The sequence below is a fragment of the Ambystoma mexicanum genome, chromosome 9, assembly GCF_040938575.1.
Source record: "Ambystoma mexicanum isolate Mex_15411 chromosome 9, UKY_AmexF1_1, whole genome shotgun sequence".
Lineage (NCBI taxonomy): Eukaryota > Metazoa > Chordata > Amphibia > Caudata > Ambystomatidae > Ambystoma > Ambystoma mexicanum.
This window is the reverse complement of record NC_090931.1, coordinates 439,267,471-439,339,559: the sequence shown is the minus strand read 5'-3', so window position 1 is coordinate 439,339,559 and position 72,089 is coordinate 439,267,471.

Here is a 72,089-nt window from a genome sequence, read left to right as displayed (position 1 = left end):
GATGGAGGAAAGGTCGTTTAGGCCCCCTCCCCTCCATACCCGTCCCCGCACGCACACTATGCTCATCCCACGGCTGCCCATGCGCCTCTGGCCAAGGGTGACGTACAGCCTCGGGATGACACATACAGGTGCAACATCTGTAAGAAGTCTGATTACTGACTCCATTTTTTATGAGTACCGGCTCCATTTTGTAACTACCCTAGCAGGCCTCACAGAAACACCAGCCTGCAGGCCTGCACCTCTCCCCTGGGGCCGCGCACAGTCAGCCTGTTACTCCCCCACCGCCTTCCATCTGGTGTCTCTGTGACTGTCCTGTTCCCATGAAAAGCTGGGCGCGAGAGGTTACAAGCAAAAATTCTATTTCTCGGCTTCCTGCCAGCATCACTGCCCTGTAAATGACCGGGCCAAGGCCTGGTCTTGGAAAAAACCCATCCATCTCCAGAAACCTGCTGCGCACCCACAGACCCTACTCAAAGGATATACTACTCACACAACCTCTACCCTCACCCCTTATTTGATGTAACAGATGCCTGCCCCACAACTGCGTGCCACTCAGATTCAGCCCTACCACTAATCCTGCGTCTGACCATATATCCTTCATTGTACTAAATCCATGATAAAATAGCCTTCATGAGGTCTAAATAAGCGTGTGATAAATATGTTAGCTGATTGATTGTAGTAGATAAGAGATTTGGGCCCCAGCACCCTTGCCCCACAGTCCAGGCCAATTGCTGTTAACATAACGTGCACAGAGATATGATGTTAGAAGAACCATGTGACAGAATGTAAATCTCGTGGCCCCAAAGGCAATAACAACAAAAATTATATCTCATTATGAAATGAACATGACCAGGGCTGGGTAACATAATGCATGTAAAAGTACAACTTTGATTTAACCAACCTCTTCTTAGGGCATATGCAGAGATGGCATTTGTAAAACGCACTCGAGATTCATTATGTGTATCTTCAAACTTATTGTCTTGCCCAAGCCTCCCCTCCCTGCTTCAACGCCACACATGGCGCGCACAAGGCCCCCACCTTTTCTCTCTCCTCATGACTATGCTGCTAGAGGCCCATTTCTCACGGATGTCTCGGTGCAACAAATGTATCCTTTCATCCCTCCAGTGGGTTCACAATGAGCACTCGCCCCGTTGCCCTATGACAGAGAACACCCCACATCTCTTACCTGACCAGTGACCAACGTATACAATACAACATGTGAAACATATTTCTCGTCTCCCCAACTGTCGAAATACAATGTATTGTCATTTATTTTATGCTTTGAAATAGTGTGTAGATTAGAGAGTTAGCATCAATCACCCCATCCAGAACCACATGACCTTCACCTCGCACACTCCTGCCCAAGCCAGCGCCAGCTGAGGGATATAGTGACCCAGTATATGTGTCAAAGCCCATGTCACCCCCTGCACCTTTACCACCAGCCCCAGCACCGCCCCCATATGATCTCCGAGGAGCAGGTGCGCAGGTGAGTACCCCAGCTATAGATATAAAGCAGTTCACTCAAGACCTAGATTCAAGATTAACAATGGCCCAAACAGAATTGTCATGATTAAGATGAATATGTGAACAAAGTTGCTCGCCCACACCCAGAGCAGAACAGACTCAAATGCCCCAAATACCTGATAGGTCAACGGAGGAGGGTTGGAAAAAGGGAGAAATACTGTTCCGAATTAATGACACCCCCACAAGAATAATAGAAATAGACCAAGTGGCCAGTGAGACGGGTGCGGAAGGTGGAGACACAGCATCAGACAGGGAGGAAGAATACTGGTGCGACACAGAAGAGCAAGAAGAAGAGGAAAGGAGACTGGGGAGTGCAACAGGTGGAGGACCAGCAGGAATAGAACAGTCCCCCTTGGGGAGAGTGATGGAAGAGGAGTGGCGTGGAAGGTTAAGGAATAGAACAGGAAGGATGGCAGTGTTAGGGAAAAAGGGAGCAAAGCTAAGTACAGGGAGGATAAGGAGCAAATTACAACTACCCCTGATACACAGAAGGGCAGAAAGGCCTAATTACATCCCTTGGGCCCAAATGGATGAAGCAAATTTGCTAAAGACGTTACCCCCTCTCTTGGGAGGAACAAGTAAGTGGATATATTCATTCGAGAAAAACACAGCAGGAGTCCCCCTAGCAATCAGTAATGTCAAAAGTCTGTTGGTGTCTGTGGTAGGTGACCAAGCTAACATGGTGTAGGCAAAGGGGGGATTCCCTGGAATAACACTAGGTTGTGACCGCCATGATGGGGCATCATTCAACACAGTAAGAGCAAGAGTATGGGATGCACTGAGAGAGACTTTTTTCCGGATACACCAGATTTACAGTCAGTGATGCAATGCACAATGGGGGAGGAGGAAGTTGCGAGGGCTTACATTCTTCGGGTGCAGGAGATGTGGAGAGCAGAGATAGGCACGGCTTGGGATCAATCCACCTCCATGTTTTATTTTATAATTAAAATAGGGCTCCCGAAGGAAGTGCAGAAGGCTCTTGATAAAATAGCTGGGATAGAAGCCAAGGGCTGGCCAGAGATACAGAGCATTATAGTGCACCATTGTAAAAGGATCAAAGAAAGAGAAAAGGAGATGGCCCAAAGGAGACTGGCAGATGAGGCTAAATTAATACAGACACAACTAGTGAAGGTCACAGCAGCAGTAGCCGCCCTCCCCACAGAGAGAGAAAGGGAGGAGGAGGAAGGGCCAATAGCTATACAGACAAGGATGGCAGCGAACTGGCCAGGAAATTCACAGGAGCAATGGGCTGGTGAGGAGCAATATGGCGGGCCACAATGGCAGGGAAGGAGTGCCCAAGGAGGAAGAGGTGGGTATAGAGGGTACAGAGGGGGTGGGTATGGGTACGGAGGACCGGGCCCCAGGGGAGGAGGACGAGGGTCATGTTGGAATTGCGGGAGGTGGGGTCATTTTTCGAGAGAATGTCGGAGTCGTACCATGGGCCCTTATCAAAATGAACAACAGTATGGCCACCCCCACCCAGGCAGCCCGTATGGATTACCTATGGGTGGTTCGAGAAGAGACGAGCAACCCGATCAATGGCACACAGACGAACAAAGGGCACACCCACAAAACACACAATCCCGGGAACACATGCCCACGGAAATCCTTTTGTTACTAGAGCAACCAGCACCTTTCAGAGGAGCTGCAGTGGTAGGAGGCAATGTGTGAAAACGCCAGATACTCAGCATAAGACAGCCCATAGAGGGCATTTGCGTGTTCAGTACTATCGACGACCCTCAATGCAGCCGAGGAACCACTAGGTGGGGCAGAGATAGGAAATACAAAATTCATTTTTATGGTGGATTTGGGAGCAGAAAAATCATGCCTAAGAGAAGGCCGATTTCCATTGTGAAATCATGAAATGGAGATGCAGGGGTTTTCTGGGGCTGTGGTCGAGGTTCCATACACCAAATAATTAGATGTGACAGCAGGAGGGAAGAAAGTGCGAGCACCCCTATTGTACTATGGAGATTCGCCGATGAATGTATTAGGGAGGGACCTCCTTAGTAAGTTCAACATGAAAATATCATTCACAGAGAGAGGGATAGTGTGCTCCACACCAGGAATATCTACTATGCGTGCTATGTTAACAATACACACCCAGGCCACGGCACAAGTGTGTGGGGTACCAGTTGATCCAGATATGTTCCGACAGGGACAAAAAGTGTTGGCGCGTGTTGTGTCTGAACTCAATCGCCACGAGTGGCGAGTGCCATCAGAATTTGTGTTCCGTCCTGTGGCACCCCCAGAGATGGTAGCAGGATCGGTAATGTCTAAAAACTTACATGGAGTGCAGGTGTCAAACAAAAGAATTGCACTGATTGGCATGGATGTGAGTGGCGCACAGTGTTATGCATCAATGCCAATATAGCATTACAAGATTTTTCTGACAAAGAGTTGTTTACAGATGCAGACTCTGACGGGGAAATAATTATGGAAATAGCAATCACCTGTGAGATAATGATCCAACGCAGACAGGTACATATCCTATGACATGCATCAAGTACCACCAATATTGTGGCCTACAGGCCCCCATCATGATGTAGGGCTGTTGCGAGAAGTGACACCTGTAAAAATTAAACTCAAACCCGAAGCATTACTACCCAGGGTAAAAAATACCCCCTGTCAAGGGAAGCAGAGGAGGGGATAAAAGAAACGATATATGCACTGTTACAGCAGGGGATCATTGTATCATCAACTTCCCCTTGTAATACTTGTATTTACCCAATTAAAAAGGCAAAGGGAGGGGCGTGGAGGATGATACAGGACCTATGCCCCCTCAATGACGTCATACAGAAGGAATTCCCACTTGTCCCAAATCCTGCATCAATTTTGTGCAGCATCCCAAAAACAGCAACGCACTTTACAGTTGGGATTTGAAAAATGCTTTTTTCTCAGTACCACTGGACCCCGAATCGCAATATTTGACAGCATTTACACTGGGCGTGAAAAGGTATGAACATTGCAGGCTGCTCCAGGGATATTGTGAAAGCCTGAGCATTTTTTAACAGGATATTACATGAAGCTCTTGGGAATGTTGATACTGAGAACACCAGTATTCAGTATGTGGATGATTTGTTGGTTTGTGTTGTGAATGAGGACACCTGCAGAAAGGACTCAGTAGCACTACTCACTTTGTTAGCGCACAAGGGATATAAAGTGGACAAACAGAAATTGCAATAATGCCTAACTGAAGTACTATATCTGGGTCAACTGATATCAAAAGAGGGCAAATGGATAATATCCGACAGGGCAGCAGCCGTACGGGCGGTAAATGAACCCAAAACAGTAAAGAGATGCAAAAGTTCCTCGTCATGTGCAATTACTGCCGTGCCTGGATATTAGACTTTGCCTTGTACACTAAACCCTTACTCCATGCACTCATAGAGGCACAGAGAGAACATACTGTTTTAGTATGGACACAAGAAATGCATAATGCTTTTGAAATGCTGAAAGAATGCACCTGTCCTAGCGACACCCGATTATGATTGCAAATTCTACTTGTTCTCACACTGCAATGGAATGTTAATGACTGCAGTACTAACACAAAAAACATCGCTAGGCCACAAGCCTCTGGCATACCACAGCGGCATGCTCAATGCAGTTATGCAAGGACACTTAGTCTGCGAACAAGCTCTCACAGCCACAGCATTCGCCATTGAAAAAAGTGGCCCGATTGTGATGGAATGCTCAGTGGCCCATTTTCGTGGAGCACTCATTGTTTGCAATACTTGAGAGATCAAAAAGTACACTAACAACTCAGAGAGCTACTGCATATGAAATAATTTTGTCCAGCGCAAACATACATATAGTATGTTGCAAGACAGTAAACCCAGCCACGTTTATCACAGAAGCATGTACAGTGGAAGACCTACAAAATCATGATTGCGTAACATACAGGGGGGAGGATGAAGACACACCCACAGCATGTGAAAATGTACTCTCAGCGAGCGAGGTATATTTTGTAGATGGGTCAGCATCGATAAATTGTGAGACAGGCGAGAGGCATGTAGGGGCAGCAGTGGTGAGCCTAGAGGAAGGGGAATACAAGGTGATTGTACAAAAAAGACTGCCCGCACAGTTTTCAGCACAAGCAGCAGAGTTGGTTGCCCTGATTGAAGAATTACATACAGCCCAGGGGTCTGCACTAACAATATATGCAGACTCTGCCTACATGACAACAACAGTACATGAGGGACTAGCACGATGGGGAAGAAGAGGATTTAGAAGAGCAGATGGATCCCCTGTGGGGCATGCTGAATTATTGATGGAATTGATTGAGGCGCTGAAGGTACCAACAGTGGTAGCGCTAGTTAAGTGCCAAGCCCACACAAACAATAGTGATGTCATCTCGCTAGGAAACGCAGCAGCGGACGCTGCTGACAAGGAAGCGGCCTATCTCAAAAAAGAGATGTCAGGAGAATTTGTTTTACAAAAACATGTGGAGGAAGGGCACAGTGACGGATATAACCCAATGCCAATCTCTCAAATAATTGAACTGTTGTTCTTTCTGTGTTCTTGTGTTGCTTTTATTGTGTTACACTGTCATAGGCTTTGCACACATCGATCAAATGTATCCAATTTCTAAGACCCTTCACCTTCACCGCAGTGGGGGTGCACTATACCACTTCATAAGGTCCGGGGAACCTGGGCACATTCCACCGACGCATAAAGCTACGAACATATATCATCTCAAACTGGGTGTACTGCTTACCGTTAGCACTATTCGAATTAAGGAACCAGCCAAGTAAAGACCACCACTTGTCCCCGCATGAGATAGTTGCACACAGCAGTATCTCCACTTAGAAGGCAGTCTGATGCACCTAGAAGTGCCACAATACTGGGGGAGGAATTCCTGGACTATTTGAGAAAACTGACGAATGCAGCAAGGATGATGGCGAAACAATTAGCACCCCTGCGGCCACCAGGTCTGACCTTGTGGCTGCACTGGCACCCGTGAGCAGAACAGTACTGTAGCACTGGTACAGTTATTAACGGTACTGGTGCTACCACCTTCTCCATTCCCATTGAGCTCTGTAGGACTCAGTGGGAATGGGGAAGATTTTTTTCCGGTGCACCGGAAAAGGACAATTGCCGGGTCCGGCAAGGTTGTAATGACCCGGTAATTGCTCTTTTCTGGGAGGCGGAAAAAAATGAATACCGGCGGCAGGCACGGCTACCGCCAGCCTCATAATGAGGTCCACTGTGTTAACCCCTGAATCTTGAAATACAATTACTTAAAGATCTGTCTTGAGTCGTCTTTTGATCCCACCTATAAGACTATAGTCATAGACATATATCATGATATGCAGTAATTTCCCCACGATTTTAATCAGTCATCACATTTTTCATTTGTGAGAGCAAACACACAGAAGTTTCAGACATGTGGCTGAAGACGGCACATGCCATTCCTTAATGGGGTAGAGAGCTGCGCCTTGCAAATGAATTGCTGGAAGATCACTGCTACGTTGCCACGCCTGCAGAGCACATTTGCTATGGGTATGACTTTGTACTGTTTCACATTGTTGTTTTTAATGCACTATAGCATGAGCTTGGATTGCACCAGGCTGTTGCTAGGCACATGATGTCTGGGTCTAAGAATGTGAGGTGTGGTATCAAGATAGGTGTTGGGTGCTGTGTGCCTCTCATAGTGTTGCTACCTACTGTTTCACTGCAAAGTATTTGTGCAGTTGATGCGCTGAGCACTGTTGTGTTTAGAGTTCATGCAATCAAGCAGGTAGTCTTGTTGGATACACGCTGTAGTTATGTATATCTGGTGGCTTTTAGAGGCGTGTAATCCAATGTGACTGCCTTGGGTACCTGTAAAGATCTTGGCCATGAAGGATTGCGTCACAGGTTTGGGGTGGAGCATGATAACGGCTGAAGGCCTGAGCACTTGGAAGGAAATGGAGTTCTGTGTTTATTTCCCCTCACTTAGAATCCCTATGCTTCAGCTGCTCTTGAGAAAGCCCTTGGCATTAACTGTTATTGCTTAGAAGGAAAGAGAAATGCCACCTTTATAGCGCTTTCCAGAAGGCAAGTTGTGGCTTCATGTTGCAGATGTGCTTTAGTCTTGATTTGCAGAGATCAACAAATGGAAAGGGGGCTTGCCAAAAATACAACTTCCTGGATGTTAGTACAGCCATTCGATGTGCATCTATTAAATAGAGGTTGCAATTGGGCTAATATTGGCACAGCTGTATAAACTACAGACCTAAGAGTATTTTGGAACATTGCAAAGTGTGCCAAAAGGAGCATCAGGGACACATTTAAAGTGTACACAATGGACCAATCTCCAAGGGCTAGTGAGTTAATGAGCCTAGAACATCTGCTGCAATAGGGTTTAACAAAGTGTAGGGGTTCTCGGATAAATTGACAAGTGGATGACTGAATTTCCCCTGACAGGCATCTTTGAATTTCTCGATGGGAGGAGGACTTGCAAGCCGAGTTGCACAATATCTCTTTAATCCGTTTGTTCCCAGATTAAAGAAAAATGCATATATGTCAATGATGAGTTAGTACTTAACCTCATAGTGGATGCATAACACTTATCCTAGGTCTCTCCCATTTCCTCAGAGCTGCTTACTAGTCAGAGGGACGCGGTAGCATATCTCGTGGTTCTGTTGTATGATACAACAATTGTGGTGTGAGACCTAGCTTGCATTAAACAAATTGAACATCTCAAACTTCCATATGACACCAGCGTCGTTCTCTTGGGAGATGTTGATGAAGCACATTTTTACAAGCTGATTGGGCGGTTGCACACATCTTACTGGTGGCCCACATGCCGATACGCCACAGTGGAAATGATGCAGACCTTCACCACCGGAGCCCTGGTGGGCCAAGCTTTGGCAATGAATAGCTATGGGTAGGCTCATGGCATGCTCGGTAAATGAATATCAGAAATGGGTTGCAACCAGGTTCCCTGTTATCGAATTTGTAAAGAATACTAAGGACATTGATATGATGCGTTGCCCAAAGCCGTGAACGATGTTTTCACTGTACTAAGGGATTTGGGGCAGATTCACTAGAGTCTTTGGGGGTTATGATTCCCCAGAGAGAATCTTGTTCCTCACCATTGATTTGGCTCTGACTGTCATAGCATGTGGTTGTAATCACATTGCTCTCTATTCATTTTCTCATGTGAAACCACGATAGAAGTTTCATTTAAAAAAAAAAAAAGTGTCCATGTGGTAATGCAGTGAATCTGTAATTTGCATTTAGCGAATGGAAAAGGCCATGATATATTGTTAGCATGATATTAACTATGGGAAAGTGGAAAATATGTATTGGAATAACGGATGGCTCTGAAAATCAACCAATGCCCATCTTGAGGATCCCCAACCCCATGCGATCCTCCTGTCACTGACCAACAGACAACATGAGGCCGAGTTTATTTGTAACAAGAAAGGCTTTATCCAATTCAAACAGAGGAGTGATGTGATGACGTAATCAAACAATAGTGCAAGGGCTAGGGGAGAAATAAGTATGTGGAAGGAATGACCGTTGAAAAAAATCTGCATCTACAGTTGGAATGTGTTCCTATGTTAAAGTGTCTCACATTACAGCAGTTTGTCATCCGGGTTTGGATGACATGAAATGGTTATATAAAGTCACTTGCAGTTTCTCCATCATTCCTCGATACAGGAATCTGCCATAGAAGTCACTGGCAAATATGGGCTGTCCTGGGCTTTGGTCTTGTAGTTTTCAGATTATATTTGATTCTGTCCATCTGTCCCTCGTTAGTCTGCCGTCACTATTTGTGCCACTCAGCCAAAGGTGATTCTTCTTGTTTGATGCCGAGTGGTTTGGGTTACTCCACCCTACACCATGGATGGAATTGTTTCTAGGGTTTACCCTCAGGCACCGTTCTGGCTCAGGGGGGTAGTACATCCTTTAGCCTTGAGCTCCAAGTGAACCCACCTGGTCTCAATGACTCAGGAACTTATTGAGACCTCCTGTTTCAGGTTCCCAGTGAGCCCTCCTGGCTTTTGTCTTTTGTAAGTCTCCCAATTGTTCATGTTCTCTGAAAGTTCTCCAGGCTGTGCCTCACAGCAAGCCTTCTTGGCCTATTTTAAGTCAAATTGCTCTTCTACTCCTTGGTGGATTGGTTGGTTTCACCAGAATTCTGACAAAGGCTCCCACTAGACTATAACTTTTTTCTCTTTCTGACTTTTCCTCACCGTTTCTTCTAAGCAAGTCTTATTTATTTTCTTTGGCAGTCCAACTGAATCTCGACTAGTGAGCCCGGCAAGCATACAACTCTTCGGTTCCTTTTTCTCTGCTTCTCCTTGGATCGTCAACCTTTTGTCCCTACCAGTCTGTGCCCTTTTAAAGCATCCAATCTGGGACTGTCTGGTGGCCACGAGTCCCTCCCACAGCCCATGTGTTCCTACTTATGTCCACATTGCTGAAATCAGGTAGTACTGTCAGGACACTTCACTGATTCAGCCATTTGTCCTCCGTACATGTCACTCAATCCCACTGGATCACTGCTTGCATCTCTCGGTGGGTCTCTCTCGGAGTCCTGCACATTGACTATCCCACGGAAGGATCACAATTTAGTCTGCACGATAATGCGCAGACCATGCTCATAGGAAGAAGGATTAGAGGTTGTGGATTCGAGTACAGAATGCCGTGCGCTCGTGATTACTCTTGAAATACGTGAAATAGTCAGCAATCAACAATTGTAGCCGGCAGCGTGGTCCCAAGACCCCCCAGCTCATCCACCAAGAGCTGGCAAAAGTTGAACTATTAAAATTAAGGGTGGTGGGTAGGGATCACATGCTCACACCAACATAATCCGTGATCAAATGTATACATTCTATCTATATGGACACTTCCATAAATGCAGGGACTAATATATTAAACACATAGATTTATTAATTAATTGATCAGCTGACACGTGTTTCGACCTGCGGGTCGTTCTCAAGGCTGCATACATTACAAAAGCACAAATACAGAAAATTAGTCGGTTCAAAAAGCATTAGCATCCATGCATAATATCAATTAATCAAATATAATAACACAAACCATAATATGATTGCATATTCAACAAATATTAGTAATGGGAAAAAAAAAAAACAACCCGCTCATAGGAATCCTCTCCTTAGCACCCTGGCTCTGTCTTCACTTCACAATCTGAATCCCATGGATCCTGATCGTTCATTAGCCCTTTCCATGTTCGAATTGATCGCTCTAAGGATTTGTAGGGCAATGTTTCTGGCTCTAAGGGCAAGGACGATAACAGGCGAGGCGACCCAGGGGATCACGAAGCAGGTGGCGCTCCCCTGTCATCAGAGTCCCTCTAGCCCCAGTTGTTGGCATTATATTTGTGACTTTGTCACAGACCCTTAAACATGTTTATCCATTCCAATGAGGGCAGGGAGACCCTGAGCCAACAGGACTGAGTTTTCGCGCAGTGACAATGACTATTTATAATGCATATTAATGCTATCCTGGTGTTTCTATTTTTTATTAACCTGGTTTTCAAAGTATAGTTTCCTTAAGTATGCACTGCATTGCAGGGTCGAAATTTGGATTTGTAGACCAGGAGCAAAAAGCAACTCCTGGTATCAGGCATCATCTGTTAGGCATGAGCTACCTCTGAGTAACCAGGAGTCGGTCTACAGCCCGCAGCAAATGTAACATGACTGCAAGATGCAATCTCTAATGTTTTGTACAGTACATGCTATAAAACATGCTTTTAAATGTTGTAGGACTGCTCACGAGATCCGGTAAAATCAGATCTCACAGGATCTGCACGTGAGAGGCACAGAACGCTGCAGCAAGCATCATCCGAATTGAAGGGGCTTGAGAGCCACAGAGCGGCAGCAGCTCCTGGGGCTCCTCCTGTATGGGGAGTGAGAAACCCTTTACAGCCCAAAAGACTAGGATAAAGCCCAGAGACTTGGACACTACCTACAGAGAATGCAACTGTATTGCTCCAGTATCTTTATGCTGCTTTGGTTACTTACAAATAAATCTACGTTACAACCTTGCTGACAATCTGACTAGTTATTATACAACATAATTAGCGATGAGCAGACATAGACCTCGCGACACACCTTGCAAAGCAACTGAGATCACAAGAGACGTCGATAGAAACTGCGGGAAGGTGCAAAGAGCTTGCAGGTAACTCGGGCACCACCGAAGTACAGGCACTAGCGTTTAGAGGGAAGAAAGATAAACTTTCAGCGGAAGTCCGAGAAGGAAGATGGCGAGGAAGGAACGCCTCAAATGTCCCAGTTGCACCAGCACAAATCACTTGGCCAACGACAGGGAATGTCTTGCTAGGGACAAAGAATGCTCGGTTTGCAAAAGGATTGGGAATTTCACAATGCCATGCAGGTAGTGTAACAAAGTGAACACCATACGGTGGAAGAAGGCAAGGAAGGGGACACTTCATCAGAAGAGGAAGAACATCCACCCTCATAATGGTCAACAGTACACGCGCCAGCAGAGAAAAACCCCACTGTACCATCCGAGTGAACGGGATGGAAATGAAAGTCATGGCCGACTCAGGCTCCGACTTAACAATACTGCCCATACACACATATAAGGAAATGATGGGCACCGACAAAGTAGAAATATGTAGTACCAAACACAAACCCACTGTTTGGAGGCGCCATAGTAAGTTTGCTGGGTTCCATTAATGGGTTGTCGAGTTCAAAAGAAGTGAGACCAGGACCGGATTGTATCTGGCTAGGGAAGGCCCAGCGGTCCTGGGTGGAATGAGCAAGCTAGACTAAAGATTAAGTGGGCTCCCAGCACTGGGGATCAAGTATTGGTAGTCAATGCAGGAGGAGCGCTAGTGTCGAAAGAGGATTTCCCCAAATTATTTTCGAAAGGGCTGGGCAGAATCAAGAAGTATGTGCATAAAATAATGCTCAAATCCAATGCAGTCCCGGTGAAGCACAAAGTATGTCCCGTGCCGGCAACGGCCAAAAACAAACTCAAAAGGAAACTGGAACAAATGGTGAAAGAAGGCACCATTGAAGAAGTGGAAGCATCAGACTGGCTAAGTCTGGTGGTGCCAATCAAAAAACATAACTTTGAGGACTTGAGTTTTCATAGACCTTCGCACCCTGAACTTGGAGATCATCACTGACAACTGTCCCCTACCCAGTATCAACAAACTTTTACTGATAATGAAGGAGGCCAAAGTATTCTTCAAGCTAGTTATGAGGGATGCCTATCACCAGATAAACTTGCATAAGGAATCTGGGCCCCTCACTGCGTTCATCAGCCTATCAACGGCCTCTGCCTTTCAGCAGATGATGCACTCACTGCTGTGGGACGTGCGTAGCATCTCATATTTGTAAGACGACATATTGGTCTATGCCGAAGATGAGCACACGCACAACACTATACTAAGAAAGGCCCTCAACAAGCTACAAGAAGCTGGTGTCAAGCTCAGGTACGACAAGTGCGTGTTGAGGGCTAGGGAAGTCTGATACCTTGGATACAAGATATACAGTCAGGGGATCAGCCCCAAGCAAAACCAGTCTCTGGAGGATAGCTGAGGGGCACCGCGCTCACCTTGGAAGCAAGACGACACGGAGCAACACAGGTTCGATCCCCGGGTCCCCGCTTAGAAACCTCTGGATATTGAGCGCATTATAAATAACCAATCACAATAATGAAAACCTGGTGCAGGCGATTGTAAAAGCCCCCGAACCCGCAAACAAGGACAAGCTAAAATAATTTTTGGGGCTAGTCGAGTACTATGCCAAGTTCATTCACAACTTTTTGAAATTCACAGCGCTGTTGAGAGACCTACTCAAAAAAGGAGCTGAGTTTGCATGGTCCCAGGTACAGAAGGAGGCAGTCGAAATCATTGGCCCATGCACTTGCGTGTTCTAAATGTCACTGGGCCTAGTAAGATTGTTGTTTTCTTCTCCCCTGCTCCCCTCTCTTGCCTTGTCGCACTCTGAAACACTTTTGTACGAGCGTGATATGAATAAAATATCAATTCAATTCAATTCAATTCAATTTAGGAGAGGATAGTGAAAGCACTGTGCTTACAGCCGTTCAATCCTGATTTGGGATACCATCATCACTACCAATGCCAGTGCGTACGGGTTGGGAGCAGTGCTGACGCAGAAGAGAGTAGATACAGAAAACTTGTTGGCGTTTGCATCCAAGGCGTTATCCAAAGCCAAAAGAAATGACTCCACAGTGGAAAAGGAGATGTTAGCCTGCACATGGGCAGTGGAGTACTTCAGAACTTACATTTGGGGCTCTAAATTCAAACTGGTCACCGACCATAAACCATTGATCCACATGCTAAGCTCCGGAGGGATGAAAACGTTCATGCCGTGACTAGCGTGCATTGCACCAAGGCTTCAGGAGTACACTTTTGACATAGTGCACATTGCAGGATGGAAGAACGTCCAAGCGGACTGCCTGTCTAGGCTACCAAGAAACCGCGAGAAGGCAACCACGTTCTTAGAAGATGAATGCATGGTAGTGTCCATACAGGATTTCAGAAGTGCCGAATTCCTGGAAATGAGCGAGGGCCACTGGAACGAGGAAGCCTGCAAAGAGCCCCATGACAGAGAATGGGCTAGGGAAGGTTGGCCGGTGGAAAGAGCCATCCCAGAAGACATGAGACCATACTGGAAAGTAGCGGAAGAAATATTTGAGGTGGAAGGTCTGATCATCAAGGGTGACCAGGTGATTCCACCAGTGGGCATGAGAAAAGTCATCCTGTGTAGGGCCCACTTATGACATTTAGGTAACACCATGACAAGACGTAGAGTGAGGGAGGCCTATTGGTGGCCAGGGACGGATCAGGCCATCCGCATGATGATCGACAAATGTCACGAGAGCTTAAACAGGGACAAGAGATTAAAGACGAGACAGGCACCACTCACACCCACAGAAATCCTGGAAGGAGTGTGGCATAAAGTGGGACTAGAATCCACCGGCCCCTTTGAGGTGATGTCGGCAGAGCACCAGAATGGAATAGCCATGGTAAACTGTTTGTCAAAATGGGTGGAAGCAGAATTTGTGTCAAATATCACCACGTCAACCGTCATAGAAGTACTGACAAATGTGTTCCAGAGAGAGGGGCTACCTAAGGACATCGTCACAGACAACCAAGTCCAACTCTTCTCACGTGAAATGCAGACCTTCTTGAAAAAGAGCAACATAAGGCAAATAAAAGCAGCGCTGTACGAGCCCCAGGTCAATGGGCTGGTGGAAAGAGCCAACCAGTTCATCATGGGAGCAATACAGCTGGCCATGGCATCCGGAATGGACCCCGTCAAGATGGTCAAAGAAGCCGTAGCAGCTCACAGATAGACCCCAAATGGTGTCACACTTCTGCATGCTGAGGGGCAGGAGAGCAGCGTCCACATTGGTAACAATAATAATGTTCATTTATATAGTTCTACAAACCCTCAGGCATCTGAGCGCTGCTTATTATTATCCATGGTGTGTGGTGTTCATTTAACGGCCTCGGAAGTATGAAAGGCTGAGTTTGGCCCTGCCAGGATTCAAACCTTCCTCGGCAGGCTCTGCACAGATGTCAAGGCGTGCGCTCTACTCGCTGTGCTATCTGACCGTCCATGGTTGGCTAGCGTGAGGGCAGATGAAGCAGTGAACATGGAGGACGTGTTATGGAGGATAAAGAACTGCAAGGCCCAAATGAAGAAATGGTCTGATGGGCGTAGAGATACCCAAAGTCGTGAAGTCGGTGAGGGCGACTGAATCAAGATCTGCCTGCCACTCAAAGATCAAGTGACGGGATCCAAATTCAGTCAGCACATCAAAGTGTTGCACAAAGGCACCAACCAAGTCCGTACCCAAGACGGCTGCACGTGGAACATGGAACGGGTGGCACTGTTCGAGAGGAATCAACCAGAGGAGAGAGCGAATGATGAGTTGAGCAGCCGAGAACATCATGACAGAGAAGCGTCCAGGGAGCCGGAGCCAGAGGCACAGAGGACACCCCACAGGACACCCCACAGGGAGAGCGAAACAGAGAACCAACTGCCGGAGATGACCGATGAAGAATTCCACAGGCCAGTCAGTGAGGGTGAGGGTGAGGAGTAGGATCGGCCAAGGAGGGAGCACGGAAGACTGGTGAAGTTTCACGATTATGTTATGAGTTAAGACATTTGTTGTATTACCAAAGGGAGATATGTGGGACTGCTCGCGAGACCCAGCAACGCTGAGATCTCGTGAGATCTGCATGTCAGAGGTGCGGAACGCTGCAGCAATCAGCATCCGCACGGAAGGGGCTTAAGAGCCACAGAGCAGCAGCATGGGCAGTGAGAACCCCATTACAGCCCAAAAGAGTAGTATAAAGCCCAGAGACTTGGATACTACCTACAGAGAATGCAACTGTACTGCTCCATTATCTTTATGCTGCCTTGTTTACTTACCAATAAATCAAAGTTACAACCTTACTGAGGGTCTGACTAGTTATTATACAATAAATGTCCCTTAGGCATGTCCTTTATTCTCCTTGAAACACATTCCCAAACCTACACAGTTAATATCCCATAGCAATGTTGGTATGGCACCAAGTGCCTGAGGGTCGGAAGTAGCTCCTGGTAGCTGTTGATTTCAAGCTAACCAGGCTCCCCTTGGCTAGAACCAGGAGATAACTAGCTCCCAGCACCTAGCAATTTCAAACCCTGTATCATACACTTTTTTTTAATTGCCTGCAGGTCAACCCCCTGTCTTCAGGACAAACCTTGTCCTTTGCTATACAGCTCAAAACAAGATTGACATGCCCTCCACCCCCGTCCCCCTCCCTACAGCACTAGGGAAAACGTATCCTTTTGCCCATCCTGTAAACTTGTCCAGGAAGCTAGGAGCAGGGCCGTTTAGCCATTTGACAGTTTCAGGCTGCGTATCCTGCTTCTGCTGGCCAGTGATTAGCACTTTGAATGGACTCGCATAACCCCGAGGGCCTGGCTCTGTCGCTAAGGGCAGGTAATCCTCCCCTGCACGGCACCTCTCGCACGCAATCATATGTCAATATTTGAACTACCCGTGTCATGCACTGATGATTGCACAGGCTCATGCCCTCCCCTCACATGGGCACGTGACCTCCCTGCAGCAAGAGTGCTATGAACTTGTTCTCCGTGGGAGCTGCAGCTGCCAAAACACAAATCCCTGTATTCCTTGCTTGCCATATCAGGCCCCTGGAAATCTCAAACATTATGATTCTGTGGAAATAATATCGCATGCAGCCACCCCCTTAGTGCCAATAGCATAGTGCCTGTGCTTGTGATCAACTCTGCTACTGGCTTGCAGTCCTCCAAAGTTATTGATTGGCCTGTTGTAAAAGCTACGCGTTTTCCTTTTGCCTAGTGTTATTACATTCATGTTTCGCAATGCACTGGCTCACAGTCCAGTGCCATGCTGTAGTACAAATGCGCAGCGTTTCAAAGGATGACCAGACGCCCCAGAATTTGTTCTGTCCCACTTTCTCCAGATTATGTTCCCATTGGAAACTGCAGTGGTCCCGGTTTTTTTGTAGTAGGTCTTCATAGCTGGCAGGCAGGAATGCACAATCTCGCACAGAAGAAACGCTGCATTTTACCATTTAAGATCGTGTTATTTTGTGATCAAATAAACACATATTACAATTATTTTAACAGTAATACTTAAACCTCGTCCTCCAACCGCTACTGAAGTAGCCACTTAGCCACTTTGAAGAGTTAGTCCTACTTTTATGTTAGTTGCCCTATCCTGTTTTTTTTCACTTTTTAAATCTGGTTACTTTTGTATGTGCTGGAGTCGGCCGCCAGCCTTCACACACGCATACAGCCACACGCACCCATGCATGCAAGGACGACACGCCGGAGACGTGTGATGGCTCCGGTCTCTGGCGCGAACTGCCGGGCACCGCCTTTATTCAACTAACGCGCATGCGCGAGCTCCGTGGCTGCTCGCGCATGCGTACTTCGTGTACGCAGCACACAACATCCCTCCTTTTCCCCGGAAATAAACAATTAACACTTCCTTGCAGAAACAATAACAATTAACAACGGACTGCAGAAGTACAACCTGGTTCCTTCTTCGGATTTGCAACAACACCTTTCCCCGCCTATGGTGCAGGGTCCATGATGAAGTCTCTGAACCTCTGGGGAAGTCGTCGTCAGGCCCTGCTCGGGTACCGGGGTGCCCCGTCACTAGGGGCCTCCGATGTCTCGTGATCTGCAGTTGGGGTGGCTTCTTCCACCCTTGTCTCTTCCCCTTGTTCCGGGACTTGTTCTGCTGTTGCCTCGTCACTCGCGGCCTTGATACGCTTGAAAAATGACACGTTTCTGGTGACGGTTCCTCTGGCATTGGCTGCGGTGACCATTGTACCTTTCACATGTGTTACCCCCAATGGTTGGGTCTCATACGTTGTCGACAGCTTTCCTTCTGCTCTTCTATTTCGTACCAACACGGTATCCCCAACTGCGATCTGTTTTTCTGGCAGTCTCCTCCGCGCTGTTTCATTCTCGTTTCTCCATGACCTTTCTAGTTGTACTTGGTCATTGTCTATCACTCCTGGTTGTCTCCCCTCTGACTCCGGTATGAGTCCCCTTGGGATCCTCTTGAAAAGTGCCTCAGCAGGGGCTATTATAGTTGATCGATGCGGTGTTGTGCGATACTCCCGGAGAAAGTCGAACAAATTCCGTCGGAGGGCTTCACCACCATTTTCGGATATGCGAAACACCTTGTTTAGTGTCCGCATGAAGCGCTCCACTTCTCCATTGGCTCTTGGCCATAGTGGGGTGACCTTTCGGTGTTTTATGCCTCTCTCTTCGCAGTATCGAGCAAATGATTGTCCTTGGAAAGGTGACCCATTGTCGGAACATAACTCGAGGGGAAACCCATGGGTAGCAAATATCTTGTCCAAGGCCAGGGTGGTGTGGTCAGTGGCCTGGGACTCGACCAGTTCCACCTCTGAATATCAAGACCATTGGTCAGTCACTGCTAGGAAGTGTAGTCCTCTTCCTGTCGAGCCAAAATCGGCATGTACTGTCCCCCAGGGTGAATCGCTCCTTGCCATGGACTGAATCGGGGGTCCCTTCTCCACCGGGCTCGTTGCTTGGCACGGGATGCAGGCCCTTACATACTCTTCCACTCTCTTTTCCAATTCAGGGAACCACACTTTGAGTCTGAGACGTGCCTTCATTCTGGTTATCCCTTGGTGTCCGTTGTGTGCCAACTGAAGGACCTTCGGCACGAGTGACCTGGGGATCACAATCCGGTGCACTCTCAGCAGGAGACCATCGGCAGTCACTGACAGTTCTTGTCGTGCACCCCAGAGCAATTGCAATTCCCTTTGCGTTTCTGCGTTTCTTCGGGCATTATTCAGAAGGAGTTCCCGCCATGCTCCTGTGGCTACTGCACCTTTCACTCTCAGAAACGCCTCATCCGAGTTCGATTCGTTGGCAATTTCCTGTCTTGTCAGGGCAATGGGAAGCGCCGACTCGACAACCATGTCAATGGTGTCCATACAGTTTGCAACCTCCGTAGTGTCTCTGGGTCTTCCTGCGCCGGGGTGGCGAGACAAATAGTCTGCAGGGTTGTGCGTACCTGGGCGGTATACCAGCTTCACCCCGTACTCCATGAGGGATAGCATCCACCTCTCTATACGAGGTGGCGGTTTGGACGAAGCGCCTGCCAGAATGGGCAGTAGAGGCTTGTGGTCCGTCACCACAACAACTGGTTTCCCCAGAATATATAATCTAAAATGTTTACAGCCCCATAGTATTGCGAAGGCTTCGCGTTCAATTTGGGAATATCTTCTCTCTGTGTCTGTAAGAGCCTTGCTGGCGTATGCAACGGGTCGCATGGATCCCTGTTGATCCGCCTGCACGAGAACCGCCCCAAGTCCCACTGGACTGGCGTACTCTATGATTTCGAACTCCCGTGCTGGGTTGGAATACGCCATGGTGTCTTGTTCAGACAGGGCGTCCTTGATGGCCGTGAATGCTCTCTGTTCCTTGCCAGTCCACGTCCATGCCACTTCGTTCCTCGTGAGTGCTCTCAGGGGTTCAGAGAGAGATGCTAAGTCTCGAATAAACCGCCCACAGTAGTTCACCATCCCTAAGAAACTGCGGACTTCTGCCAGGGACGTGGGAGGTGACGCTTCTCGAATGTCTCTCACCTTCTCAGGATCAGGGGATATGCCTCCCGCATGGAAGATAAATCCAAAAAATTCCAGGCTGTCCTTCAGGAATTCGCACTTTTCTTGGTGCAGCGTCAGGCCGAGGTTGTGGAGCCTTTGAAAAGTGTTTTCCAGACGCTTGATGTGCTCTGCTTCAGATTTGGCAAAGACTAGGATATCGTCTGACATGTTTATTACTCCTTTTAGTCCGGACAGAGCCCCCCTGATGGCATTTTGGAAGACTTATGCCGCCGAGGAAATTCCAAAACTGAGCCTTTTATATTGGTACAGTCCTTCGTGTGTAGTAAAGGTTGTAATATATCTAGACTCTGGGTGGAGCTCCAACTGGTGATAACCCGCTCTCAGGTCTAGTTTCGAAAAAAATTTCGCACCCTGAAGTTCACCAACAATGTCGTCCAGAGTGGGAGTGAAATGACGTTCTCTTTTTATGGCCAGATTAGGAAGTCTCATGTCTACGCAAATGCGTACAGCCCCAGGCTGTTTGGGCTTTGGGGCCACTACAATAGGAGAGACCCACGGGGTGGGCCCTTCCACCTTTTCAATGATATCTCGTTCCACTAGGTCTTGCAGCTCCTTTTCCACCTGAGCCCTCAGATGAAACGGTATGCGACGATGTTTCAGCGCCGTTGGTCTGACTGACTCATCAATGTGGAGCCTTATTGGCGCAGCCTTCAGTTTCCCTATGCCCCTGAAGAGCTTCTCAAAGCGTGTCAGCAGGCTGTCCAGATCTGTGTGATACACAGCAAAAGTGAAATGAACCAGGTCGAGTGCTTCAGTTGCTGCGCAGCTTAAAAGAGAGTGCGGACTGACGTTGGTTATAAAAAACCTCGCTTTGATGCTGTTTTGGCCATGGGTCACTGGGGCTACAAATACCCCTTGGATGGGTAGCGGGGTATCTTCACCAAAAGCGTATATCTGGGCTTTGGAGGGGGACAGGGTTGGTGGGCCTGCCAGTGCGTTATAATGTCTGTCCGCCAGTACACAGACTGAAGCTCCCGTGTCAATGAGGACTGGGGTGGGAATCTCTCCAATGTCCACAGTACATATGGGCCTTCGTCTGGTTCCAGGGCCATTTGCGATGCTGGAAATGAAGAAGACTTCTTCCTCCTCTTCTTCGGCAATGTTTAGGTCGTGCACGTCCTGTTCAAGGGAGGATATGCCCCTTGCCGTGCGAGCGCCACCTCTACCGGCCCTCTCTGGTCCTCTGTTTGCTGCTACGGGCATGGCAGCCCTACACATCCTTGCGTAATGCCCCGGTATCCCACACCTGCCGCATGTTCGTGATTTGGCTGAGCATTCGCCTCTGTGTGGGAGGTCATATTCACAGTAGGAGCACGACTGAGGGGTACCTGAAGTTGTGGGTCCTTCTCCCTTCTTCGGTGTCCATCTGGTCTCCCCAGGTGTGAACCGTCCGACTGCTAGAGCCTCCTCCTCATTCTTGGGATGTGTGGTCGCGTCCATTTTCGATCCTCTGGCCTCCGCCAGCTCATACGCTCTTCCCATGTCCAGGATTTGCCGGAGGCTCAGTCCTGGTTCCCTCAGGACTTGCCTCCTCAGTTTTCCTGAGCAGCAACCTTGCAGCAGTTGGTGCGGACCATTTCCTCTTCGTTGACCCACCTGCAGGAGCTCGCTAGGTGTCTCAACCGGGCACAAAACTGGTCCAGTGACTCTTCGCTTCGTTGTTTTTCTGCCCCCATGACAAACCTGTCGAAATCAACATTGGCTAATGGTAGGAAGTGATCCCGAAGTGCTTGCTTGACAGCGTCATACGTTGCCACTGGAATGTCAAGGGAGTCATATATTTTCTGGACTTCAGTGCCTGCAGAGTACATCATGATGGCGATCTTTGCCTCGTCTTCAGTCTCCCCCGAGGCTCTGAACATCATTTCCAGTCTTTTGACCCATGTGAGCCATTTTGGGCCAAGTTTTGATGGGGGCCCCGTAGTATCAAATTCGGGCATGGGAGCCAAAGTGGTGCGCACTCTGCGTGGTATTGGGGCAACGGCGCCCTCATCATCTGTTTCTTCACCCATCACGATAGGTACTCACAGTATTGTCTTGGCAGGTTGACGGATGATCCGACTCCCAACTGTGGCAGAGTTTACCTGTTGGCTCTTCTGCCACTTTCTGTGTCACAGCCCTGGTTCAGCTGGGCTGTGAAGTGTCAAAAAATTGCTGCAACTGCTTGCAGCGGGCAGATGGCGCACGAGCACCCGTAACGGGACGCAACCACTGCGTGTGTCGTCGCGAGTGAGCACTCAAAATGGCCGCCGGCTGTTAGAGCGGGTCCGCGACTGCGGAGTTGTGCTTCGTTTCGCCGGTGTCGTCGGAAACAGGAAGAACAGCTCCGATCCCACCTCATCGCCAATTTTGTATGTGCTGGAGTCGGCCTCCAGCCTTCACACACGCATACAGCCACACGCACCCATGCATGCAAGGACGACACGCCGGAGACGTGTGATGGCTCCGGTCTCCGGCGCGAACTGCCGGGCACCGCCTTTATTCAAGTAACGCGCATGCGCGAGCTCCGTGGCTGCTCGCGCTTGCGTACTTTGTGTACGCAGTACACAACAGTTACCCTGCCGGGCATTTGCCACTTGCATGGCCTCTTGCAAGAGTCACCCAGGGCACATTCCTGCCTGCTTTTCGATTGTTTTGCACACAAGCAGACCTTACGCGTGTGATCTTCAGATCCCTTTTGTCTTCAACGCTGATCCCTTTTGGGTTTACATTTCAGCAGAGAAATTACACCATGGTTCATTGCAGTTTTGGTGGTATCCTGCCGGTAATTCCGGCGGGTTGCCACCAAAACGGTAATACCGTTTCTGCCATTTGGAATATGGGAATTACTGGCATATTACAAGGGGCGGAAACGCCTGTAAATCCCTGGAGGGGATTGCTGGAATTACTGGTAGTAGTAATTCTGGAATTTATTTGCCAGTGGGGGGAAGATTTACCTCCAGCTCCTGACTGGAGGTAAATCAGTGTCCCCACCAGCAAACATGTGTTTTGCCAGTGCAGCAAAAGTGCTGGTGACGGATTTACTTTCAGTTTTTACTGCTACTTTTACCGCACAGGCAAAAAACCTGATCGCATATAATGAGTGATCGTAGCGTCCATCTAGCGAAGGACATTGAGGCACATTACGGGTCCAGCTAGTGTAATCGGCCGGTAGCTGCTGGAACCATAAACAGTTACCGGCACCCAAATTGCTGCTAACACGGGGGTATTACAACCCCGGCAGCCGGTAAGTCAGGCCCCGGTAATTTATTGTTCCCCGTTCCCATTTGAGTCCAATAGGGGAATGGGGGACACTGAAGCACTGGCACCATTAATAACGGTACCGGTGCTTCCCTGAAAGTCTGTGGGCGAGTGCCACTCCACCCGGCAAGTCAGACCTGCACCATTGTTTCCGCACCGGCAAGGTTGGAATGAGCCCTATTGTTTCAGTTAAATTTCTCTTTATGTTTCACATTTAAAAACGAATTTAATTTTCATGGTATAAATGCCAGTTGCAGTTTCATCACAGAACCTATGAATCACATCGCAAATGTGCATGCTAGTTCCCTTTCAGATAGTCTAAGCAAACTTGTCATTCATCATATGCATTGTTCACCATTCCTGGTTCAAATCACCACACTGTTTTGTACATATCCATCCCTAATTTCTCAAGCTTCTTTAAGGTGATTTACAATTTAAAAACCTGTTTCAATATCCTCCACATTTAGAAGAGTTATTACAGCATCACACCTAGTTCTAAAGGGGTTTCCCAGAAGTGCGCGCCGTAGTCATGCTTTCTTACCCCACAATAGTTCCAACACAAGTGTAGAGCACGTTAAAGATCTTCACCCACCTTACAAGTGCACTTCAGGTATTTAGCCCCAATTTCATGATCCCTAAATGGCAACGATTTCAAACTCATCCAATGCAAAGCGTCCTTATTTGCAGGGGTTGTGTTAAATCGAGGTAGGATGGATGGTCACTGGGTACTAGCACTATATCTAAGCACCAAGTGATGACTTCAACCCCTCCCGTCCCAGGCTCCATCCCTCCACCTGTCTACGGATTTACTTTATTGTGCTTTTTACTTTCCTTTCTTTATTTTTTACTGTTCGTTCCCTTTGTCCTAAATAGTTTTAAAATGTTCCAGCCCTTCTTCCAGTCATCGTGAATGCAGTTTGTCAGGGTCCTTTATTCCCATCGAGTTCGTCAGGTAATTGAACACAAACTCTTCCACTCTGCCCATCATTCATTTGTATCACATAAAATGAGTTTACCCCCAAATTGTCTTTTATTTCACCACAGAATGTGGTCCTAATGCATTAACTGTTGTAGACTTTACTTTACCTACACCTCAAATACCGCCACACAGTGCTGAGAAAACACACACTGAGCTCTTAAATATGATGGTTTATAAAAGTATATATGTGCATGGTCGCTCTTTGATGGCCCCCTTTTATGTAAAACCGAAACAGTTGTAGGTATGCCTCTTTAAAACAAAACACCAGACCAAGCTGCATTTTCCCGAAACTTCCCTAGCAATCGTGGGTTCCCATCAAATCTTACAAAAATTCCACTGAAGGCTGTAGAGCCAACAGTGTGCTCCTCTTCCTGGAACATCAGCCCAATAAAACTGATCTGAGATGGCACCATTGCTATAAACGACCCCAGAGCGCAACAAAGCACTCAGGGTAAAGCGTGGATGCTTTTCAGGAAGCAGACAATCCAGGGACAATGTAAATCTGGTTAGAGTGGCCACAAGTTCACGCAATAGAGACTGGAAACCCCACCCAGTACATTTAAAAGAAGAGGAAAACAAAATGGCTGGCCAGGCTTATATCACCTGCTGACAGTGGTCAAAACAGGGAACACTATGGGAAGGAGGGCCGGCCTCAAAGTTCTTAAACCAATAATCAATCAGAAGCTGTGGAAGCCAAGGGGGGCAACTCCCTATAAAACATGCCCAGAGAAGAGGGGTATTATAGAAGCAAGCTGCTGGGAAAAATGATGCCACCATTCAGAGATTGAGGGCTGGACGAATAAGGACCACTGGACCTGCCGAAGTTGATGATTACTTGGCTGACCAGACAAGAAGACCTTGAGTAATCTCTTCGCACCCCTTGGGGCATACAGACGCACAGCTCTTGATCCACATTACATGGTGATTGAATCCCTTAGGTACTCTCCGTTGAATGTTGAATAGGAGGCTGAAGTGGTACCTAGTGGCCATTGATTCCTGAATGGGAAACTGAGATTATGTCTAGTTCCTCCTGAGAAGCTGGAGGAGAGGCTGAGAAAGCCTTTTGAGAATGATGTTGAACGGCAGAGAAAACCTACTGAGAACCCTGATGAGACCCTGGGCAAACCCACAGAAAAGCTCAGTGTGGACCCTGTAGAAAGGAAACCTAGCAACACTCTCTTAGATCCCTGCACATTTTGTGCCAAACCAAGTGGCAGAAGGATTGGAGGAGACCAGGGAGACAAAATAAGTCCTCCTGGAAACTTTAAGATTGTTTTTTTTTCCAAAAAGCTTTCTTCAGAAGTTTGTGACTAAAGATAAGTCTGAAGACTGTCCATCTAAGAGGACCAAGAATGGGTCTTGTGATCCAGCGATGAATTGAGACAGAGATTCATAATCATAATTTAGCATTTATATAGCGCTACAAACCCTCAGGTATCTGAGCGCTGCTTATTATTACCCACAGTGCGTGGTGCTCATTTATCGGCCTCGGAAGGATGAAAGGCTCAGTTTGACCGTGCCAGGTCCGCACAGATGTCAAAGCGAGTGCACTACTCGCTGTGCTATCGGACCAGATTCATGCAAGAACTCTAAACTTTGATGCCTTCTGACCATTTGGAAAATGTTGCTTTTCTTATTTCTTTTTATCCTGACATTCCCCCAGTTTGTATTGTTGTAATAACGAGTGTAAAGGTTATTCCTGGCCATCTCGTGACCTTCTTTTAACGGATTTTTCACAGGTGTATGCCTGCTCCTGGAATCAGCACTACTACATCAGCCACAACCATTGCCATCCTCACATTCATCTCGAATACATATAAAAAAAAAACATGTATCCAAACCAGGCCTTTTTGAATTGCGACGCTTAAGAGCGGAATTCCTTTACTGATTTGCAAGAAACAACTTATTTCTGAAAGGATAAGGAACCATTTTCTTAGCATTTTATAATTTTGTAACTTTTTATAAAGGTAAAATATAAACCAATTAGCAATACCTGAAGTAAATTAACACTAAAACGCTATGTAAAATAATTGATATGATATTTTATTTATATCGCGCTCATTCACAGGTGCATTGGGGCAAGTGAGGGGAAACAAGGAGGACAAAAGCAAAGATCTTACTAGGCCCAGTGACATTGAGAACGTGCGAGTGCAAGGAAGAGGGATAAGGGGGAACTTTTATTTATTCTCAGCCAGAAAAAATAATTCTAGCATGATTCACTGTACAATCTGTGTGGGTAATGGCCCAATTCCTTAAAGCTAATCTTCATTGCTCCAAGCCCTAGACTTCCTCGTGACAGCTTTAATCATATAAGGAGGCCTTGCCTCATGAGACAGACTTTCAGTAGAACCCCTCTCAATAGAACATGGTGGAGCGACAAACTTTGTCTAAAGTCCCTTCTCTGAGTTTGTTAAATGTTCCTTTTTTTAAAAAGAAAAAAGGGCTACCCTCATCACTCACACCACTCGGCCTGTTATGAAGCCATGCTGACCTGAACCCAGGGTCAGAGGGAGGGAGGGAACTGGGGACTGTGAGGAGGAAGACTACATCTCAGAGAAATGAAGATTACCGGTAAGTAAAAGGGATATTACCCCTGTGTCCGTCTTCCTCGTCACAGTCCGAATCATATGAGGACATACCAAGCTCGGTAGAACAGAGGTCCACACCAATTGATGCTGCACACCCCATTGTTTAATACAAATGTTGAACTGATTCACAGCAGCCACCACTGCTGACCCAAACTGCTGTTCGGCTTTCCTAATTGCAGTTTGTAGTGTCTGATGAACACGGAGAGAACTGCCCAGATTGCAGCTCGGCAAATGTCCTGAATGGAAGGATTTCAGCAACCCCCTGTGGATTGACCCTGGCAGAGGAACATCCGCTTGCCAATATGTGGTAGCAATTTGCAGCTTAATCCACTGGCTTACCATGGAAACGGATGGTTTAACTCCTGATTTAGTGGACCCAAAGGTAACCGACAGGCACTGACACTGTCTAAACTCCGCTGTGCGCTGATTGTGAATGGAGAGAGCCCTGGATAAATCCAGTGTATGTGATTCCCCATCCTCCTGACGTAAAACTGAAAGGACAACATTCTGTTCCACATGATGGGATAATATGGCTTGAGGTCAAAAGGATGGTAGGAAATGCAGAACAGCCCTGTCTCTGTAAAAGTGGAGGTTGGGGTTTTCCTGCACAAATGCACCAATTTCTCCCACTCTACAACACAAGGTAGTGGCAGGAAGAAACCCTACCTTGGCCATGAGGTGGCTTAGCAGGGCCTCCAAGAGAGGCTCGAATGGGTCCCCCTGGAAGCCCCAAATCACTAGCAGGAGATCCCACGTAGGCACTCTAGGATGAGCAGGTGGCCTCCTTTGATGAAAACCCAGCAGAGCTTTGACATTAGCTTCTCAACTTCAGTAATTGCACCTCAGGAGTATCAGAAAGCCCTGATGGTGACCGAGAGCTTCTCAAACTAGAAGGAGGCAGAGTCAACAAAAAGTAATCCCGAAGAAAATCCATTATCTGAAAGGGATCAATGGACAGTAGACCAGAGCCCCCTCTCACTGCTTCATTTCTCAAAGTGCCACCAGTGCAGCTGACATTATTTTCATTCTTCTTGAATGCATAGGACAGGGGTCTGCAACCCGTGGCTCTCCAGATGTGTTGGGACTAAACTCCCATGATCCCTCGCCATTTACTTTGCTGGCTAGAGCTGAAGGGGCTTCTAGTTCAAAATATATGGAGATGGAAAGGTTGCAGACCCCTGGCATAGGGCTACCACTTTAGAGCAACCAAGACGTTGAAGGCCGACCCTTTCAATATTCCGGAAAGGTTACTGGCTCCAGTGAGGAAAACGAAGCTGGGGAGGACTCAGAGCAAGATCCAAGGATAAGACTATGCCCAGCTGAGGAGAGGCAACCAAGGTTGCCTGGGATGAAAAAGAATGATGGCTATTACTAGGGCCTTTTCCTGAATCTTCCTCAGGTCCTGTGGGATCAGGGGAATGGGCGGGAAGGCATAGAGCCTTCCCCTCTGCCATTGGAAAGCCAGAGCATTGACCCTCCATGCCTTTGGACATGGAGAAGCAATGCCAAAGTGTAATAGCAAATGGCCCTGCTTGTGGGCAATTCAATCCTCTGATGGATCCCAGAAACTTAGACAAATTTGTCAAAACACTCGAGGGCTGTGTTGAAAGTACACACACAGGATTGCAACTGTAGTAGTGGGAATGATTACAACTTCTTGGAGTATCCATCTCTGAGAGTTTGTACCGGCCATTAGTCCGGAATAAATGATTCCCATATTTCTATGAATGCCATCAACCAGCCTCCCACTGGACCTTGCTGTTCTCCACAAAGCAGATTGTCATGTCTTTGGGGTCTGGGTAGATGCAATGGTTGGTCATGAATGTTCTGATATAGGGCTGATTGATCTTGACCGCTCCTGAAAGGGCAATCTTTACCTCCCCTGGACCCACCACAATGGGTTTCTAAAAGGACCTCTGCGCCCAGGCCAAACAGATGCAATAATATTTCTGTCCTCTGTGGTTTTTTTCATACTGTCCTCCATTTGGTGACCAAATAATCTGGAGCCTTTAAATGGCATGTGCAACAGGAGACTTGTATTGGCTGGCATACATTTTCAAAGGCCAGGTCCTGATTTGTCTGTGACATGCTAAGGTGGATCGCGCGGAGGTGGTTCAGGCACACACAGAGTTCATCGAATGCCACGACAGACAATAGCTTGCATATCCTCTCTATCTCTTCCAGCAGGTCTGAGGTATCCTCCTGTCCATGGATGGTCTCAAACACCTGCTTGATGTCCTAGACTAATGTTTGGGCAATGTAAGCAGCATAGGTCCACGTCCAAGTATCAAAATTGGCCCTTGAGAAGGCATACTTCCAAGAGGTCCCATAGTGCTTGATATCCATGCTGTGTATCTGGCAACGTCTGGTGAGAGCTCCCTGAGATTTTCATCAAGATTCAGCCTGGTTAGACAAATGGCAGACAACCACCGCTGAAGCTACCTACAGAGCAAAACAGTCCCCTTCCTGATCAACAATACCTGGGGTCCTGTCAAGAGACTCCTCCTAGGCAGCCAAGCTGCTCCATAGCTTAGGTATGTGTCTGATAAATTGCTTGTACTCCAGTGTTGCGCCGCAACAACAACTTTTATTTAAGACCCATCCCTGGTGCAGATGCCAAGCAGTGCCACTGCCGCAGGGATACCAAGCAAGGACATCCTGAATTACCCCAAGTGTGGGGGGCGTGTGTAGGCCCGTTATAAATGCTATATAATATCATTACTTTGTGTAATTTTGATACTTCTCTTGATCTGCTAGAAAGGGCATCCACTGCTCGGTCTGTGTAGACAGAAATAACAGGCCGAGTGGTGAGGTGAGGCTCATTAAAAGAAAAAAAGAAAATGTATCAAACATGGACAAAGGACTTTAGACCAAGTTTAGCTGAGAAGAGATTCATAGTCCGACTGGCGTTGATTGTGATGGACATAGGGGCCTCCATGTTTAACTGGGCTGGTTGCTACTGAAAGTCTGTTTACGAGGCAGAGCCTCTTCATATGATTAGGACTGTGATAAGGAAGACATATGGCTTTCTGTCAAACCCTGCAAAAATGAGTCAATAGTGAAAAGAAAGAACATGTTGCCAAACAAAAAAAATCAGCGTTATTGGTTTATTATGATTTTTGCCTACATATCCCTCCTCCCTTCATCGGTTTGATATTTGCCAAATTGAAAGGGTAAACACAATCTTATTGCAGTTGGATCAGGGACATCCATAAGGTATTACTGTTATCCAGAACCATTATTACTCTTCATTACATAAGTCAAAGCTAAAATATTCCTCAACTAAATAATTAATGTTAGACTTAATAAATCAACCAAGTTACAATTGATTTCAAGAACATTTTACAATAGTGCTCCTCAATAATTTTAAAAATGTACCTAGAAGTTCCTGTTAATTCCTTGAATTCTTTTAAAATATTTGTATTTATACTTATTTGAAGAAAGGTATGTCATTTCGAGCATAAAGAACACATTTGCAGATGGTGGAGACATTCCCTGGGAGGGTGCCTGTACAATAGCAATATGAGGACATCCTGTGGTGAGCCAGTTTATAAGAGTGTGATAACATTGTGAAATAGACTAGGGACAGAACCAAACAAAACAAAAAAAATAAACAATAAACAGGTGACCTATAACAGAAATATGAATGCTTCAAATTAAAGAGAAGTATTGTACACATATAAGAAAATCCATTATTGTGTGGCCCTGGATGGAGGGGTGGAGGCAGTGAGGGAGGATGGAATAGGGCGAGCTCTCTTTGGCCACAAAGTGATGTTCAAGCTCAGTCTTAAAGAGGTTTATAGTCAGACTGGCTTTGATTGTGATGGTCAACGGGTTCTAATGGAGTGGCGATGGTAGCGAGAAAGAGGAGAAGTGGGATGAGTCATAGGGGTAAAGGACAGTGAGGTTGAGTAAAGAGGAGGAGCAGAAGGGAGGAGATAGTGAGTAGATATAGATACAGTCAGCCAGGTATAGAGGAGCAAGACCTTTAATAGCTTTCTACACTATGTTCCCCCGGATCTCCTAAAAATGATTGCCTCCCTCAAACCTACTTCTTACTCTGATGATATAATTCCAGCCTCCATTATTCAATAATTGGCAGGAACGGCACTCAATGCGCTCCTCAGCATCATCAATGCCTCCCTCGCAGAAGGATCATTCCCAGACACCCCAAGACTGGTCTCATATGACCTCTTTTGTAAAAACTAACCCTAGATCCAGACGACCTGGCCAACTACAGGTCTATTACGAACCTCCCATTTATTGGCAAAATCTATTTGCCCCACAACTGCTCGCCGGAATCGAACACTCCACCTCCTAAATGACTATAAGTCAGGGTTCTGCCCAAAGTGTAGCATCGAGACAGCCATCATCCAGGTGGTGGATGATGCTCTCCAAATCATGGATACAGGCAATTCATTCCTCCTCATCCTCCTTTACATCTCGGCTGCATTCGACATCGTCGACTATCACATCCTTCTCTCCCTCCTTGCTGACAGCATGGGTTTCTCTAGGACTGTCCTCACTTGGTTTACCTCCTAGCTCTCAGGCAGACACCAGGCTGTCCAGATGAACTTGTTGTGTTTAAACCGACTCCAGGTCTCCTGAACAGTCCCCCAAGGCTCCATCCTCTCCAATCCTTTTTAACCTTTACATGGAGCTTCTGGGCACTCTCCTCAAAGATCCCAATTTTGCCATCCACCAATACGCAGACAATAGTTGTATATGAAAGTAAATAGCGGTCAGGACTTCATTCCTCTATGCGATTACCTAGCAATCAACCAGTCCTGGATATCAACGGCCTACCTCAAACTAAACCCATCCAAGACTGAATTCGACCTCATGATCCGACCGCTAAAAACAACTTGTCCAACAATGGCTCAATGATATTCGCCATGAAGGATTTGATCCACAACTCTCTGACTGCAAAATCCTTAGGCTTCACCATTGACAGAATCTGTCCCATCAGAAACACGTAGCCAAGAAGGCCCAAATAGCCTGGCTCAAAATCTCTAGCCTTTGATAAATCAAACTCTTCATCCAGCCGCAGGACTTCCGGACCATAGTGTGGGACTTGGCCATCGATGGGGTAAATGACAGGGCTACCAGTTGTTCACTTGGCTCCCTTAAAAGCAGTCCTCCATGCTGCAGCACGTTTTATTACAGGAGCACAGAAATGTGACCGAATTACCCAATCCTAAGCGTAGTACATTGGGTTTCACTCTAAGCCAGGATATTGTTCAAGACTACATGTATCATCTACAAAGCAGTCAGAAGTAGCACACCAGCGTACCTGGCGGTTAAGCTCCACATATCTGGTGGCACACGCTCCTTGCACTCCAAATTGACCAACAGGCTTGAATCATAACTCGTCTTCAAAGAGATGACCCCGAAACAATCTTTCTCTTGTCATGCACCCACCCTCTGGAACTTGATCCCGGTGTCGTCTCAGAATGCCCCCACAATTCTCCAATTTCACAAATCTCTCAAAACATGGCTCTTTCAACAACACCAGAACAAGGACTAATTCCAATGGATGCACATACCAATGTACAGACCTCAGAGTACTGCGCTACTGTTAAAATATTGCAGCCCAAATGCAGGCTATCCACACTCTGTACAGCGTTCTGCTGCTCTTGAGCTAGGACCACACTTTAAACAATAAAATACAATAAATACAAATATGAGAAGGAACTACAAAAGGGATCGGTTATGCACAGAGAGTCTCGGAAGGAAAAAGTGGGTAGGTTGTAGTGTGTCAGGTTTGCTGAGCACGAAGATGGAGATTAGCGTTTTTGTAGCATGGTGAGTAAGAAATGGATGAATTTTTGTAATGTTGAGAAGGTTAATGCGAGCTGCAGAGGTAGCGGCAAAGTATTGCAGTCAGAGGTTGCTATCAAAGAGGACCACAAGGTTTGCGAGTCTTAGATGAGCGGGCAAGAAGGTTATGCAGGAAAGAAATACGAGAGGGGAGAGTAGGGATGATTCACCCAGTAACGAATTTCAGTGGGCCATTTGGTAATCCATTTCGAGCTGGCTGGGGTGATGGGGGGAAAGCAGATAAATATTTGAGTGTCCCATCAACGAAGTGATGTAAATGCCAATGGATGTGGTAGGTCTACCTAGGGTATAGAGGGTGGAGTGCAGAGGTCCAAGGGCTGATCCTTGGGGGATGCCTACATGGAGAGGGGTGGGATCAGATGGCTGCGAATTGCAGAAGATTGTAAAGGCGTGACTTTGTAGTTAGGAGGCAATCCACTCGAGTTGATTTATGAAACCCATTGTCGCAGAGAGTGAGGAGGAGAGGGGAATGGTTGACAGTATCGGAAGTGGCAGAAAGGTCCAAAAGGATGAGTATAGAAAAGAGTTTGGAGTGATGAGCATTAGAGAGAAAGTTGGATAAATGCATAAGTGCAGTCTCACTGGAGTGTTTACAACAGAAGCCAGATTGACGTGAAATTCCACGGCTTTTATTCTCAAGGTATTTAATGACCCAGCTGAGGCCCACTCTCTCAAGGACCTTTGAATAATGACATAGGAGAGAAACCAGGCAATATAGTTCTTTGTGATGTTTGGGCCAGCAGACAGTTTCTTTGAAAGGGGTGGGAGAGTTATACATTTGGTAGGAGGCTGGGAAGAGTCCAGCAGATAGAGAGGTTACAGCGCTCGGAGAGATGAGGGCAGTTGATTCGGACTTATTCTTTGACCATTTGATGAGCAAACAGGTTGATAAGGGTGCAAGGCAGGTTGCCGTTGCCAAGGATGGGTACTGATTCAGTAGGAGAGGTCGGGCAGAAGAAGTTGAGGGTAGAAGGGACGGTGGGAGGGGTGATGGATAGGAGATGGGTGAGGGAAGGAGAGAGAGAGCAGTGCTGTGATAGTGTCATGAATTTTAGAGATTTTAATGTTAATGTTAAAGGACATTTGTACCGCGCACTATCACCACCGGAGTGGTCCCCTGGCGCTCTGGCGGCTCTGAAAAAGGAGGGGAGGTTGAGTTAGTGGGAGGAAACAGGAAAAGTGCAAGAGAGCAGTGATGTGCTGTTGGCGGCCTCAGCCCGGTGGGTCCGTTGGCTGGGCCTAGGGTGTTTGCGGCCGCTAGTCGTCGTGTTCTGTTGTGCAAGTCTATGTGCCTTTTTTGTTTTGTTGTTGCAATGTAGTGAAGTTTGTGCGGTTTGTTGTGCTGTAGGTTTGGTTGTCTTTGGTTTGGAGTTTGAGAGGTGTATGCAGAGGGGAAATTGTTAGTGGAGTTGGTTAGTTGCTATCTCTATTCTGAATTGAAGCGCTAGGCTTGCGTAGTCTCCCCTGATTCGGCACTGTTCTGATCTGGGTCCATCTGACATTACGAGGTTCCTTACATCTCTGGCCCCCACCTCTATCTGGCTCGCTCATATTCCACCCTGTCCTCCCTTCATACTCCTATGACCAGTGCACCTGTCGATGTCCAGAAGTCAGGCAGTGTGGTGAATTGCCAATATCACGACAATTCCACTACACTGTCGTATCTGGTGGAAACTAAGGGGCGGGTGGAGATGTTAGGTGGGATTGGCTGGGGCAGTTGACTCGGTCTCCGTGCGTGTCGCCTGTGTTCCAGTCTATCCGGTGTCACCCGTCCAGGTGCCGTGGGAGTTTCCTTGTCATTTCTGGGGCTGTTTTTGTCCTTTTCAGTTTAGTCGTCCTTTTTCTTTTGTTTTCAGTTTGAGTCTGAGGTGTTGAAGAGCCAGGTTTTTAGTGATTTCCTACATTTTAGATGATCGTCAGTGTTTCTTATTTCTTTTGGGATGATGTTCCAGGTTTTTGCGGTTAGGTGGTAGAAGGAGGTGCCTCCAAGTTCTTTCTTAAGGTATGGTTTGAGTTCCAGGCGGACTTCGTTGCTTGATCCGAGGGGTCTCGTTGGTTTGTAGATTATTTTCTTTTGTAGGAATTCTGCTCCTTGTCCGCTGATTGCCCTGTGCGTTATGCACATTGTTTTGAAGGTGATGCAATGTTTTACTGGGAGCCAGTGCAGTGTTTTTAGGGCAGGAGTGATGTGGTCTTTTATGGATAGTTTGAGGAGTAGTCTTGCTGCTGCGTTTTGGATCCATTGCAGTTTCTTCAGGAGGTATTCTGGTATTCCGAGGTAGAGGCTGTTAGCATAGTCGATTCTTGACATGATTAGGGCGACGATAGTGAGTGTTTTGTGCGTGAAGGAGAGGAAAAGAAGAATTCTTCTTGCCGTGTGGAGGAGGATACTTGCTATTTTAGGGGAAAAATAGCAAGCAAATGGATACTGCCTGGAGCAGTGTGAGCAAAGCTTGGAGGGGAGATAAAAAAGTGTGGAAGTGATTGTGAAGGGATGGAGATTAGCATGGGAAGTAGGATTCTAGCACAGGGGAGAGGACAGCAAGGGAATGTTTGTATGCTAGGAGTAGGTCAGGGTCTGGGATTTGCACCAGTTCGTAGGTTATGATGCATATTTGTATTCAGGTTCTGGATCTCAGAGTTGTTAGCCCTCATTGCATTGATGGATTAGGCAGGCACGAGTCAGCCCACATCTGAGGCCTGAACACAAGCGTATAGCTTAAATAGAATAAAAATCCTGCAAAGCCAATGCACACCGGCAAAGTGTTTCCTTCATTATGTTCAGGGGTTTAGAGGGATTTTCTGTGCAAAATGACTTCCCATCCAACGTTCTCAGGATGGCTTCCCGGAGAAAAATCAAGGGAAATGATTGCACGGATTCGTCACCAAAAATACAACATTGAAGACGCTGCTTGGCTTGATACCTTTGTCCTTCAGGCGACCAGGTGTTTGGAGCCCTGTGGGAGTGAGATGGAATATCATTGAATGATGGGAATACTGCATTTATTTAAAACAAAAATGTACAATTTAGGTGCGAGTGTCATGATGGTGCGTAGGTATGTGGATAAGTCTGTAATTTATGTTAGCTGTACTCCTGCTTATGCCCGTACGTGTCCTCACCCAACTTTAGTTGTCCCAGGTATCAGAGTTTGATAAGTTAATGATGAATAATAATCCTTTGGGGGATTCCCTGTCTTGCCATTTTTTTCAGAATTGTTTTTCTTCATTCAATCACAAGTACTCTAGAAATTAATGACACCACAATATTACACTATCTCCTTTACCTTTTGTATATGTAAGGCCCATCTGTTGCAAGGCAAATCGATTATTTGAAGTGGGGGAACCTTTAACATACCCTGCCTATGTTGCAGTAAGGATGTTGCCTTGCTCCACCCATTTTTGCAACGCAGTTAGTAAGAAATAACAGAATGTTCTCTCACTGTAGGCAATTGCACAATAATTGCACGCTGATTAGACATATTTAGTTCTGGCTGAAGAGAACATTGTTAATCTGCCAGCGCTAAGGCAACTAAAGAAAGAACACAAAAGGCTTTAAAGTACCAAAAGGCAGCCATGCTGCCAAAGAATAGTTCCCTATGCTTTATTGGGGGATCAGTGTCTTTCATTACGATAGTAAGTGCCTCACCCTGGACCAGGGCCAGGAGCCTAGTAGACAGCCTTGGGACACTACTGAAACAATCCACTCAAACCAAAATAAAGCTGCAAGTCTGATTGTTTTATTCCTGAAGCACCCATAAATAGGTATATTGTAAAATGCCAAATTATGGCAGTTTTAAAAACACAGTTGCACTCAAATTTAAAGTTTGTTTACCAAATGCAAAATCTGCTAACTAAATTAATTGTTGTTGGCTTGCAGGGGCACAGAACGTGGCAAAAGACAACACGGCCCAGGCATAATGGCCAATACTTCATGCCATAGCTAATGGCCACTTTGAGTAGCTTCCGGGAAGCCTGGGACAAAGTAACCACTGGCTATGCCCACTGGCCTTTCACAATAGACAGAGCTGTTGGCGTGTTGGTGGTAGGGGCATGCGGAAAGCCTTCCCAGTGACAAATATAGAAGCCTTGAAGCCCAGGGCTTTGGGCTGAGAAATGGTCAATGACATAGGCCATGTCCAGTGACCACTCCAGGTAACTTTGTAGGATACATGATGATGGTCAGGTGCCTGGGGGGGATAAGGGCCTGGAGCATGTGCTGCTGGCCATGTCCAGTGGCCAACATGGGTAGATTTGGGCAGCTAGAGGAATGGGCAAATGCCGCAGGCTATCTGGGCAAATGCCACTATGGACGGTTCATGTAACCCAGGGCAAGGTCACAAGATAATCCTAGTGGGCACTGTTCTTATGATATACACTATCATTAAACCCCCCTGAAAACATCTGAGGATAAAAAAACTTTAAGCCAATGTTTTGTTCTCTTTAGGAGTATTAGCGATGTGTACAATTGTACTGAATGTATCGTGGGACTCGACTGTATTCTATGGGGTGGAGTGCTGAATGGAGAGACAGCTGCAGAGAGTTGTTTGTGTGCTAGGAGGTATTTTTGGAACATACTCGCCTAATGGTGAGCTTGGGCATGTTGACACAATGTCCAAGAAAATGCAGACAACAAAGTCCTTTTAATTACTTCCCTAAGACCCCAAGAACATTTGGAGGGGTGCATTTTCAGAAATTCAAATTTGCCAAGTTTGCAAAAGCTCCCAGAAAAGTGAGCAAAACAACCCCACATTTTGTGTTGGTTTCCTCATTTATGTCATGGTTACCACAAGGTTTTTTCTGTTTCCACTCGACCAAAATCCTAGGCTTGTGCTTCTGTGCAAAGTGCTTCAGGATAGAAAGCCTGTCTTTGGCTCAGCAGTGGTCCGGCGTGTGAGAATTGCACAGTGTCGTGGTGAGATAAGACATGTTGAAACCATGCCCAAGAAAATATAGTGGGCAAAGCCCTTCCACCTACACCCCTGAGCCCTAAACAGCCTCAAATGGCCTGGATCTACAGATGGGATGGAAGGAAATATATGCCCATTTAACTGATGGTGGGATTTCAATCACAGCTTCCCTGAGAACAGAAGCCCGGCCTGAGCTTCCTGGAGGTCCTGAGTCCTGCTAGGACCCCTAGGGGAAAGGTTCTAGTGTTGTGTGAGACAGGAATCCACTTAGTCTGAGGCTGGGTGCTTATGTGAGTTAATTTACATGATCCAGCCTTCGACTAGCCTTCTCATCATGGTCTGCAGTTACTGTGTTATGTTAGCAGGGGGCATCATGCAAAAGTTAGGTCAAAACAGAGGTGTAGGATCTTAATTGGCAGATTAGATTTCCAGGTCTACCTTTGGTTATTTTTTTTAAGTTATTATTTACGTGTTTAGGGTGTGCTACCTGCTGTGTTGTGGCTGCTTCAAGGTGCTTGAACATTAGACATTTAAAGCACAATATTATAATGGACCTCAACATACATGACCTAACCAGCTATTACAAAAGGAAACTGACATCACAGCCCTCAAAAAGAGTGAATGAATACATACAAGCTTAGGCAAAGGAACACATTGATCCCAACAGAGCAAGGCATTATACAACATGATTCTACAGCTTAAAAACATGAGATGACGCAGCATTACATAGCACAGTGTACCATGCCAAACCTAAATGAGTGCAACACTTCAAAACAGGGAAGAGCATAGACAACATAGCTTAGTGCAGGCACATAGCAACATTTGCCATCGCCAGGCATCCCAAACAAATTCATCATGCAACCCAGCAGAAGCAACACCCCAACAGTAGCACATCCCCAGAAAGATATTAAAGATATTGGAGGGGCACAACCTCTGCTCCAGACTGTATGTGTTTCTGTTTTTTAGGTCTGTTACTGCACTTGGTGTTGATTGTTTTCAAGATGTAAATGGATGCTCTTTTGTAGGCCAAGGCTCTGGGTCTTAAAGGCACGATGACTCCTCCCCTCACACTCTTCCTTCACTCTGCCTTAGCAAATTGCTGTTTCCTTTTTATTAAGAGGCACCATTCCTCCTTAAATTAAGAGGTGTTTTTTTTCGTGGCCAGAGAAAGGAACATTTGGGTCATTTTTGGTGAGAGAGTGATAGTTCATTCTTTGAAACATCTGGTGGCTTCCATAAATGGAATTTCTTTTCTCTTATTTATTTTTTCTAATTTGATTTGTGTTATTACATACCTTGGTAACATGTAGCTGTGCATTAGCTTCCTCCTAGAGCTTTGAAGCACTGAAGTATCTTTCAAAGCCCAGGATAAAGACTAAATAAATAACTAATGCTGTATCTTTTAAACAATATCCAGAGCATCACAGGACAGTTCTGAGGTACTGGGACACATTGTATGAAGAGGGCAAGCTCCTTGGTTAAGAAGACATCACCCCTATTGTATGGACCACTTAGGGAAGCGGACTAGCATGCAGTGTCAGAGTAGTGCCCTTCTTTCATGTTATGTTAATTTTCTTTGTACGCAGCATAGGTCCGCGTCCAGAAAGCAAAATTGGCCCTTGGAAAAGCATGTTTCACGGACCCACCAATCTTCTTATCCATCAGGTCTGAAGGTGTTGGTACTGACGTTTGGACCAGTAGGAATAAGCCAATGAATACATGTTATGAACTGGTATGACACCCCCCACTTGCATGTCCCTTTTTGCCACAAACGCGCTCAAGGCCGTTTTGCCAATATTGATCCATTCCTTGATCAGTAGGGATCTAATGGCCCTATGAATTGAGAGCTCTTTTGCCTCAATTGTCACATAATCCCCAAATAAGACATCAACGTCAGGTGCCGCGGGCTGGAGCGAGAAGATGAAGCAATTTTGTTATGTGTGTCAATGCTGTTGCCAACACTTCACCCTGAAGATAGATGGCTCTCTTTTGATGTGGTTCTAGGGATACTAGAACAGCCTCTTCCACAGCCGAGACCTGAGCCAAGGCATCTTGGTTTTTAAATGCTGCTGCTACAGTAGATGCAATTAATATTTGAAAGATACGCCCTTGCATTGTGAGGGTGTCCAGTCAAAGGATCGAAAATAAAGGATCGAATGACCTTTTGCTCAAATGCAAAAGGATAAAAAAAAAGATCACATTTTTCTTATTTATTTATTTATTTATATATTGTTGTAGTTTGGGTTGGTAAAAAAAGTGTTTTTAATAAAGAAAACAGGGGGATGGGGGAACCCCCCCTCCATAAAAAAATGATCCTTTTTTCGGTCCTTTGACTGCCGAACAAAAGGCATTCAATCCTTTTGTTTTCGAAACTATGACCTACAACCCATTGTGAGTACCTATGGCTGAGCCTCTACTGTGGGACCAGGGACTGACTGGGAAACGTTCAGGGGGTCTGTGCCGTCCTCCATGTGCCAGTGCTTTAGTGTGCACTTCCGAGAGGTCCCATAGTGCTTGAAATGTATGCTGTGTAGCTGGCAAAATCTGAGTTACCTGGATGCACACCGTAGATTCAGCCTGATTAGACAAAGGGCGGACAACTGCCCTTGATGTAAGTCCCAAATCTGATTTACTGCAAGTAAAGGAAGAACACACCAGTCACGAAACAAATATATAACAATATTTTATTCTCGCTTGAAGCGGGTCTCAGGTTCAGCTATGTCCATGAACAGCCATAGAGAAATTGAGCATTCATATGCAGGACAGACAGCCTTAAGTACACTTCAAAATCGGCTTTGGTTGCTGAAATAATACACAGTTTACAGCCCGTGGCATTTACCATGGCAACATGTGGTACCTCGCTCTGCATCACCTTTGTACAATTTACTGTCTCAGAGCAGTTAAGTTCACCCTGTTCCCAACGCACAGAAACATTCCTGGCTACTCTTGTCTGTTACCCTTCTTCCAAGAAGGACACTTCGAATTCGGCTTGGTACTTCAATTAGCCCTACCAAGGATGTGCATGGTATGCCATGTTTTCTACACATTGGTCACACAATGAGCTCCGGCATGCCAGAGACAGGAAGAGATATAAACTATTCTTCATCTATCTCTCCGTCGTTTCTGTGTGCTCAAGGTTCAGAGCTGGTCAATTGCATTAGCTAAGTATTCTTTACAGAGATGCATTCACCAGCCTTTTCGGGCTGCGATCATTATTCTGCAGGCAACATGAAAACCGCATAAGTGAGCATAAGAACCAAAATGGAGTCTGAGGACCACACTTCAATGTGTGTGCCTAGGCTAACTCAAAATGACACAGAATGGATGCATTTTCACACTGAAGCTACCCGGCGTGCAACACAGTCCCCTTCCTGATCAACGGGACCTGGGGGCCTGTCAAGAGGCACCTCCCAGGCAGCCAAGCTGCTCAATGGCTTAGATATATTTCTGATAAATTGCTCGCACTGCGTGTTGCACCACAACAACTCTCACTTAAGACCCATCCCCGGTGCAGATGCCAAGCAGTGCCACTGCCGCAGGGATACCAAGAAGGGACATCCTGAATTACCACAAGCATGGGGGTACCTAATAAGAACAATACATTGTTACTTTATGTAATTTTGATACTTCTCTTGATCTGCTGGAGAGTGCATTCACTGCTCGGTCTGCCGAGACAGAAATAATAGGCCGAGTGGTGAGGGGAGGCTCTTTAAAAGAAAGAAAGAACATGTATCAAACATGGAGAAAGGACTTTAGACAAAGTTTAGCTTTGAAGAGATTCATAGTCGGACTGGCTTGGATTGTGATGGACATCGGGGCATCAATGTTTGATTGGGAAGGTTGCAACTGAAAGTCTGTCTCATGAGGTGGAGCCTTTCATATGATTAGGACTGTGATGAGGAAGACAGGTGGCTTTCGGTCAAACCCTGCAAAATTAGTCAACAGTGAAAAGAAAGAACACGTCCCCAAAAAAAATCAGTGGAATTGTCTCTCTATTAGGATTATTCTCTAAATATCCCCTCTCCCTTCATCAGTTGGATATTTGGCAACATTAAGAATAATAAACAAAATATTCTTGCAGCTGGAGCAGGGACATGCATAAGGTATTACTGTTAATACCTTATGCATGTCCCTGCTCCAGCTGTAACCAGTACCAGTAATACTCTTCATTACATAAGTCAAATCTAATTGCCAAGCAAAGGAAAAATAATAAAGCAATTAGATTTCACCAGCAAGGCATTGTGCACAGTAGCTTGGTTCATAAACACAAAGTTGTGCCTTTTAGAGGAATACAGTAGGGACTGCGATATAATAGCTATAGGGCAAGTCTCTGATCTATACCCCCAACCCTAGATAAGCAGCTCACCAGTGTTGTCCAGGGCTAGTTATCTCACGAGGGAATAGAAAGAATGGTTGGAGGGCAAGTAATGTAATAGTTACACATAAGGTAACTCTAAAGAAGAAAGTAAACTGAATCATTGACCTGATTATTTTTGTGTGATAATAGAACAAAACAAAAATAGATAATAAACAGGTGACTTATAATGGAAACATCAACCTAGCAGGGGGCAATGCTTCAAATTAAAGAGAAATATTTTACATATATAAAACAAATCCATCATTATTGTGCTGCTCTGGAGGGATTGGTGGGGTCACAGAGGAAGGACAGTTAAGGGGGAGCACTCTGTTTGGCCACAAACTAATGTTCAAGCTGAGCTTTAAAGAGATTCATAGTTAGACTGGATTTGATTGTGATGGACAGCGGGTTCTAATGGAGTGACGCTGGTAGGGAGAAAGAGTGGGAAGAGTTATAGGGGGCAAAGGACAGTGAGGTTGATTAAGGAGGAGCAGAAGGGACTGAAAGTGAGTAGACATAGATACAGTCAGCCCGGCGTAGAGGAGCAAGACCCTTAATAGCTTTCTGCACTATGTTCCCCCAGATCTCCTAAAAATGATTGCCTCCCTCAAACCTACTTCTTACTCTGATGATATAATTCCATCCTCCATCATTAAGTAATTGACAGGCCCGGCACTCAATCCGCTCTTCAGCATCATTAATGCCTCCCTCTGAGAAGGATCATTCCCGGACACCCTCAAGACTGGTCGCATACGACCTCTTTTGAAAAAGCCAACCCTAGATCCAGAAGATCTAGCCAACTACAGGCCCATTACCAATGTCCAATTTATGGGCAAAATCTTGGTAAAAGTAGTAGTTGCTGCACAACTACTTGCCAGAATCAAACAACTCGACCTCCTAAAGAGTAGCATCGAGACAGCCACCATCCAGGTGGTGGATGATATTCTTCAAATCATGGATAAGGGCGAGTCATGCCTCTTCGTCCTCTGTGACCTCTCAGCTGCATTCAACACTGTTGACCATCACATCCTACTGCCCCGCCTTGCTGACAGGATGGGATTCTCTGGCACTGTCCTGGCTCGGTTTACCGCCGACCTCTCAGGCAGACACGAGCTTGTCCTAATGAACACGTTGCGTTCTAACCGACTCCAGGTCTTCTGCAGAGTCCTTCAAGGCTCCACTGTCTCACCAATCCTTTTTAACCTTCACATGGAGCCTCTGGGCACTCTCCTCAAAGCTCCTAATATAGCCATTCACCAATACGCAGATGATAATCAGTTGTACATGAGAGTAAATAGCACACAGGACATCATTTGTCTCTGCAATTACCTAACAATTACCCATTCCAGGATGTCGACTACTCGCCTCAAACTAGCCCCATCCAAGACTGAATTCGCCCTCTGTCCACCTTGTAAACAACAACTTGTCCAACAATGGATAAATGATATGTGCCTAAAAGTATTTGATCCACAACTCTCAGATTCAGTGAAATCCTAATACTTCACAATTGACAGCAATCTGTCCTTCCAGAAACACATAGCCAAGAGGGCCCAAATAGCCTGGCTCAGAATCACTACCATTTGAATAATCAAGCACTTCATCCCGCTGCAGGACTCCCAGACCATAGTGGTCTCGCACATTGATGGGGGTAATGCTCTCCTAACAGGGTTTCCAGCTGCTCACCTGACTGCCCTAAAGCTCTCCACCATGCTGCAGCATGTCGTATTAGAGGAGCATAACAATTTGAACAGATTACCCAATCCTACGCAAACTACATTGGCTTAAACTCTAAGCCAAGAAACTGTTCAAGACTGCATGTATCATCTACAAAGCAGTCACGAGCAGCACACCAGCGTACCTGGTGGCTAAGCTCCACATATCTGGCAGCACACACTCCTCGCGGAGCAAATAGACCAACTGGCTTGACTCACAACTTGTCCGAAAAGCGACGACTGGTAATCAATCCTTCTCTTGTCAAGAACCCATCCTCTTGAAGTAGATCCCAGTGTAGGCTCGGAATGCCGCCACAATTCTCCAATTTCTCAAATCGCTCAAAACATGGCTCCCTCAACAGCAGCTGACCAAGGACTAATTCCAATGTACACACATATGGACGCACAGACCTCACAGAAAAGCGCTGCTGTTAAAATGTGGCAGCCCCACACTCTGTACAGGGCTCGGCTGCTCTCGTGCAGAACTACAACAGGGATCGGTTTTGCTTGGAGAGCCGATCAGCACAGTCTCGGAAGGAAGAGGTGGGTAGGTTGTAGAATATCAGGTTTGCTGAGCATGAGGATGGAGAGATTTTGTAGAGTGGTGAGTAAGAGATGGATGTATTTTTGGAATATTGAGAAGGTTAATGCTATCCACAGAGGAAGTCTTAGTGGCAAAGTATTGCAGTCAGAGGTTGCTATAAAAGTACCCCAAGGTTTGCGAGCCTTGGTTGAGCGGGCAAGAAGGTTAGGCAGGAATGAAATAGAAGAGGGGCGAGTAGGGATGGTGTTGGAAGCTGGAAGAAAGATCACTTCGACTTTTGAAGAGTTCAGCATGATTCATCCAGTAACACATTTCAGTTAAACAGTTGGTAATCCTTTCCGAGATGGCTGGAGTGAAGGAGGGAAAGGAGAGAAAGATTTTGAGTGTCTCAGCAAAGAGGTGATAGTGAAAGGCAATGGATGAGATAAGTCGACCTAGGGAAGAGGCATAGAGGGTGAGGTGTAGAAGTCCAAGTGCTGATCCTTGGGGAGGGCTACAGGGAGAGGGGTGGGATCAGAGGTTTGCAAATTCCAGACGATTTAAAGGCGCGACTTTCAAAGTAGGAGGCATTCCACTTTAGAGCTGATTTGTGAAACCCAAGGTCAAGAAGAGTGAGGAGGAGAGAGGAGTGGTTGACAGTGTCGCAAGTGGCAGAAAGTTCCAAAAGGATGAGTATAGAAAAGAGTTTGGAGTGGTGAGCATTAGAGAGAAAGCTGGATAAATTCATAAGTGCAATCTTGCTGGAGTTTTTACTACAGAAGCCCGATTGAAGTGGAATTCCAAGGCCTTTATTCTTAAAACATTTAATGACTCAGCTGAAGCCAACCCTCACAAGCACGTTTGAATATTAAGATAGGAGAGAAACCATGTGATAGTTCACCGGGATGTGTGGGCCAGCAGACAGTTTCTTCAAAAGGGTTAGGAGAGTTATACATGTTGTAGGAGGCAGGGAAGAGTCCAGCGGATAGAGAGGTTACAGCGCTCAGAGAGATGAGGACAGGTGATCTGGACCTATTCTTTGACCAGTTGAGGAGCAAACAGGTTGATAAGAGTGCAAGACAGGATGCCGCTGCCAAGGATGAGTGCTAATTCGGTAGGAGAAGTTGGGGAGACTAATTTGAGGATAGAAGGGGCAGGGTGAGGGGTGGGGAATGGGATAAGGGTGAAGGAGGGAGAGGGGGATGAGGGCTGTGAAAGTGTAATAGATTTTAGGGGAAAAATAGCATGCAAAGACAGAAAGGATGCAATGGATATTGGCTTGAGCAGTGTGAGCAAAGCTTGGAGGGAAGATAAAAATGTGTGGGAGTGATTGCGAAGGGAGGAGAGTAGGATGGGAGGTAGTAGGATTTGGCGCAGCCTAGCGCAGAGGAGAGCACAGCAAAGGAATATTTGTAATAATAATAATAATTTCACATTTTTATAGCGCTACGAACCCTCAGGCATCTGAGCGCTGCTTATTATTACCCACGTGTGTGGTGCTAATTTATCGACCTCGGAAGGATGAAAGGCTGAGGTTTGGCCCTGCCGGGATTCGAACCGCTGTACTCGCTGTGCTATCGGACCGGCTGTAAGCTAGAAGATGGTCATGGTCTGGGATTTGCATCAGTTTCATACGTTATTATGCATTTTTACATTAAGGTTCAGAGTTGATAGACCCCAGTGATGGATTAGGCAGGCAAGAGTCAGTAACAATTTCAGGCCTGAACACAAGCGTGTAGCCTAAACAGAATAAGAATCTTGCAAACCCAATGCGCACCGCAAAGAAATGTCGTTCATCATTTTCAGGGGTTTAGAGGTATTTCTTGTGCAAAATACCTTCCCATCCAAAGTTCTCGGGATTGCTTCCTGGAGAAAAAGTAAGGCAAATGACTCCACAGATTCGTCACCAAAAGTTATACCGCAACATTGAAGACGCTGCTTGGCTTGATATATTTCTCCTTTAGGCGTTCAGGTGTAAATTCCACTTCTATTTACTACAAACTCATTATTGGAGCCCTGTGAGAGTGGGATGGAGTATTATTGAATAATGGGCATACTGCATTTGTTAAAAACAAAAATACGCAATTTAGGTGCGAGTGTCATGATGGTGCGTAGGTATGTGGATAAGTCTGCAATTTATGTTAGCTGTACTCCTGCTTATGCCCGTACGTGTCCTCACCCAACTTTAGTTGTCCCAGGTATCAGAGTTTGATAAGTTAATGATGAATAATAATCCTTTGGGGGATTCCCTGTTTTGCCATTTTTTTCATAATTGGTTTTCTTTCATTCAGTCACAAGTAATGTAGAAATCAATGACACCACAATATTACACTCTCTGCTTTTAACTGTGTATGTGTAAGGCCCATCTGTTGCAAGGCAAATCAATTATTTGAAGTGGGGGAACCTTTAACATACCCTGTCTATGTTGCAGTAAGGATATTGCTTTGCTCCACCCATTTTTGCAACGCAGTTAGTAAGAAATAACACAATGTTTTCTTACTGTAGGCAATTGCACAATAATTGCACGCTGATTAGACATATTTAGTTCTGGCTGAAGAGAACATTGTTAATCTGCCAACGCTAAGGCAACTAAAGAAAGAACACAAAAGCTTTTGAAGTACCAAAAGGAAGTCATGCTGCCAAAGACTAGTGCCCTACATTTTATTGGGGGTTCTTGGCACTGCAATCTTTTATTGGGGTATCAGTGTATTTCATGACGATAGTAAGTGCATTCCTCCTGGACCATGGCCAGGAGCCTAGTAGACAGCCTTGGGACACTACTGAAACAATCCACTCAAACCAAAATGAAGCTGCAGGTCTGATTGTTTCATTACTCAAGGTCCCATACGTATGTATATTGTAAAATGCCAACTTATGCCAGTTTTGCAAACACAGTTGCACTCTAATTTAAAGTTTGTTCACCAAATGCAAAATCTGCTAACTCTTTAAATGAATTTTTGGTGGCTTACTCGAGCCTAGAACATGGCCCCACGGCAGGCACAATGGCCAATGGCTATGACTGCCAGCCATAGCAAATGGCCACTTTGGGTAGCTTCCGGCAGGCCTTTGGCCAAGTGACCACTGTCTATGTCCACTGGCCTTTCACAATAGACAGAGCTGTTGGCTTGTTGGTGGTACAGGCATGACAGAAAGCCTTCCCAGTGGCCAATATAGAAGCCTTGGAGGTTGGGGCGATGAGCTAAGTAATGGCCAATTACACAGGCAATGTCCAGTGGCCACTCCAGGTGACCTTGGAGGATGCATGGCCATGGGCAGGTGCCGGGTGGGTAGGAGGGGGGGAATGAGGGCCTGGAGCGTGTGCTGCTGGCCAAGTCCAGTGGCCATCCTGGGTGGCTTTGGGCGGCCAGGGGTATGGCTTAATGTCGTGCCTCAGGCTATCTGGGCAAGGGCCACTATGGGTGGGCTCATGTAACTCAGGGCAAGGTAACAAGCCACGCCCAGTGGGCACTGTTAATATCATATACACTATCATTAAACACCCCGAAATAAATCTGACAAAAAACGTATGTTCGTGTTTTGTTCTCTTATCTTGCATTTGTATAGCACCTCCTGCCATATGCTATTTCATCGAAGCGGCTTGGCTGTCAGAGGGGCAAATGAGGGGTATGATCGAACATGCAGAGTAGCATGGAGAGGCACATTCGGGTAGATAGTTGGGATGGGGGTCGAGGATAGATAAGGTGCTCAGGAAGGCATGATAAGAAATAGGTGTAGGAGCTATGTGTACAATCAGACGGATTTTATCATGCAACTAAAGTGTATTCTTTGGGGTGCAGTGCTAAATGGAGAGATTGCTGGAGAGAGTTGTTCGCGCACCAGGAGATACATTTGTTACATATTCACCTAATCGTGGGCCTGGGCATGTTGAAGCCATGCCCAAGAAAACACAGACAGAAAAGTCTCTCTAATTACTTCACTGGTACCCCAAGAACATTTGGGGGTGGGGGGGTGCATGTCAGAAGTCCGAATTTGCCAAGTTTGCAAAAGCTCCCAGAAAAGTGGGCAAAACAACATCAAATAATTTCTACTTGATCAAAATCCTAGGCTTGTGCTTCTGTGCAAAGTGCTTCAGGAGAGAAAGCCTGCCTTCGGCTCAGCAGTGGTGAGGCTTGTGAGCCTTCCACAGTGTCATGGTGAGCTAAGACATGTTGAAACCATGCCCAGGAAAACATAGTGGGCAAAGTAGGGACGTGATTTCACCGAAATGCCAGGGTAGCGGAATTGACATGCCACGACCCTTGACCTCTGATGACATCACAGGAAGGGATGTTATTTGACTGCACCCCATGTGACATCACAGAAAGTGATGGCACAAAACCTTTCACCCATTGACAAACCCGGAAGTGGCATCACATGGCATTGTTCCACAGTACACTAAGAAAAATAAAGTTACAATATCACTGTAATATGATATACATTTCACACAAAAATGGATCTCCATATGTAGTGTTAATATCGGTCTGTATATGCCCATATTACCAAATGAAGTTTTCTTTCCCAATACTAATTTTCAGTATCGCAAAAATATCTCAGATCTTTTAGAGTCCTTTATCACCCTTGCACCCTCTAGTAGTGTTAGGTTTCATGTAAATATCTTGACTCTGTTAGATTTAAGCTTCAAGGTATCAAGAAATTCCACGTTTAAAGTATATTATATGTAGTTTTCACACAGTTTAGTATTCCATCTACCTTTCTTTGGTTCAAGGTTAATGTTGTATTGCTTTTCAAATGCAGCATACAATGGTTTCACTTGTTAAAGTTTCATTTAGTTGACATGTTAAAGTTCCAATGGTTTCAAAGTTAATTACTTTTTAAGATTCAACATACGGTTGTTTTTCACTTTAAAGTTGAATATATAGTGGTTTTAAAGTTTTACATTCATTTCCGTATTCAACAAAGATGGATTGCACTCATAACACATTGTCAATTCAACCCGTTGTTTAATAATGCTTCTGGTAACGTTTTCATTCAGCTCGGTATTCAATAAAGTTGGGTTTCACTCATAATACTCTTTGAATTCAGTTCAACCCATTGTTTAATAATGCTTCTGTTTGCTTTAATTGTATAGCCCAGCTCTCGGAGACCTTCGAAAACGTGTTTACCTTCAACATGCGACCACTCTGATACAAAGCATTGCGGGTAGTCCACTAGAAAACAATGGTTTGCAACGGAGATCTTCGAAAACGTGTTTCCTCAAACAATATAAAGTATTCCTTTAGAATGAAAGAGTTCAAATGTTCACGCACCAGGTTTCTTACGTGTTAGAAACTCACCGCTCACAAAAGAGCATCAAAAACATAGCTTAGTGCAGGCACATAGCAAAATTGCCATCGATTGGCATCCCAAACAAATGAATGATGCAACCCTGCAGAAACAGCACCCCAAAGGTAACACATAACACATCCCCAGAAAGATTGTATATATATATGAAATGTAAGGCGTGCAAATTTGCCAAAAATACCAAAAACTACCTCCATCCTATACTACACAAAAACATGATCATTAAATCTCATATCACTTGTGAAACTGAGTATGTTGTGTATGTGCTCACCTGTCCATGTGACAAATGGTACGTTGGTAGTACTATTGGCAAATTGAAACTTAGGATACTCCAACATATAAGAGCCATCAAGAACATTGATCCCACGTATCCGATGGCTCTACATTTTCAGGAAATACATGGAGGTAACCTACAAGGCTTCGCCTACTTTGGGATACATACAATTCCAAAGGCACCGAGAGGAGGAAACCGGGAATTGCTCCTTAGACAAACTGAGACAAAATACATTTTGGACTTAGAAACTAAGAAACCGAAGGGACATAACCTAGATGAGGAACTCTATACCTTTCTTGGGACCTAAACAAATTGCTTGTATTTTTACTATGCATTTTTTACCATGCTTGATGATGAGGATACTTTGTATTTAGTCTTGAGTGCTTACTTTGATACCCCCTCTTTACCAATTCTTTGTAAATCTTTGTAATTCTCTGCTACACGTTTAACATAATTTGTAGTTCCATCAGTTAGTTACATACTTATGGGATTACATTATGTTCTTTACTGGTTTTGTACATAAGTCTCGATGCTATATTTTTCGTTTACACCACCTCTGTCTCTCACATTAGCTTGCAGGCTATAGAGTCTATCAATTCAATATTTTTATGACAATAATTGAATGGATTTTAGAGTCTTTTTACCTCCAGCTATCTAATTTTAAATATATTTCCCTTCTTTTTTCTTATATAGGGTCAGCAATTTCATTGCTGAGTTACTTAGGGACACTAGTTAAACTTGTGGTTGTATCTTACTGTAGTGTACTTATCATGTCCCCCCCATCCCTTTTTTCTAATGCACATAAGGCCAGTATATTATTTTTTTTCCTTTGTGTGTTTCACTATTTAGGCTTTATCCATTGTCGTAATATGTATCTTAATTGTATTATCACTCATGTGACAGTGTGGAAATAATTTACTGATTTAATATTTAGGCTCTGTATGCACAAAGCACTTTATATACCTTTGTATAGGATTCTTATGCTGCTATATTGCTATTTGCACACTACCCACTAAGGTTAGCTATTGCAATTTTGCACATAGGCACTTGCACTTTATACATTTTTACATGTGGTATATTTAAAAAGTTGCTTGCTTTTTTTATGCACTAGCATTTTATTAGCAACAGGCAGTCCCTGGCTAAATTGCAGAGGCAGTCCAAAGGCACTTGCACTTTAACTAGTTTGCCTAGATTACAAATAATCTGCTGTATGAATATTCCAACAAATGATACACGTTACATTGTGATATTGCTTTTAGAAATTCGTTTTCGAATTCTCAGAATATTAATTGTTATTTAGTCAATTAATTTGGTTTACGACAAGCATTCACCACGAAACTCACTGGCCTTTTGTCTGCGCACCTTCGATAAAGTACACATTTGTGTTTTGATGTACAAATAAACACGTAGACAGTTTACAAATTCCGCGTTGAAATCTATGTTGAACTATCAGCTCCATACTTTGAGCAGGTTCAACATGCGGTAAACTTAGTATGACATTAATACGAATATGCGCAGTACAACAATAAATATACGCAGCATGTGCAATAAGAGGACATTATAATGCATACTATGTATGGTTTACATGTTGAATAAAAGAGAGACATTGCCAGTCAATTTGATGTGTTTAATAAATGCATTTTAGTATATTTTATACAACCCACTTGGGTTTAAAACACGTTCAAACATGGCGGATTCTGTACATACACATGATTACTATCGTGCAGGTCACTCTATCCCTGCATACCATAGAGAGCACACGAGTTTAAAAGTACTTCTTTTGTTTCTGTACCCTTAACGTGATCAAGCGGTTAGCTTTGCCGCGAAACGCGTCGTTGCCGCACATTTTCTTTTGTCCATGGCATTTAATTAATGAATATTTTGGATGTTTGGAGGACTGCTGGTCTTTTTTGTAACTCTGGGTCCAGAGTGGAATTTCCACGTGAGTCCATTTTCTGGAGTGCACTCCGAAAGCCTTTTACCACGGTACAAGGCAACTTTATATTTACACACGCCAAGGGAAGAACGGCGTTGGAAGGTGCACCCGCTCCTGATTTGTAGCGCTACACAGCATCCGGTTTCTTTTTTTGAGGAGCTGTGGAATTTTGCACCGGAATGCCAGAGCCATCAAGGCACCGTGAAGCCACAGTATCTGTATCGACTATGGTGCCTGCCTGAAAACGGATTGGAGGAGCCTTTGCCATCGGAGGGTGGAGGCGCGTTCATCCGCTCAGGTGAGTCCCAAGTTGACAGCAGAGGTCTGTGTTTTGCAGCACATCAGCTTCACACTAACTGGACATCCGTAAAGGATAGTTTCCTAAGCATTTAGCAATAAGAAACATTTGCATGAAAAACTGAAAACATTTTCCAAGAGAGTTCAAGACCAACACCCAAACATCAGTTATAACGCCATGTCTGAACAAATGGACAGAGAAAGTTCGCGTAAGGAACAAGCAGTGTTTTTATTGGTGAGAAACAAATTGGAGGTGCTACAAATAAACCCAGTAATAGAGCGCCAGAAGCACAGCCCAACAATGAAGTGAGGCTTCTGAGAGAATTGGAAAAATTGCAAAGACGGGAGATCAGTAAATGGTGGGAAGAATATTCTTTGCAAAATTACATTGATGTGGGACGCATCCCAAGAGGTCTGCGCATATTAGCCACACCCACCTATGAAGACCAGTACCCCTCAATGCTGGAGGAATGGGGGCAATCAAGTAATACTTGCTCAGTGACATTTCTTCGAATCCTCATCAAATATGCTAAAGTTGACCGAGAAAAACTCTTGACAAAAATACAGGAGACAGAAGAAGCCTTACAGGCCATCACTCAAAGTGAGGAAGGAAAAGCCATCCGGCTGAGTATGGAAAAGGGGTACAAAACATTCGAGGAAGAAATTAAGCTGAGAAAACAGCGCAAATTCCTGCGGGACAAAGATGACTATGAGAAGGGGAGAGTGTTGACATTTGCTAAAAGGTTTGACACCTTGAGACAGAAACTCCCGACAGTCACACCCAATGCTGAAAATGATATGCCCAGCGAACCGTCCTCCTCGGATATTGACACCACAGAAAGCGAAAGCGAACAGCCCCAGAGAAAGTTGAATTTTTTAGAAGAAATTAGACTTTTAGGAATGGATGGCAGAAGCAAAAACAACGGCAAAACAACCAGAGGAAAAGGGCGAGGAAAACCAACCAAGTCGCGAGGACCAAAAAAACAAGGAGGAGCTACTGCCACAGAAACCGCAGCAGCAGACAAGACTGACAGAAAAACACGCTCTGGGACAAAAAATTAATGCAAGAACAAAGTAAAATACCAGACATGTCTATCATCAATCTCACATCACGAGAGTTTACCCGCGAAGAACAATCTGTACTCAGGCTGGGCCTCAATTTTTGCCCTACGTCCCCATATAATCAAGCTGAAACAAGAATTGACTTTGATAAGTACATGCGTAAAATCCGGCTAAAAAAGTTTTTTGCCATCAATCCACCTAAACCCAAAAAAGATGCACCTCTGGGTGGCTATAACCCTGTGACAATTGAGGATTCACACATATTGCGTGACCTCATCCACCTTGAATCGGAATGGCAAGACAACGAAGATATCATTGACCCACAATGGGAACTAATGAATATACAAACTGATTGGCCTAGCAAAAGTAAACTTAAATTACAATCACGCTTCAATCCGATGTTCAACCCAGGGGGCACGTTGAGGCTTTTCCAGATCTGGTCATCAGTGACCTGAAGAAATTCAGGAACAAGAAAATTAATATGAAAGATAATCTTACTCGCCGTGAGCAGGAGATCTTGTCTAACATATGCACATTAGATGACTACGTTATTAAACCCTCAGACAAGGGTACTAACATAGTCATCATGAATCGGCAAGATTACGTCAATGAGGCCAATAGACAACTTAAGGACACAGATTGTTATAAGCTATTGGCCACAGATCCCACAGCAGAGATGAACAACAAACTCTTTGAATTACTCACCAAATGGAAAGAGAAAGGCTTACTTGATGAGGACATGTGTAAATACCTACATCCGCAATTTCCGGTGATGCCTACCATTTATTTCCTACCCAAGGTGCACAAAAATAAAACCAAACCACCAGGGAGGCCGATAGTTACGCTATGTGGTGCACTACTTGAAAATGTATCAAAATTAGTGGATGAAACCCTAATCAAATTTGTCACCACTCTACCATCATATCTACGCGACACCAAAGACTTCCTTAACAAAATCGATGGGATACCTTGGGAAAAGTCATATATGCTAGCCACACTTGATGTGGTTTCTTTTTACACATCTATCAAGCATATCGATGGCCTGAAATCATGTGATTACTTTCTAAAAACCAGATCACTCAACTTCTTAGAACATGGCAAGATGATTCTGGAAATGATCAACTTTTGCTTGACAAATAACAGCTTTTTGTTTAACAAGAACTTCTACACTCAATTGCAAGGTACAGCTATGGGAACTACGTTTGCTCCTTCACACGCCAATCTCACTATGGGCTGGTGGGAGAAGCTTAAAGTCTGGACACCTACTAATGCTCATAATACAGATAAGGTTGTACTTAGGCTACGTTATATAGATGACCTCTTTATCATCTGGGATGGGTCCACTATTGAATGGTTGGAATTTGTCAAAGCACTTAATATCAATGAATTTGATCTACAGTTCACTGAGTCCCATAGTAAGACTGCTATTGTCTATCTAGATATTCTTGTTATTGTGGCAGAAGGTGAACTAGTGACAGAACTGTACCGTAAACCAACCAGTTCAAACGTGCCACTTCATGCCAAAAGCAACCACCCCACAGCTCTGAAGCGGAGCATACCTTATGGCGAATTTATCCGCATAAAACAAAACTGTTCCCAACTTGAAACCTTTGACAAAGAATGTGGAAGTATCGCTCTAAAGTTCCTACAAAGGGGCTATCCTAAGAAAGTGCTGGAAAGAGCGTACAACAAGACACGAGAAAAAGAACGCTCTATTTTGTTGATGTCTAAAGTCTCAACAGTGACTAGTTTGGAAACAGGAGACACCAGATTAATTCTAACGTATGGCAAGGCTTCCAATCATATACGTCATATAATGCATGAACATTGGCATATATTGAAACAAGATGAACATTTGCGAAGCATTCTGGGTAATAACATCAACATTACCTTTAGACGCTCTACCTCATTCCGGGATAACCTTGTATCCAGCTATATGAGTCCCAAAATTGTCTCAACAGGCCAAAGTTGGCTCGGAGTCACACCAGATGGTTTTCAGAAATGTATGAAATGTAAGGCGTGCAAATTTGCCAAAAATACCAACAACTATCTCCATCCTATACTACACAAAAACATGATCATTAAATCTCATATCACTTGTGAAACTGAGTATGTTGTGAATGTGCTCACCTCTCCATGTGACAAATTGTACGTTGGTAGTACTATTGGCAAATTGAAACTTAGGATACTCCAACATATAAGAGCCATCAAGAACATTGATCCCACGTATCTGATGGCTCTACATTTTCAGGAAATACATGGAGGTAACCTACAAGGCTTCGCCTACTTTGGGATACATACAATTCCAAAGGCACAGAGAGGAGGAAACCGGGAATTGCTCCTTAGACAAACTGAGACAAAATACATTTTGGACTTAGAAACTAAGAAACCGAAGGGACATAACCTAGATGAGGAACTCTATACCTTTCTTGGGACCTAAACAAATTGCCTGTATTTTTACTATGCATTTTTTACCATGCTTCATGATGAGGATACTTTGTATTTAGTCTTGAGTGCTTACTTTGATACCCCCTCTTTACCAATTCTTTGTAAATCTTTGTAATTCTCTGCTACACGTTTAACATAATTTGTAGTTCCATCAGTTAGTTACATACTTATGGGATTACATTATGTTCTTTACTGATATTGTACATAAGTCTCGATGATATATTTTTTGTTTACACCACTTATGTCTCTCACATTAGCTTGCAGGCTATAGAGTCTATCAATTCAATATTTTTATGACAGTAATTGAATGAATTTTAGAGTCTTTTTACCTCCAGCTATCTAATTTTAAATATATTTCCCTTCTTTTTTCTTATATAGGGTCAGCAATTTCATTGCTGAGTTACTTAGGAACACTAGTTAAACTTGTGGTTGCATCTTACTATAGTGTACTTATCATGTCCCCCCCATCCCCTTTTTCTAATGCACATATGGCCAGTATATTATTTTTTTTCCTTTGTGTGTTTCACTCTTAAGGCTTTATCCATTGTCGTAATATGTATCTTAATTGTATTATCACTCATGTGACAGTGTGGAAATAATTTACTGATTTAATATTTAGGCTCTGTATGCACAAAGCACTTTATATACCTTTGTATAGGATTATTATGCTGCTATATTGCTATTTGCACACTACCCACTAAGTTTAGCTATTGCAATTTTGCACATAGGCACTTGCACTTTATACATTTTTACATGTGGTATATTTAAAAAGTTGCTTGCTTTTTTTATGCACTAGCATTTTATTAGCAACAGGCAGTCCTTGGCTTAATTGCAGAGGCAGTCCAAAGGCACTTGCACTTTAACTAGTTTGCCTAGATTACAAAAAATCTGCTGTATGAATATTCCAACAAATGATACACGTTACATTGTGATATTGCTTTTAGAAATTCGTTTTCGAATTCTCGGAATATTAATTGTTATTTAGTCAATTAATTTGGTTTACGACAAGCATTCACCACAAAACTCACTGGCCTTTTGTCTGCGCACCTTCGAAATAGTACACATTCGTGTTTTGATGTACAAATAAACACGTAGACAGTTTACAAATTCTGCGTTGAAATCTATGTTGAACTATCAGCTCCATACTTTGAGCAGGTTCAACATGCGGTAAACTTAGCATGACATTTATACGAATATGTGCAGTACAACAATAAATATACGCAGCATGTGCAATAAGAGGGCATTATAATGCATACTATGTATGGTTTACATGTTGAGAAAAGAGAGACATTGCCAGTCAATTTGATGTGTTTAATAAATGTATTTTATGCATTTTAGTATATTTTATACAACCCACTTGGGTTTAAAACACGTTCAAACATGGCAGATTCTGTGCATACACATGATTACTATCGTGCAGGTCACTCTATACCTGCATACCATAGAGAGCACACAAGTTTAAAAGTACTTCTTTTGTTCTGTACCCTTAACATGATCAAGCTGTTAGCTTTGCCGCAAAACGCGTCGTTGCCGCACATTTTCTTTTGTCCATGGCATCTAATTAAAGAATATTTTGGAAGTTTGGAGGACTGCTGGTCTTTTTTGTAACTCTGGGTCCAGAGTGGAATTTCCACGTGGGTCCGTTTTCTGGAGTGCACTCCGAAAGCCTTATACCGCGGTACAAGGCAACTTTATATATATATATATATATATATATATATATATATATATATATATATATATATAAAATAAAAAGGTGTCAGGAAAAAGGTGCAGGTAGACAGATGAATAACACCTCCAACTTTAGCCAAAAGCTTGCCCAAGCACTCACGACCATATACTAAGTTAAAAATTATATTCCTTTATTGTATCAAAAAGTAGTGCAAAACATCATAAAAAAGCATACAAGGCAATACCTGGTCAGACCAGGCATAAGGCACCACTCACCCCAACGGGTGGAAAAACGCCACGCGTTCCGCTCGACTCACGAGCTTCCTCAGGCTTGTAGTTGTTCCCAACTGGTGTGTTCTCATGTTTATATTAACTCATAGGCCATGTCATGTGTTTCTCCCATTTGTTGCTCACGCGTCACATGATGCACTGTTCAAATTTCACTACGAAGAACTCTATGGTTCTATATGTCGGAAAATCTGCCATCTAGGAGTAGCTAAGGTCTAATAGACCATAGGATAAAGTCTATAAAAATAAAATGCCACTAGATTATTTGAAATAGAACTAGCGCATGTGGATAGCAAACACAGGGGCAGTCAAACATGATATGCCTGAGCGAGAATACATTTATATCAGCTTAATGACGAGATCTCGCGCCAGTGTGCAATTACAATATGTGTTGCCTCACCGCGCAAGAAAAAATTCTCCGCGGTGTGGCAAACAATCCGCATGAAGGGGTGAGTACAGAAAAAACGAATGCAGCGGCTACAGCCCAATATCAGTAATGCCAACCTACACAATGCACGAGAGAGAGGGAATCTTTGTCTAAGATACAAGTATGCTAACTGAATGACGGGTGAGACGTAGTGCATGTTGGACCTACTAGTCTCTTACTCGCCAGGAGTATGCAAGTGCATATACTGGGGATAGAAGCCAATTTCAGACAGAAATATAGACGCCTCTCATTACATATGGAATGGTACAATGCTATGGATTGATAAAAACTCAGTGCATTGATAAAGTGCAAGTGCAAAATTAAATCAGCATGTTTTCGAAAAAATCGGACAAGTGTCCAAATAGATAAATTTATCTAAAAGGGTTGTTGTTACTACTCTAAAAATGCTAAGATAGAGAACAGAGATCTCTCTGTCTCTAAGAGTACCCAATCGTCTAAGAATATATGAGCTGAAAGACATAGCATAAAGGTATCTCTTCCTTTAGGGATACTTCATATTTCTCCCTCTCTCTCACCACTATGCAACCGGCACACCGACACTGGGCAGCATTCCACTGAATGATCAATTATACCATCTTTTGAATGGATGAGCATTTAGCCTGTTACATAAAGTGACATGTGCATTTGATTGATACTGAAAGTGCAAAGTGATATATAAATATATACATTCATAGAAACACGACTAACGAAAAGGAACATCCAATCACTACATGTTAACCCAGCTTAAAATCAATTCTAAAAGATGATTGTCCCTATGTTCTATCCATATCAGGAACCAACCTAAATATATCATAGGAGTATTGTCCAAAGCAGATGGTGAGCAGACAGAATGTGTGACGCTGGTGACGGTCATTACACTGAAGTATAGAACCTTCACTGCTGAGAACTACTATAAGCATCTAATTAATCATATAAAAAGACATATAGCTCTGAGTCCAAATTTAATCCGTTGGGCTTTAAGGTGGCAATCCTAAAGATAAGCTTGGCTTCTAGTTGGCGCAGTTTGAGTTCCCTATTGCCCAACCTGTTGTGTTGTGGTATATGTGCCAAGCCTACAAAACTAATCTCTGATGTATTTCTGTTGTGTTTCTCACCAAAGTGTAGCGCTAAGGGATATGTCTGATCTCCATTTTCTATGGCTCTGTAATGTTGTAAAATACGTAATTTCAGGGGGCCAATAGTAGATCCTATGTAGTGTAACCCACAGCTGCATGTTATTGCATAAACCACAAACTTTGTGAAACAGATTATTTTGTGCTTATACTTCCATTCTTGCCCATCAGTACTGATTGGAGAATTTCTCGCGACATGTTGGCACATTTTACATTTGCCACATTTTTTAAAACCTACAAGTTCGTGTTTGTTAGGGAACCAGCTCAATGAAGAAACCTCGGTTATTACTGAGTTCGGTGCCAGTATATTTTTCAATGTCAGAGATTTGCGAAAAGTCACACTTGGTTTCTGTTCCAGTACTTTGCACAGATCTTTGTCAGTGGTTAAAATATTCCAGTGTCTCTGCATGATAGCCCTGATATGTTTAGCTTGCTGGTTGTAGCCTGTTATGAACCTTATCTTGTCATTTTTTGATTTAGGATGTGGTTTAAAGAGATCTCTTCTCAATTGTTTTTCAGTTTTAATGAAACATTCCGTTACTATATTTTTCGAATATCCTCTGTTCCCAAATCTGTGGCCAATGTTTTTAGCTTCTTTTTGGAAATCTGCCTCATTACTGCACACTCTTTTCGCCCTAAGGAATTTTCCATAGGGTATAGATTTTTTGAGGGCTGTAGAGTGGTGGCTGTGAGCATGGAGCGTGGAGTTAGAACTGGTGTCTTTCCTATACAAGGTAGTAATAAGTCGATTTTGCTCAATTTGCAAAAAGACATCCAAAAATACCAGTGTGTTTTTGCTGATGGTGCTAGTTAGCTTCAAATTTAATGTGTTTGAGTTCAGAATAATGATGTACTTCTCTAACTCTTTTTGTGTTCCATCCCATATCAGGAACAAATCATTGATAAATCGATACCACACAACTATATGTTTGGTAAACTCTTCCAGCTCCTCACTCTATGCCACTGTCGTTTCCCACCAGCCCATGTAGAGATTGGCGTAGGTCGGCGCCATGCATGACCCCATTGCTGTGCCCTGGGTTTGTCTATAAATTACATCATTATAGAGGAAGAAATTATGTTCCAGGCAGAATTTCAACATGTCCAGCAGCATCTTACTATGTTGACGATAGCTAACAGATCTGCTTTCCAGGAAGAAACGGCATGCATTTAAACCAAGCTAAACATATCAGGGCTATCATGCAGAGACACTGGAATATTTTAACCACTGACAAAGATCTGTGCAAAGTACTGGACCAGAAACCAAGTGTGACTTTTCGCAAAGCTCCGACATTGAAAATCATACTGGCACCAGGCTCGGTAATAACCGAGGTTTCTTCATTGAGCTGGTTCCCTAACAAACACGAACTTGTAGTTTTAAAAAATGTGGCAAATGTAAAATGTGCCAACATGTCGCGAGAAATTCTCCAATCAGTACTGATGGGCAAGAATGGAAGTATAAGCACAAAATAACCTGTTTAACAAAGTTTGTGGTTTATGCAATAACATGCAGCTGTGGGTTACACTACATAGGATCTACTATTGGCCCCCTGAAATTACGTATCTTACAACATTACAGAGCCATAGAAAATGGAGATCAGACATATCCCTTAGCGCTACACTTTGGTGAGAAACACAACAGAAATACATCAGAGATGAGTTTTGTAGGCTTGGCACATATACCACAACAAAACAGGTTGGGCAATAAGCAACTCAAACTGCGCCAACTAGAAGCCAAGCTTATCTGTAGGTTTGACACCTTAAAGCCCAACGGATTAAATGTGGACTCAGAGCTATATGTCTTTTTATATGATTAATTAGATGCTTATAGTAGTTCTCAGCAGTGAAGGTTCTATACTTCAGTGTAATGACCATCACCAGCGTCACACTTTCTGTCTGCTCACCATCTGCTTTGGACAATAATCCTATGATATATTTAGGTTGGTTCCTGATATGGATAGAACATAGGGACAATCATCTTTTAGAATGGATTTTAAACTGGGTTAACATGCAGTGATTGGATGTTCCTTTTCGTTAGTCATGTTTCTATGAATGTATATATTTATATATCACTTTGCACTTTCAGTATCAATCAAATGCACATGTCACTTTATGTAACAGGCTAAATGCTCATCCATTCAAAAGATGGTATAATTGATCATTCAGTGGAATGCTGCCCAGTGTCGGTGTGCCGGTTGCATAGTGCTGAGAGAGAGGGAGAAATATGAGGTATCCCTAAAGGAAGAGATACCTTTATGCAATGTCTTTCAGCTCATATATTCTTAGACGATTGGGTACTCTTAGAGACAGAGAGATCTCTGTTCTCTATCTCTCCCGCATCGTAGCGTTTTTAGAGTAGTAACAACAACCCTTTTAGATAAATGTATCTATTTGGACACTTGTCCGATTTTTTTGAAAACATGCTGATTTAATTTTGCACTTGCACTTTATCAATGCACTGAGTTTTTATCAATCCATAGCATTGTACCATTCCATATGTAATGAGAGGCGTCTATATTTCTGTCTGAAATTGGCTTCTATCCCCAGTATATGCACTTGCATACTCCTGGCGATTAAGAGTCTGGTAGGTCCAACATGCACTACGCCTCACCCGTCATTCAGTTAGCATACTTGTTTCTTAGACAAAGATTCCCTCTCTCTCGTACATTGTGTAGGTTGGCATTACTGATATTGGGCTGTAGCCGCTGCATTCGTTTTTTCTGTACTCATCCCTTCATGCGAATTGTTTGCCACACCGCAGAGAATTCTTTCTCGCGCAGTGAGGCAACACATATTGTAATTGCGCACTGGCACGAGATCTCGTCATTAAGCAGATAAAAATGTATTCTCGCTCAGGCATGTCATGTTTGACTCCCCCTGTGTTTGCTATCCACACGCGCTAGTTCTATTTCAAATAATCTAGTGGCATTTTATTTTTATAGACTTTATCCTATGGTCTATTAGACCTTAGCCACTCCTAGATGGCGGATTTTCCGACATATAGAACCATAGAGTTCTTCGTAGTGAAATTTGAACAGTGCATCATGTGACGCGTGAGCAACAAATGGGAGAAACGCATGACATGGCCTATGAGTTAATATAAACACGAGAACACACCAGTTGGGAACAACTACAAGCCTGAGGAAGCTCGCGAGTCGAGTGGAACGCGTGGCGTTTTTCCACCCGTTAGGGTGAGTGGTGCCTTATGCCTGGTCTGACCAGGTATTGCCTTGTATGCTTTTTTATGATGTTTTGCACTACTTTTTGATACAATAAAGGAATATAATTTTTAACTTAGTATATGGTCGTGAGTGCTTGGGCAAGCTTTTGGCTAAAGTTGGAGGTGTTATTCATCTGTCTACCTGCACCTTTTTCCTGACACCTTTTTGTAATGTTTAGAGCCCAGCCCACTCTAGCCCAATAGCACCAGCTCTATAATGAGGCAGAGCGCAGTCTAGGGGCTGACAATTGTTTTCCCATATATATATATATATATGGAGTGACACAACCTCTGCTCCAGACTCACTGTATGTGTTTCTGTATTTTAGGTCTGTTACTGCACTTGTGTTGACTGCTTTGAAGATGTAAATGGACGCACTTTTATAGGCCAAGGCTCTGGGTCGTAAATGGATGAGCACTCCATCCCTCGCACTCTTCCTTTCCTTTGTTTCCTTTGCCCTAGCAAATTGATGTTTCCATTTTACTAAGGCGGTACCAATCCTCCCTAAATTAAGAGGTGTTATTTCTCCTTGCCAGAGGAAGGAATATTTGGGTCATTTTTGGTGAAACAACTGGTGGCTTCCATAAATGGAGTTTCTTTTTTTTTTGTTTCTTTTTTTCTCATTTGATTTGTGTTATTATATACCTTGCTGAAATGTACTCTTGCATTAGCTTCCACGATAGAGACTTAATAAATTGTTAATGCTGCATCAAACACAGAATATCTAGAGCATCACAGGGCAGTGCTAAGCTACTAGGGCACATTGTTTTAGGAGGGGAAGCTCCATGAGTAAGAAGGCATCGCCCCTATTGTATGGACCATTCAAATGAGCGTACTGACATGCAGTGACAGAATAGTGCCCTTCTTGCATGTTATGTTACTTTGCTTTGACTGTTACCATGAGGATATGCTACACTCTGTACGGTGCTTTATTCCACGGTCATGCCTTCACACAGGACTGAGGAGCAGGGAGGGAAACCTTCGGGACCTGTGCCAATGAAGCCAGTGTACTGTGATGAATCCTGCAGAGTCATTACTGAAGCCAAGCCTAAAGGCTCCTTCCATGTGGCCAGGTGAAGACAGCTGCTACCTGATTCTGACAATGGGGGTGGTGTTCTGAGGGTGGATCACATGGGAGGCAATGACTATCAAGGGAGAGTGGTGACTCCAGCAGGAGATAAGCAGCATTCTTCCCTTTCTCCCCAGGAAGATCTCTTAATTTCAGAGTTTTTGATGGCATGTTGTCATTATTCAGAACCATTTAATTATAGAAACCTGAAACCTACTTTTCTCAGACAAAAATATATGTTTTCTACATGTGTTTATGATAAGTCTAGAACAAATCAAACATCTAATGTTTAGGCTGATTGTTATTTAAATAAAACTTTCCAACAGTGTAACTTAAAATCATCTGAAACTTCCTTGGACTACATGTCCCAGAAAGCCTTAAGTACTGAGATGAGCAAGAGGAATCAGGAGTCAATGTGGAGGAAATGTGACACCAAATACAACTTGCAGTCTAGTTGTCAAGATCAAAGTCAGCTGTGCAGGACATTTAAACTTGAATATCACCTGCAAGTATCGGACCGGAGAAGGAAAGAGGATAAAGGCTGCAGAGCAGGAAGCGAGTCCAGAGGCAGAGGCAGAGTCACGGAGAAGACCCATGGGGAGACCCGGAAACGTTTGCCGGTAACAGATTGGAGGTGTTCAGTACCGGAGAAGAGGAACTCCGGTGAAAATGCAGCAGGTGCCCTGGGGGGACTGCTGAAAGTGAACTGTGTGGCGCAGATCCAGTCGAGACGTGGTCCTGCAAAGCGGCAATGGTGGTTGCCAGTCAAAGGATCGACATGAAAGGGTCGACAGGTCAAAGGATCGACACCAAAGGGTCGACAGGTCAAAGGATCGAATTTTTTTATTTTTTCACTTTTTTTTTTTTGGGGGTGTCCCTCCCCAACCCCCTTTTTTTTTGCTAAAAACCACTTTTTTCCCTAAACGAAAACCTAAAAAAAAATATAGTTTTTAAAAAAATTCGATCCTTTGACCTGTCGACCCTTTAGATTCGATCCTTTGACTAGACACCGCAATGGTTCCATCAGTGAAGGGATAAAAAGCTGACGCAGGACCCAAAAGAAACTCTGACAAGAAGGGGAAGGCTGTCCAATGAAACCTCCTCACTGCAGCTGCACGTTACACCAGTGAGTCAACCTAATAGAGTAGGGGGCCCCCGGGATGTGCCAATACGTTAATTAATATTTGGGAAGCATTTTTGAATGAAAAGCAAAGGCAAATAGTATACAATTCTTCTGATATGAGATGTCAATTGTGGAATAAACTGGAACCTGAGTTGCCAAGCGGCAAAATACTTTACAGTGGAAACAAAAAGGCAAAGGTTGTACAATTCTCCTAATATTAGATGTCAATTTGGGGAAACCTGGAATAAGCATTACTAATAAGAGAAAGGTTGATGGACAGAGCTTGAACAAACCCTCATATATGGGATGCCAGTATGGGGGAAATTTGACTAAGTAATAACTGAAGTCAGCAAGGTTTCACTATTGAAGTGCAAATGTGTTTTACCTAAGAGGAATGTGAATGTTAAAGAAAGACTTGATGAGAGATACACATCAGGTAGGAAAAAAAGTGTAAAGACAGGCATTCATGTTTAATCCCTATCTCTACACTTCTGTTTCCATGATACACAGGGCTTGCAAAATGACCCTCAGTGCATCTGCATAATGAGCCAGATGTGCTCTGTTCTGAAAGGACATGTGAATGTGCGCATCGTATGCCTTTTTTCACCACCTTTGCCCATTTGCACAAATAATGAGACACTGGTGTGCATTTCAACGCACATTCTGAATTCACAAATGGGGAAACAAAATCCCCTGCATCTGTTTGGAACAAATGCAGGGGGGTGTACAATGCATTAAAGGGTAATTTCTGACCCCTGTCATGCATTCCCTAAGGGTGACAGCAGTGTTATGAAATGCTGATGTTACACTTGCATTTCGATCCCCTAAACAGGAATAGAAACACTTTATTTTGCATTTCACATTAATTTACCACTTAAGGGCCTAGCATTGTGAAATTATTTCCCAGTACCCACCTTGTGCTGTGAGCTAGTCCTACATTAAAATCGGGGGTGCACGCACGACTAATGTATGCAAGGGGGCATAGCCCTCAAGAAATCTGCAAGTCATCTTTGTGAATAAGGTGGCCTGTTTGTTTCTTAACGTGGAGCAAGTAAAAAAAAAAAGGCACATTCTCTGTGCTTCTGCGCTCTACCACTTGCTCCACTTCATGAGAATCTGGCTCGATTTCCAAGATTTCAACATTTATATTCACATAAAAGAAAGATTATCAGACTTATTTTTTGCTTCATCAGACCATACATAAATATCCATTCCATGTACAGAACTGTCCGAACGTTGCAAAATGAAAAACATATAGACGTTTATTCAATGACCATAGAATGTTGCAAAATACGAATTCTATTGAAAGAAACATGCCAATAGATCATCAAGTTAATAGGCAAAGTTCGTGAATTAAATATTTGATGGTAGCAAGAAAATGTACAGATGAGGTACTGTTTTCTGTTTTGGCTAAATTAAAAATGTATAATTTTTTCTTAGACATACAGTCAAAAAATGAGTGGAAATGAGGGAAATGCACTGCAATGTAAACTATATAGTTTCCAGCCAACCTGAACATTTTAAGCCCCCTCCTTTTTCCTTCATACAGATAGTTGGATGGAAATGCAGGACAGCAGCCGGATACTCTGCTTTTTAAAGATTGAGAAAGAAACATTGACTTACTCCGTGGCTTTGGGACACACCTAGAAATGAGTCCCACATGCTGGCAATCAGCCTGCAAGGCACAGCTCAGAGGATTGGGGTTAGAAGCCTGTGACCAAAATGTTCGAGGGTAAAAAGACTGAAAGTTATTTTTCCGAAAATAACTTTCGGTCTTTTCTCCCCTGAACATTTCCGACTTGGCCCCCGCCCCTAACCACACCCACACCCCCACCTCACCTTACGGCGGCACACTTTGCTGTGTGCCGCCGACTTGCTGTGTCCCTGTGAAGCCTCTTCCCTTTCGCTTACGTGATCGGACACCCCCGCTCACAGTATAGTGAACAAGGCTGCGGAGGACTCCCTGCAGCCTCGCAGTCCTGGCCACCGAATGGGGGATTTGGTCTTTTTTTTTTGGCTGTTCGGAATTTTCGAACGGCCGAAATTTTGCCAATTCTCCCATTCAGTCTTATTTTTTCAGGCTTTTTGGACGTTTCCCAGCTCCGCTATGGGGGTGGGGGGCATATCTTAATGCATCCCCCTCTCAGGAATGTGGAGGGACATGTCCCCATCATCCCCCTCCTGGTTCCTATGACCATGACTACGGTTCTCCTAATCCTGCTCAAAACAACCAAACCTTGATAAATTAGTCTCCTCTTCCGGGAGGGGCTCGAAGGGTTGAGATGCTGTCTCCATCTTCAGCAGCAGGTTTTAGCCCTCCTCTGAGCAACATGTGTATTTTGGGACCTGAAGTTAAAGGGGTCGGATCAGTGACATAGCACAAACTTTGGGGGCTCCCCTGCGAGACATGCTGAGCCCCCCAAGCTCCTTAAGAAAGCACACGGCACGGCACACCCTGGGCCGGCCTGGGCCCCCACATGTGCACAATATCCATGATGATCATGCCGCTGCAGCGGCACGCCCTGCTCCAGGTGAAAGAAGTAAATATGTTTTTTAATCAAATCTTAAATGTTTCACCTAGCATAGAAAGAAGGGGGGCAGTGCCTGGTCCCCAAATATACCAGCCACCAGTGGTGGCTGGTGAGTTGTTTTATTGGAGGGTGTACATATTTGCCACAAGTATGCAATTGCGACCAAGCATAGCAGGGGAGCCCAAACTAACGAAAATGGGTTTAGTGGGGCATGGGTGATGGTGGGATTCTTCCCCCTCACCATAGAAATAATTTTGAATAATGATTTAAAATGGTGCATTGCACAGCACACTTTCTGTGTAAAATTGTGTAAAAGGCCAGACAGTTTGCAATCCGTTTTGTATGGTGTAGGGTAACTTGTGAAAAAAAATACACTAAATGCAAGTCACCAAAAGTGCACTTGCGCATTTTAAAATGCATTTTGATACTGGTCCCTGCAATATATGAAACATACTCTCATTGGTTTGAGAATTAAAAGGAACATGTCACAATACGAAAACGTGTCCAAACTGATACCAATTTAAGCCAGTCCAGACCCATATGAACACTTATCATGCTTGCTTCATCATAGATGCTCAGTTAATAAAAAGTCATAGGCTGCTACACCAAAATGTCAGTCTAGGTAGGTAATACTATTTATCAGGCTTTCTTTATCAAAGATGCTGTGTAATAAATATCATGCCACTGTAAGCAATGGCTAGATTGTCCACTCACTCATACACATTCTCTCACACACACTCAGACTGCATCCTCCACAGAGACAAGCACCCAAACACACACTATCACCTTCATACGCATTCACCCACCAGTCACTCACACATAAACCTTCTGTTATGTCCACACTCACTGCATTTTCCACACGGACACACAAACTCACCAACCAAACCACCAAGAACATTTAAACAAACTATCACATTCCTACTTATTCACCCACCACTCACTGACACATAGCACATACATATATCTGACACATACTTCACACAGTGAAGGGTTTGGAGCTCAACGTGGCATGTGACATGTGCCACATATCACGGTTAGCACCAACCCCTACTGAGCACATCCATCTCGCGCTGCGAGCCTTGGCACAGCTTTCACCCTGATGGTTGAGGACTGGGCCATGCCCCCCCAGACCGAGTGTGGCAGTGGGGCTATGCCAGTGGCTACGCCATTGAGTGGGATCCCTACTGAGGCATGGTGAAACATGGAATTTCTAAGCTGTAGGGGTAAATGTGACAAGTCAGCTAGGGCGCATTATGTGATATGTAGACCTTTGGGAGTTTTACACGGAAGGAGGCAGAATGTGAAACATCTGCTTCAAATAGCAATGTGGTAAGGATCCATGTTAAAACAACGCATTCCGAAAAGCATGAGTTACAAAATTGCAAATCCTACTTCTTCGCATTTCGCAACTCGATCTTTTTAGTATGTGTTCAATTGTCCCCTGCATTCCCTTCAATATATGCGGGGACACCCCCTCAGCTCCCAAAGCCCATAATGCCGAATTAGGGTAGCGAGGGACACCTCCTCAACCCTCCACTCACCCAGTTCAGCATTGTGGGATTCAATATTTTTTACCTATGCCCAATGCGCCGTAAACGTGCATTCAACATTTTCTTTCCGTTGCTCTGGGGCAATACCATGTGGTAATCTTCGGCTAAAAATAAAACATTCGGCTTCAGACAAATAGTTACTTGTAATGTCTTCCAAGCGAAAAGTATGCTAAGCCCAAGAGCACTGGCCAAGGCCCTCCTCTAACTCCCTGCGGCAGATCAAAGAGAAACTATTACAAAGCCTAAGTAAACATTGTCTGACAGGCATATTTTGCTTATGTGCTTTTATGTGGGAGAGAAGGATATCTGGGGGAGAGTGAGAGGTGAAAGATGATAGGCCACTTGTTAGCAGTGCTAGGAAGGGATAGTGGCCGCCAGCTGGAATGATGCCCTTCCTCCAAGCCCCTTCACTGCAAAGTACATATCTCTGTGCTTACACATGTTTGTTAAAGTGGACAAATCGACACAATTACAGAACAGTAGCTGTACCTGGGTGTCTTATGCCATCCAGCACCCATTCCCTCTCTATTTCTGCACTCTTTTTCTCTTTGTCTCCTTGCTGTCTCACTCTGTGCATCTGTCCATCTGTCTCTCTTCTCTCTCTTTTTCTCTGTGGGCGAGAGCCACGCTGTCTGGTGGGTTATCTCTGTACCCTTTCTCTGTCCATTCCGGTCTGTTATGCTCGCACACATATATGACTAGAATCTATAGTGGACTTGGTCAGATGAAAAAGCCATTTTAATGCACTTAATTTTGAAACATATTTTAAGATCAGAAGCAAATTTCCTACGTCCTCCAAGCTACTGCTCACTGATGAGGCCCAACAAGGCTGAAACATGACTGGGGATGTCTGTGGTCTCGTGCAGAAGGTTTGTGACCAAGCAGTTTGGGCTGGACTACCCCTTTTGGGGTGGGACCAAGCCTGATTTGCATATGGTCTGTCCCCTTTTGTAATGGCTTGGCAGGCGAAGAACGATGGTCTGGAGGGCTGCCCAGAACAATACCAGAGGTTAAGATTAATTCAAAAGCTTCCAGCCATCACCTCTTTTGTTTTGCTACTTCTAAAAAGAAATCAAATATATTAAACTATATTTATTGTTTTGTCAGTTTATCTGCTAAATCTGCTTTAAACCACTCCAATCCTATAGTGAATATCAAGTCCAGGTTAATGATGAACCCCATATAAATTGAATTCTGTAAACCTTCACGTATAAATTGAATTCTGTAAACCTTCTAACCGAACACATTTCACTTTATCAACCGGAAAAATCTCTGATTACTTGGACTAGCTATAGATTTGAACGGGTACTGTTAACTAGAGCCAGACTTAATGTTCTGCTGTTAAGAGCAGTTACAAGTTGATGGACTACACACAACATTGGTAATGTGAGTGATGAAAATGACCCTCTTTGTAATAGCCCACTTGAAGACAATATTCAGTTTTTGTTCTTTTATCCTATTTACACTTCTATTAGGAATGGAACACTTAAACCATTAATTCGACAAATTGGCCTAAGGCAATGTAGACCTGCCTTAGTTTGTGTATTGATAGCCAATACACCACTGAAAGCCTCGATGTTACTGACATATTTGCGACAGGCTTTCACATTCAGACTCATCCCTTGTTTGACACACTTCAAAAAGCACTAAAGATCTATCTCTTTGACAAAGGAGTAGATTAGTCCTCCTTACTTTAGGTAACAGTTCTGATCAGACTCATTTTCGTCCCCCCGCCCCCTGGGTTCCGTGATCCCCTCTCATCTGTTGTTTGTTTGTCCTGGTTTTATGTGCGCCCTGAGGCCTTCATGTGGGTGGCGCGTTAGAAAAATAAAGCAAAGTAAAGTAAAGACTTAATGAATTTAAGGCATACTTGGATTTTTTCTCTTTTAAGATTTGTTTGTTCCAGCATCTGCATTTTTTCAGGTTGTTATATAAATGTTTTTTATTGATTATTTTACTTTTTTCTACTGTCCTTGTACTTTGGTGTTGTATTTATGCATACACTTTTGATGGAAATGTTTCTTTCCAAATAAAGTTATTTGACTGATTGACTATTATATTATGCTACAAAAGTTTTCACCTTCCAGGATACTTTTGCATACATGCCAAAATGCCCTATTCTATTCGGGAGATGCTATCCGAGTCCTATTTTTTTGTGTTGTGGGACGTGAACTCTTGGATTTTCCTATTATAAATTCATGACAATAAGTTGCAGGGTTCAAAGAAAACATCAGGACTCGACAAGCATTTCCCAATGCAATGGGGATTGTATGTTTTTACACTGTTTATACAAGACCATGCAAAATAAAAGGAGCCTAATCAATGCAGGTTTTCATTTTTTTAAAGGAAACACCCGAGTAAAAAAAAGTAAACCTTCTGATTGGGTAGTGAAGTCAGATGAATACTTAAAGAAATGCATACTGTGAAACTTATATGTACTAATTTTCCTGCAGCTATCATACAACAGAAATGCAAGCAATACATACTAGAATTTAAAGAATTGAAGAAGACGGCACACAGTAATCACACCTAGCATGAGGCAATCATCTCTGCATTTCACACATAGCTGCCAAGATGCCCCATATCATGTGTAACATCTCCAACCGGTTCTTGTTTTGTAGTGCAGATCTCAGACTGCAGAGTGCTGTTGGCTGAAAGTGCAGGGGCTAGATTATCTAACATTTGAACGAGTTCTAAAAAGTGAGGAATGCTTTGATAATATAGAATGGAGCAAACAGGTTTTGTCACAATCAGTATTATCTAAAAATATTTGCACTGCGGCAGACATAAATCATACTGTTCTTTTGTACTTTGTTTGCCGAACAACACAAAATGAAATCTGTGGAACAGGTGGGCCCTAGTATTAGAAAACTGTTGCGCTTCCCTCTGGGTTAGGGTGATCTGGTTGTATAGTTGCAAGGTGACGAGTCGTTGGAGGTGGTGCCCACACCTCCTTTGGTAAAGGTAAGAAAACATGGTTCCCATATACTTTGCACTTGGTTTGTGGAAAAGGATAAATATCCGCACAATTTCTTGGTGGTTTAAGTGATGTTTATTCTGAAGAAGACATGTGGTGGTCAGCCATGACATCTTTTTGCTACATTTCTTTTCACGGTACTCCTCAATTATAGTAAATAAAACAGCCTGTTTCCTTTTTGCCCTTGTGAAAACATTTTGAGATAATACAAATTAGGGTTAAATCGGTTTGCTCCATTCCCAATTATTTAAGCAGTAAAATCAGTGCTAAATCCATTTGTTCCATTTTTTTTCACCAGTGCAAAGTTTTGATAATCTGGCTCCAGGATGGCCTGCAGGTGGTACAATAACATAGAGACTGAGCCATTTGGCAGCTCTGCATGCAGTGCCTTTTAAACAATCTAGTGACGAGCTCACGCAAACCCTGCCACTTTTATAGAAACTCAGTTCTGTGTGAGCTGTAACCAAACACTTGTGACTCCTTTGTTTGATTTCTTTTGTGAATCTCAGGTGTGTAGTGCATGCTACACAACAGAAGGTAATAATAACGCCAAACAGGTAACAGGATATTCAGAGCTGGCACAGTGACAACAAAACTTGCAGGTGATTGCAGACTCGTCCACTGGGGAACCACACCTCCGTTCACCTGCACAGAAAGAGGACAGCGTTTTGGATATACTTCCTGCCACCAAGGCTGTCATGCCAATTCCATTGAAATGGTCTTTTCGTTCTGCAGTGACCAGATGATTTCCAGCGGGGCTTGCTGAATTTGTAAGTGGAGGGTTGTAAACATTTCCTTCTACATTGGATTGATTGAGCCCACTGAGGAAGTCGGAAACCGATTTAGGGTGGTTTGGGTAAGGGAATGTTCAGAAGCCAAGAGCATTTTTCAAGTAATGGGTTGAAATAGTGTATTTTATAGCACACATTTCATATTTTGTAA